This window comes from Spinacia oleracea, chromosome 3 (assembly GCF_020520425.1).
Source record: "Spinacia oleracea cultivar Varoflay chromosome 3, BTI_SOV_V1, whole genome shotgun sequence".
NCBI classification, from domain to species: Eukaryota; Viridiplantae; Streptophyta; class Magnoliopsida; order Caryophyllales; family Amaranthaceae; genus Spinacia; species Spinacia oleracea.
This window is the reverse complement of record NC_079489.1, coordinates 22,984,623-23,056,493: the sequence shown is the minus strand read 5'-3', so window position 1 is coordinate 23,056,493 and position 71,871 is coordinate 22,984,623. Positions and strand designations below refer to the sequence as shown.

The 71,871-nt window shown below is 36.0% G+C and overlaps 4 protein-coding genes and 2 long non-coding RNA genes across 7 annotated transcripts; 5 read left to right on the top strand and 1 right to left on the bottom strand.

The window, feature by feature from the left end:
• Positions 1-9,587: 9,587 nt before the first annotated feature.
• On the top strand, positions 9,588-12,207 carry LOC130470245 (uncharacterized). The gene is made up of 4 exons (XR_008930188.1): positions 9,588-10,022; positions 10,112-10,350; positions 10,864-10,927; positions 11,946-12,207. It is a non-coding gene; the product is annotated as an uncharacterized lncRNA (long non-coding RNA).
• Positions 12,208-17,279: 5,072 nt separating this feature from the next.
• LOC130470244 (uncharacterized) lies at positions 17,280-20,026 on the top strand. The gene is made up of 4 exons (XR_008930187.1): positions 17,280-17,841; positions 17,931-18,169; positions 18,683-18,746; positions 19,765-20,026. It is a non-coding gene; the product is annotated as an uncharacterized lncRNA (long non-coding RNA).
• Positions 20,027-25,030: 5,004 nt separating this feature from the next.
• Positions 25,031-40,727, top strand: LOC110776838 (protein BLISTER). Its single transcript, XM_021981398.2, has 13 exons — positions 25,031-25,618; positions 27,703-28,315; positions 28,402-28,952; positions 30,458-30,577; positions 31,226-31,291; positions 33,057-33,167; positions 33,364-33,440; positions 35,293-35,360; positions 36,161-36,271; positions 36,867-37,042; positions 37,122-37,190; positions 38,629-38,787; positions 40,337-40,727. Exons 1-13 carry the CDS (start codon positions 25,541-25,543, stop codon positions 40,412-40,414), a joined length of 2,277 nt encoding a protein of 758 aa, XP_021837090.1. The 5' UTR covers positions 25,031-25,540; the 3' UTR covers positions 40,415-40,727.
• Positions 40,728-46,357: 5,630 nt separating this feature from the next.
• Positions 46,358-57,003, top strand: LOC110776836 (uncharacterized). 2 transcript variants are annotated; one of them, XM_021981394.2, is made up of 9 exons: positions 46,358-46,725; positions 46,848-46,987; positions 49,811-49,927; positions 50,062-50,190; positions 51,103-51,279; positions 52,056-52,196; positions 54,203-54,388; positions 54,558-54,629; positions 56,433-57,003. In XM_021981394.2, the coding sequence occupies exons 1-9, from the start codon at positions 46,668-46,670 to the stop codon at positions 56,577-56,579; spliced, it is 1,167 nt and encodes a 388-aa protein (XP_021837086.2). In that variant the 5' UTR covers positions 46,358-46,667; the 3' UTR covers positions 56,580-57,003. The 2 variants fall into 2 exon arrangements, with proteins under 2 accessions (XP_021837086.2, XP_021837085.2); XM_021981393.2 differs by having other exon boundaries at positions 46,360-46,725; positions 46,853-46,987.
• Positions 57,004-59,585: 2,582 nt separating this feature from the next.
• Positions 59,586-66,846, top strand: LOC110776837 (uncharacterized). The gene is made up of 6 exons (XM_021981395.2): positions 59,586-60,626; positions 62,958-63,013; positions 65,109-65,218; positions 65,318-65,471; positions 66,131-66,223; positions 66,424-66,846. The coding sequence occupies exons 1-6, from the start codon at positions 59,732-59,734 to the stop codon at positions 66,559-66,561; spliced, it is 1,446 nt and encodes a 481-aa protein (XP_021837087.1). The 5' UTR covers positions 59,586-59,731; the 3' UTR covers positions 66,562-66,846.
• A 1,492-nt stretch (positions 66,847-68,338) lies between these two features.
• On the bottom strand, positions 68,339-68,988 carry LOC110776833 (uncharacterized). The gene is made up of 2 exons (XM_021981391.1): positions 68,486-68,988; positions 68,339-68,366 (listed from the first exon to the last, which is right to left on the bottom strand). Exons 1-2 carry the CDS (start codon positions 68,986-68,988, stop codon positions 68,339-68,341), a joined length of 531 nt encoding a protein of 176 aa, XP_021837083.1.
• Positions 68,989-71,871: the final 2,883 nt, after the last annotated feature.

Here is a 71,871-nt window from a genome sequence, read left to right as displayed (position 1 = left end):
GGACAGGATACGTTCTGTTCGATTTATGGATCGATTGCGACAGAACGCGTGAACAATTTCGCAGGGTGAGGCTTAGGCTTAGGGGTTTAGAGTCAATACTCAGAATATAATTGTGTGTTGTTTTCACGTCGAATTTGGGGCTGTATTTATAGGGAAGAGTTCGTGAAAAGATAGAATTGTAGAACTCTAATCCTCGAGGAATTAGGAAAAAACACGTCCCAGGTATTTTCAGCGCCCAGCTCTGGGCGTCAAAGATTTCGGCGCCCAGCTCTGGGCGTTGAAAATAGGACCCATGCAATTTCAGCGCCCAGGGCTGGGCGTTGAAATTGATGTTTGGGCTGTTTTCTTAGTCAGATTCGGATTCCTGAAATCCGTAGTGTTTAAGACTTAATCGAGTCTTTTAGTGCGTATCAATTTCATGACGGAATGCGTCTGGGCCCGTTACGAACTCTAGGCTCGTTAGGATTTTAATTAATACGTAACTCTTATTTCCGAATCATATTAGGAATAGGATTCTTGTAGTTTTCTATCTCATTTAGGATTTATGTTGGAGTGCAACACCTAATTCTGACAGGTTTCTATCTTTTATGACTTGCCACTTTTAGAAGCTACCTTTTACGGCAGTTACTATTTTTAGCAGGTTTCCATAAATAGCAGGTTTCTATAAATAGCAGGTTTCGGGTGAAATGAAAAGGGGAATTGAGATTCGTTATTTTATAGGAGATGCGTTGTCAAGTGGAGATTTACGTTTTCATCATCGAACCTTCCCTTTCGGGAATGGGGACAAATGTAGGTGTCTACACCTGGTCTATGGTGGAGATGATGGATTAATTGTTAAAGGCTATACGGACGCAAGTTTCCAAACTGACAAAGATGATTTCAGATCACAGTCTGGGTTTGTCTTCTGCCTCAACGGAGGTGCAGTAAGCTGGAAAAGTGCTAAGCAAAGCACCATTGCGGATTCTACAACTGAAGCGGAGTATATTGCTGCACATGAAGCAGCAAAGGAAGTTATATGGCTAAGGAAGTTCATAGGTGAACTTGGTGTAGTCCCCTCCATTAAAGGACCAATAGCCCTGTATTGTGATAATAACGGAGCTATTGCATAGGCAAAGGAGCCTAGACACCACCAAAGAGTCAAGCATGTATTTCGTAGATTTCACCTTCTACGAGAGTTCGTTGAAAGAAAAGAAGTCGAGATAAGGAAGATTGGAACTGATGACAACCTATCAGATCCATTGACTAAACCTCTGCCGCAGGCGAAGCACAACTCGCACACTGCAGCTATGGGAATCAAGCATATTAGATAATGGCTTTGATGTCCTTGTTTAATATTTTAAAGTTTTAGAGTTTAATACTTTGTAAAACATTATTGGTTAATCATTCACAATAAATTAATAGAATTCATTTTCCATTTAATTTGTGGTTTATTAAATGATGAGTCCCTTCAATTTGACGATATATTCAAGATAGACTGTCAGGACCAGTCCTGTGACTAAGAAATGTCTATCAAGTGAACTTGAATGTCAAAAGTTGAAAATTGTCCCTAGTCGGAGTTTTCTATAAAGATGGACGCATAGAAAACGTTAGACGGCTAGAATGTAAGATGACTAGTAGTTCGGTTTCTTGAACTATGTGGACATGGCAATGTCGTAATCATTTGCATAGATACTTTGTAATATCCCGTATTTTATCACTAACGATATTAGATATGGTTTTAAATTAATATTTTATTTGTCAATCGATATACCCTATAAGACATATTTTACAAAAAAAAAATAAAACTTTATTATTTGAACAATTAACTATATTGTATATTATTTTAGATAACTTAGTAACTATATTGTATATTTACATTTCGTATATTTCGAAGAGTTCCGCCAAACCTAACCGATCAAGTTCCAAATATACTCGTATCTTTGAATTTACGTAAATAGATCACAATAATCATGCTATCATGCCTTATCCCATAATCCTCTAATAAACTCACATAACTAACAAACTACTAGAATAATTAGTAGGACCTATCTTACTTGGCCAATCCTATCTTAATCTCCCTCTAGCTCTCAATCCCTTCCGCTAACTCGTCCGTATGTAATTCAAACTTCAAAGATCAAACTGATTCTTATCTCATCATGTTTTAATTATCCAAGGACTCATATTTTCAAACTATACTTATCATATAGCATCCCTTCCATAACAAACCCAAGAATCTAGCAACTAACACTTATCTTCCTAGGAGCATATCAACAATTATCTTAACCGTAATATCACATCTCTATAATTTGCTATAAATATGAGACTTAGTCATCACTTCTAGGGTTTTGCAAAAGCATAAGATACTCTCAAAGCCTCACCGGAAGAACCTCTCAAGAACGCCAAAAACAAACCTCGATCGCGGAAGTTGGTTTTTGCCTACTTTCGGCTGCACCGAAACACCATTAAACGTTACCGAAATTCACCATAAGGACAACCATTGTAAAGCCCTCGCATCCCTCTTTGTACCTGATCTTTAAGCGCTAAAAACCGAGCATAAACGAAGAGAACGTAGGGCGTGAGGATACCTACTAGTGTTCGCGTTCGTGTGTGTGCAATTTGTGAGACTAACTTACCAAGGTAAGTTACTATGTTCACCACTTTATTAAACCTTGTAAAAACGTGGTTTTGATGTGACTTACGTGTGTTCTGAATGTTTGACATGTTTGGTTTAAAAGAAGTGAACTTCCGTATGATAACAAAAGCCCAATGCTTATCTTATAGTGACACTTTTAATTAATGGGTTTCTGTTGGATAAGTAATGGGAGTAATTTAACCAAAATGATAGAGAATACATACGATCTACTCGTGTGTTGGCTGATTATATGAACCATGATGAGGAAATAATTAGGTGGAGTTCACGGTTGGTAAGAGCAAATTCATTTGGCTTTAATAATTTAAGTGTAGTCTAACTAATTGGATGCGCATAAACGTTGAAATAAACACGTGAACGACCTGTTAATATATATACATATATATGATATGTGTATGTGTGTCTGACCACGCTGTGGCACCTTAAACAGTAATTACGTATAGTGAAATATATTCGGATGGTAAGACATTTTAGGAAGGATCCCCTAAAATGATGAACACATTGGTGGTATGACACAACGTGTCTTAATATTTTAGTCGGAGCTAACTAGCACGACCTGGGCTTATTCTACTCCTTTGAGTTAAAAACACTCATTGGGGGGTGTGCACACTTAAGGACTAAGACCTATTTTGGTGGTTACACCCATTAGGGTGGTAGTCTCGAACTACAATTATGGTGGAATTATCTTGTTCTCTTACCTCTAAGTAATTAATCAACTGTTAATTATGGACTGAGTGCGTGTGCTTGTTACGTGCTAGTTGTGCATGAAATGTTTTTAAGATAAAATGTTTTCCAAAGTAAGAAAAAGGTTTTCGAAAATTGTTTTACAGGGTGAAGTAGTACTTACTCAATTTCCACTGATTTGTGGTTTCTTTTCTGTATATGTTTTTTTTCAATTTACAGGTATGCATGGCACATCATGAGCGACCGTTTCACCACATTAGTAGCAAGTTATTAGTAACGTAGATCAACTAAGGACAATTAGTTGGGTTTTATTTAATTCAGTTTGTAACGACATTTTTGGGTAGTTGGTTTAAGTTATCTAATTGTGACAATGTTGGTTTAATTATAAAGGTTGGATTATTGATAGATAACATAGCCTTACATTTGGGTTGTAGCCTAAATGTGGCGGTAATACCCTTAATTCATTATTTTATGCTTCCGCTATAAGTCTTAAACAGGTATGGAAATTGGGGGTGTTACAAATTGGTATGCAGAGCAATAGGTTTTAGGACAAAATTGGTTAATGTTAAATAAATATTAGGATCTTCAAATGAATTAATTAGGAATTAAAACTTAAAAAAAAAGCCGTTAGTGAGGTTGAGCGACGTTTATCATGCTTTTATGTGCTATCTATTTTTGTATTTTATTATGTGTTTACATGTTAGTATTTTTTTTGTTGTAGATGAGTTTTATACCCTACTTGCCTAATTACGAGAACATACTCGAAGAGTTTGATGCTTGGGTACAAGGGGAAGATGTGTGGGTAAAATATATAGAAGATTTACATGGTGTTACACTCGTTAAACATGAAGTATATGAAGGGATTAAAATAGAGCCTATGTCCCCTCCTACATCTACAAGAAACCAAGAAGAGGACTTAGAGATAAAGGATATGCCACTACCAGATCTGTCTAGCATAACTGGATGTTTTTGCGCTTTCTGTTCTGGGGAAAAGATTGATATTATGTTGAGCGACAATACAAAAGTCCTCAGTAAATGCCCTATTTTTGGAGATGAAGTTAAATGAATTTTGTTTAGGAATTATTTTGAGTTATGTTAAATAACCATGAGTCGAATTATAGTTTGGGGTGTTGAACATATACCTACTCGAAAATAAAATTTCAAATGATGGTTGTTACTGGTGATAAATTTGGATACATCTGTATGATTTTTTCTATTTTGATTTATAATTGATTATTATATGTTTAGAATTCTAATAATGGGATAAAGGGGGTAAGTGATTAGTTTTTATTTTATTGTGATAGATGGAGGACCACCCAATGTACCCCTACAACCTAAGGATGGGACAACATGAGGACATACCTCCCTATGTAGAAAGAGAATTATTATTAGTTTTATGTGTTAGATATTTCTTGAATTATATGAGGTGGAAATCTTTGTAAATTCTGTCTGGTGGAAATTGTCTGTGATTAAATTGTCTGAATGTACACGTAAACTAGAAGAGAGTAGTAGTTAATTGAGGAATACATCAATCCTTTGATGCAGATAACCATGTCAGGAAGAAACAATCGTCCTCCCACTAATGCTGAGTTGGCTGCACGACTTCAGCAACTCACAGAACTGACCCAAACCTTAGGAGCTGCTTTGTTGAACAACAACAACAACAACAACAATGGAAACAACGATCCTGACTATGCTAAGAAAGTTGCCAGTAGAAACCCACCTTACTTCCAAGGTGAAGAGGACCCTAGTATCCTAGAAAACTGGATCCGTGAATTTGATAAACTGTTTGAGGCTATAGGGTGCCCTGAGGAAGAGAGAATCCCTTCTGCAACCTATTATCTTAAGGCAGAAGCTGATATTTGGTGGTCCACCTCCCGAGATGACCTAGTTGCTGGACATGGATTTAACTGGGAGGCCTTTAAGGATGTTATGAGGGATAGGTTTTACCCTGAACATGTCAAAATGCAGAAATTCGATGAGTTTGCTAACCTTAGGCAGAGAAACATGTCTGTCCAGGAATATCATTCCAAGTTCCTAGAGCTAGCTAGATTTGCACCTACCATGGTCCCTGATGAGAGAGCTAAGGCAAACAAATTCATTCGAGGTTTGAACTTTGACACCCAGAAGGTTGTGATTGTTTTGAGATGCCAAACCTTGCAAGAAGCTTATGTTAGCGCAGCGAGTCACTACAGAGTTGAGAAGTTAGAGGAGGAAATCAAGTCTAGGGGTAAGAGAAAGGAGGGAGATTCGAGGAACAACAATCAGAATGGGGGAAATTCTGGAGGCTATGGGGATAAAAGGGCTAGGTACAACAATGGTGATCAGGGTTCGGGTAGAGGATACCATGGAAATAACAACAATTATCGAGGAAACAATGGAGGGAAACCCCAAAACCAAGGGCAGAACCAGAAGTATGGGAATGTGAACGGAAAAAGAAATGAGAGACACTACTATTGCAAGCAGTGTAGTAAGGACCACCCAGGAGTTGATTGTAAGGGAAATGCTGTGCAGTGCTTTGGTTGCAAGAAGATGGGACATCGTGAGTTTGAGTGTTATGCTAAGCAAAATGGTGGTCAACAACAACAAGGGAGGCAGAACAATTTCAGGAATAACAACAACCAAGGGAACCCTTCAGGGAGCCAATCTGCTCAAAATGGCCCTAACAAGACCTTGTCTACCCCGAATAGCAGCAATGGGAATGTGAATGGTGGTAACAAGGGGAGGATATTTGTGATGAACCAAACTCAGGCTAATGGAGAGGCTAATGTGGTGACTGGTACTTTTCTTATAAACTCTATTCCTGCATATGTACTTTTTGATTCTGGAGCTTCACATTCATTCATATCATCTTCCCTAGTTAAGAAGTTAGGTCTAGAACCTTCTTCTCATATTTCTGCTCAAATTTCTATTCCAACTGGGGAGGTAGTGTCATGTAGAAAACTTTACAAGGATGTTTCAATAAACATTAGCGGGACTATACTACCAGGAGACCTTATAGAGTTCAATCTTGATGATTTGGATGTCATATTGGGAATGGATTGGTTGGGAAAATATAGGGCCCGGATAGAGTGTCATGATCAAAAGGTTGTTCTGAAAGGTCCAAATGGGAATAGAATATCCTACCAGGGCATTGTAACCAAACCTGGGGTGAAGATCATATCAGCCTTAGCTATGCATAAGTACCTTAGAAAAGGACAAGAAGCCTACCTGTGTCAGATTCAAGATTTGGGGAGAGAAGATAGTGAATTAAGTGATATTCTTGTTGTTAAGGAGTTTCCTGATGTATTTCCTGAAGATATTCCAGATATGCCCCCGGATAGAGAGGTTGAGTTCACCATAGAGTTGATTCCAGGAACTGCACCAATTTCTAAAGCACCTTACCGTATGGCCCCTGCTGAGATGAAGGAATTGAAGGATCAGATAGAAGATTTATTGAATAAGGGATATATTAGGCCAAGCGTGTCACCATGGGGAGCCCCTGTGCTCTTCGTGAAGAAGAAGGATGGAAGCCTGAGGTTATGTATAGATTATAGGGAGCTAAATCAAGTCACGATAAAAAACAAGTATCCATTGCCTCGTATAGATGACCTTTTTGACCAGTTGAAGGGTGCTGGAACCTTCTCTAAGATTGACTTGAGATCTGGATACCATCAGTTAAAAATTGCGGAAAAAGACGTAGCAAAGACTGCTTTTAGAACAAGGTATGGCCATTACGAGTTCACAGTTATGCCATTTGGGTTAACCAATGCCCCAGCCGTTTTTATGGACCTCATGAATCGTGTATTTAGACCCTACCTTGATCAATTTGTGGTAGTATTCATTGATGATATTTTGATATACTCTAAGACCCCTGAGGATCATGAACAACACCTGCGTGTGATTTTGGAGACTTTGAGAGAGAAAAGATTGTACGGAAAACTATCTAAGTGTGAATTCTGGAAGAAGGAAGTAGCTTTCTTAGGTCATATCATATCAAAAGAAGGAGTTTCTGTAGACCCCTCAAAGGTTCAAGCTGTAATGAGTTGGCCTAAACCTACCAATGTGACTGAGATTCGTAGCTTTTTGGGTTTAGCTGGTTATTACCGTAGGTTTGTGAAAGACTTTTCGAGGATTGCGAGACCCCTTACCAACCTTATGAAGAAAACTGTTAAGTTTCAATGGGATGATAGGTGTGAGGAATCCTTTCAGGAGTTGAAAACAAGGTTAACCACAGCCCCGGTGCTGACATTGCCATCTGGAGATGAAGGATTTGATGTTTATAGTGACGCTTCAAAGAAAGGTTTAGGGTGTGTTCTTATGCAAAATGGTAAAGTTGTGGCTTATGCTTCTAGACAATTGAAACCGTTTGAGGAAAACTACCCTACTCATGACCTGGAGTTAGCTGCAGTTGTTTTTGCACTCAAGATATGGAGACACTATTTGTATGGGGTAACCTGCAGAATATTCACAGACCATAAAAGCCTTAAGTATATTTTCACACAGAAGGAGCTGAATATGAGGCAAAGGAGATGGCTAGAACTTATCAAAGATTATGACCTCGAGATACAATACCATGAGGGAAAAGCCAATGTAGTGGCGGATGCGTTGAGCAGGAAATCCAGTCATTCAGTCAATTCTGTGTGGGTACTCCCAAATAAGTTGTGTGAAGAATTCTCGAGGTTGAACTTGGAGGTTAAGGAGTATGGAGAGGTGGAATCTGAAATAAAACTTTATTCTATGACTATTACCCCTACCATATTTAATAAGATTAGAAGTGGTCAACCTGATGATGTCAAGCTAAAAAGGGTGATATCTAAAATGGAGAACGGTGAAATAGGACCTTTTAAGATGCATGATGATGGTAGCATTCGCTATGAGGGTCGGTGGTGTGTTCCAATGAAGTGTGACGAAATAAAGAACCAGTTGATGAAAGAAGGACACTTCACGCCCTATTCGGTACACCCCGGAGGCGACAAGCTTTATAAGGATCTCAAGCAACACTTCTGGTGGCCTGGAATGAAGAGGGAAGTCGCTGAATTTGTCTCTAGATGTATGACATGCCAGAAGGTAAAAGCTGAGAGAAGCAAACCTAAGGGATTACTTCAGCCATTAGATGTTCCAAAATGGAAGTGGGATTCGATATCCATGGATTTTGTTACTGCCTTACCTCTGACTAAAACCGGAAAGAACACTATTTGGGTCGTAGTAGATCGTTTGACCAAGACTGCTAGGTTCATTCCGATGAAAGATACATGGTCAATGGAGCAAATGGCAGCTGCGTATGTTAAGAATATTGTAAAACACCATGGTGTGCCTGAAAACATTGTTTCTGATAGAGATGCGAGGTTTCTTTCGAACTTTTGGGAGAAAGTGCATTTGGCGTTTGGAACACAATTGAAGTATAGTACTGCATTTCACCCAGCAACAGACGGTCAGACTGAGAGGACCATTCAGACCTTAGAAGACATGCTTAGAGCTTGTGCCATTGATTTCAAAGGTTCATGGGAAGAGCAATTGGACTTAGTAGAATTTTCCTATAATAATAGCTACCATGCAAGTATAGGAATGGCTCCTTATGAAGCCCTCTATGGAAGAAAATGTAGAAGCCCGTTATGCTGGAGTGATGTGACTGACCAAGTGGTGTTAGGCCCTGAGTATTTGCATGACACGGTTGAGAAAGTCCGAATTATCCAAGAGAGGATGAAAGCTGCACAAGATAGACAGAAATCATATGCTGATCAGGATCGTCGCCAAGCTGTCTTCGAAATAGGAGAAAAGGTGTTGTTGAAAGTTTCACCAACCAAAGGTGTTATGAGATTTGGTAAAAAGGGAAAACTTAGCCCGAGGTATATTGGCCCCTATGAAGTGTTAGAAAGAGTTGGGGAAGTTGCTTATAGACTCGCCATGCCAACCGATTTGTCTAAGGTACATGACGTTTTTCACATTTCGCAACTCAAAAAGTATATCCATGATCCGTCGCATGTGATCGAGCCAGAAATAGTAGAATTGGATGAGACTTTGACTTATGAGGAGAAACCCATAAGAATATTAGATGAGAAAGTGAGAAAAACAAGAAACAAGGAAGTCAAGATAGTAAAGGTCTTATGGTCGAACCATCAAACTGAGGAGGCTACTTGGGAAGCAGAGGATACCATGAGACAGAAATATCCCGAATTATTTGACCAGGTATTTACTTGAGTTACGGGGACGTAACTCCCTTTAAGTGTAATCCCCCGTAAATTTATAAATTTTATTAAATATATTTTAACGTATATTATTTATAATTAAATAGAATTTATGAAGTTTAGTAATAAATATATATTTAACGTAATTTATTTTTATACGTTCTAAATATTTCAACGATTTATGAAATCAAAAAAATAATTTTAGAATTTTATGTTGAAAAGAATTTGAATTGCGAAAACACGTTCGATTGAATTTGGAAAACAATATTAACTGGTTTTGGATTCAAACAAACTCAATTCTAATCCTAGCCCAAATTGACAAAGCCCAAAACAAGAAAACCCATATTATCAACCCATAATTCAACTTCACGTAAAATCAAGAAAGCCAAAAACCCTCTTCTCTCCTCTCCTCCAATTCACGTGAAAAGCAAGCAAACTCTCTCTCTGCTTCAGCCACCGCCGCCCTCCTTGCTGTTGTCCCTCACGCCGCCGGCCAACCACCTCAGACGCTCCTCCTCCGTCGCGTGCAACCTTCCTCGCCGGTAACTTCTTCTTCCTCCTTTTCTCCTTCGGTTTTCCTTCTCCCTTTCGTTCTCTCCTCCTTAATGCTTGTGTTCATTTGTTGCGACAGCCACCTGCACCCCGTCGCTGCCGCCAACCAACCAGCACCGGTCGTTGGCCCCTTCCCTTCTCCTTCGCGAAGCATCAACACTCCTCCTTTTCTTTCTCCTCTGCGTGCGTTTCCTCCTGCTTGCACCACCAGCCACCTTCGGTCACCCTGCTGCGCCACCACCCATCGCCGCGCTGCCACTGTGGCATCGCCGTGCTGCTGCACCAACCGCCGTCAGCTCTTCCTCCCTTCACTTTTTGGTTTACTCCTAACCCTAAGCTAATTTAATGTTTTAATTATGTTTAATTAATTTAATTTATGTTTTCTTGAATTAAATTTTATAGTTTTATAATTTAATTATGAATTTCAGATTATATGTTTTGCATAATCAAATTATTAATTTTCAGATTATGTAATTGAATTGGAATTTGAATTTTAATTATTTAAAGCATGAAATTTTAAGGTTTTAAAGGTTTAATAGTTTTGAAATCATGGTAGAATGATTATAAATTATTAAAGTTATTGTTTTTATGATTTCAAAGTTTTGGGAGTAGTTTGAAATTAGTTATATTGCTGAAAATTTAAAGTATGATGTTTGCGAAGAGTTTTCAACGAATTTCAATCAGTAATTTAATAATTATGATGTTAGGAAATCAAACATTCAAGTTTGGATATTGGGGAAGGTTCTAAATATGTTTAGGATGTATTTAGAATGCTTTATTATAGTTGTGAATGATTAGAAATTGATTGGGAATCCTTGTTGGTTGTTTTAGGCGGAGAATTCTCTTTAGGCGACTTTTGAAAGTGTTAAAGTGGCCTATTAGTTGTTTATGCAAGGTACGTACATACCTGTGTGCTTGGAATGTGTGCTAATTGATGAAACCATGTTGAATCTTGTTGTTGAACTTGGTTATGTTGATATTATTGTTGAACTTGGTGATGTTGATATTATGGACGAACTGGGTTATATTGAATGTGCATGTTTAATACTGTTGGACAAACTTATTGAACTTATTTTGCACTATAAGAACTGTAACATGTTAGTATGGATGTTTGATACAAACATGTTGGTTGGGAACACTAGATTATTCTATATGATTGGGTTGGATCAATTGGTTGTTGTTCCCTTTCTATCTTTTCACTACTTTATAAGGGCGGAGGACCTTGTTTAGTAAGTTGAAACTTTATGCCCATATACAGGGTTGCTCATGGTTAAAGGAAAGGTTGGTTAAGTTGGAATGAGTCTTGATTGATGCTTTTATGATCACTTACTTAATTCCAAGATAAAAACAGTTGTGAACAAATGTGAATTGTCTGTCTTATGTAATGGTTGAGTCATAACGGAATCTCAATTTGTAAATCATGTAAAGTGAAACTGAATAGCAATAGCTTTAGACTGTGCACGTCTGAAGTGACGGACAAACAGGAGTTGGGGTTCATGGTGGTAGCCCATGGCCTTTTCTGGGACCGGATTGATCACCGTGTCCTATTTTTATTTAAACGTTCCTCGATATCGCAGGTCACTGAGGTTACGGAGTCGCGCCCGTACCTCGTCTTCCTTAGTGAAGACTTCTGGATGGTCAACTCGGTCCATTGTCTATTTCAACTAAAATAATATTATGGTTATTAAGCCTAGCTTAGTCTAGTCAAGTATAATCGTCAAATTATTATGTTTTGTCTGTCCTTACTTATATTTATTAGTATCATGTTAGGGTTGTTGGTTTGATAGTATCATGCTAGGATTGTTGTTGTTTTAGTATGTAGTACTCAGCTTTGCTGATTACGTGCTTTGTTTGTGTGTGTTGATCATGGCTATGCCTTATTGATCCTGTGATGACCCATCTTTGGTGAGCAGTCTCTAAGGATCAATAAGCGTTGCCCATCTACAGGTTTGAAGATGATGCACCATTGGGATCGGGATTAGAGAGCTTGTTGTTCTATTTGTTTACTTGAGTGATTTAATTTGTTAACTTGGATTTGAAATTTGTCGTACTATTCGTATTTCCTTATTTCAGTTAATTGGTTTGGACCTAATATGTAATAGATTATTTATGAACCTAAAAGTTAGTTTTATGTTTTCCGCTGCAAAATTCTGAATAAGCCGTTACGTTTTTACACGGGCGATAATGCCTTGATAATTCTCTACGTTTTATATTAAAAGATTATTTTAGAAAAGAGAGAATTGTCGGGGTGTTACAAAGTGGTATCTAGAAGCTAAGGTTTTACTTTAATAAATTTTAGGCGCCTAACTATCTAGTTATTTAAAATAAATTTCTTAAAAATCGAGATTCTACGTATTATAGTGTTCAAAAATTGGTACTTTTTTTTGGGGGACCGATTTCCTTTTATCCTGTTTGAAAGTATATAATATTTCTTATTTAAGTTCGAAATCAAATTATTATTAAAGTTAAAGTGATACTTTCGACATTTTTATTTTTCTTATTATTTATTATTCAAAAAAAAAAAAAAATGAGTACATTTTTTTAAGTTGTTTCAAGAGTTAGAATTCGTTATTAGAAAATATAAATCTTTTTCGAATTAATAACTTTATTTTCTAATTTATTCGCTACGCATTTCCTTAATTTATTTTACTTTATTTATTTTATATTTTTTATTTATATTAATATTCTATGTTATAATTTTATTATATTAGCGTCCTTTTACCTTGTTATTTAAATTATTCCAATGCTTTAGTTTATGAGAGATGGGTAGTATAAGAAGGGCATATAAGGTAGAATTATATGTGCATTAGTAGCTAGTCAACGCTAACTTTAGAAATTGATTGTTATGTACGTGCGTGTGCTAATTGTTTAAGTGTTACATTTACATGTGCATAAAGAATTGTTTGCTTCCACCAAACTTATTGCGTTATTGAACTTTGTTTATGATTTGGTTGGAAAATCGTTAGTGAGACATGGAATTGTTTATTTCAGGAATAAAATATTTCTTTCCAAGTATACCAACATAGGATCCTTCGAGAAACTTGATATAGAAACCCCTGATATTTACGTGAAGAAAATCATGTTTGGATGTGAATATTATGCTAAAGTTCAAGGGCAACCTATCTTAATGAGAAAGGATATCATACCAGCCACTATCATTAATTGCTTACCTAACAAATTTCCATACCTAGAACTCAAGGAAAAGTTTAAAGACATGCATTCTGATAATGGAACTCCAAACTTGACTAAGTATGGGACTTGGGATGGTAGATGGAAATATGATTCAGAAATTCTGACCACCATTATTGAAGCAGCAGAAAGTGGGTTTAGAGACGATAAAATCGTAGGAAGTCATGTTGGGGATTCAGTTACAGAAGAACCTATGGGAATAAGTGTAAATAATGACCTAGAGGAAAATGATGTAGCTGTGGAGAATGAGAATGTAGGTGTTGAGGCAGAGAAACCCTAACCCAGGGGCCCATGAGCCTACCATTGAGATCTCTAGTGATTCAGATAGGGAGCTAGAGGAAGAGTTCGACGAATCTTGAAGATCTAGATTTCACTCCGCAAGTTTCCTAGGAAAGAACAGATAGGCAAGATGCCACAAGTATTTGAAGTTGTAAAGTTAGTTAGTTCTTTTATGTTTTAAAGAATAAGTAGCAAAGCTAAAACAGTTTAAAGTTAAAGCAATAGGAGTTTGAGTTATTCTTTATTCTTTTCAAGGATGTAATAGCCCCTTTATGGTATTTTGAGGACAAATGCGTTATTACGGTTTAGAAATTATTCTTCACACTCTTTTGAGGAATAAAAGTTAGATTATTGATTATTCAAAGGATCAAGAGTTCATTTTGGGACACGATGAAGAATGTTTTCTTCCTTTATTCTACCTTATTATTCGTGATGATTGAATTTCGTTCCTTGTTCCTCAATTGAATGTCTCCTATGTGAATATCGTTCAGGAATGTTCAAGGAGATTACCTTGAAATAATTGTTGCATATTCGTAAATGATTGTTTGATTTACGTGAATTATGTCTGTTGAGGCGATATTACGTGGTACAGGATACTATTAAGTGATGTTTATACCTAAAGTAGAGTATATTAATCTCAGGTCGCGCTCTAGGATGACCAACAATAATGACCTAGTTGTTGCTATTCGCCTATTGGCGGAAAAGCTAACCCAGGAGAGAATTGAGCGTCCCGATCCTGCTGGGGACATGTTTGAGAGACTAGCCAAAGTTAAGCCACCATGAATTAAGGGGCAAGTTGATCCTACTTTTTTAGAGAACTAGGTTAGAGAGTTTGAGAAACTGTTTGGGGATGTAAAATGTCTTGAGAACATGAGAGTGGGTCAAGTTGTCATGTACTTGAAAGATGAAGCTGATTTATGGTGGAGAGAAAATAGAGCTAGGCTTAGCGCTGCTGAGAGATTCAATTAGGATTCAATTGTTACTGTCTTAAGGGGAAAGTTTTACCCTACCTTTTATGAGAAAGCAAAAAGCTTAGGAATTCATAAACCTTAGCATAGGGAGCATGACCATAGCTGAATACTATGCAGACTTATAGCATGACCACCTTAGGATTAGGTGGGGAAACCTTTACGTCTTTATATATTGTGTATGGGGGGGGCTGCTCATATTTATGGCCTGTAGTCCAGAATGGACAAGAAAAATGTTGTTGGGGAGAAAAGAAAAGAGTTTAATGCTGGAAAAACCAAGGGAATTTCAAGAGGAATATGAATGAGAATAGGAATGGGAATGGAAATGAAAATTTTCAAGGAAGGAACAATCAGGGGAACAACAATAGGAACCAACCTGAAAGAGTGTATCACTGTAAGATGTGCAATAACAATCACCCTGGCAAGAACTGCAAAGGAGAATTAGTGACCTGCAACTATTGTCAGAAAAAGGGGCATAGGAAGTATGAGTGCTTTACTAAGCAGGAAAAAGGAACAAAATGGTAATGAGATTGGTAACCGGGTGAAGTCGGGATTTAACCAGTCAAGAAATTAGAGTTCGAAGCCTATAGGGTCGCAAGACAGCCAAGGAAACCTCCATAAGTCTGCTAATTAGAATAACAACCATAACAAGGCCCCGGGTAAACTGTCTGTGATAAGTCGAAATGAAGGTGAACGACCTGTTGACTTAGTTTCTATTACTTTTCTATTAACTCCGTGCTAGTTAGAAAGTTATTTGATTCAGGGAAAGCTTATTCTTTTGCTTCGTCATCTCTTATTAAGAGTTCGAAGTTAGTAGATTTTGAGGTGATTGATTTACCCGTTAGTATTCCTACTGCTGTAACCATAAGGTGTACCAAATTGTTTAAGAACTTGCCTTGTGAACTATCTTTTTCGGTTGTGTGAGCTAGATGTGAGTTAAGAAGTCGGAATGAAGATCGAGGATGTTCCAATTGTGAATGAATTCATGGATGTGTTTCCTAGTGAGATTGCAGGTATGCCACTTGCTAAGAGCCGTTGAGTCCCATATAGACTTAGTTCCTAGAATGACGCATATATCTAGAGCACCATATAGAATAACACCTCCTGAAATGAGCTAATTATGACACAGTTGCAAGAGTTGTTTCGTTAAGGGGTGTATTAGGCCTAGTGCTTCACCGTGGGGAGCTCCTGTGTGTTTGTTAAGGAAAAGATAAGAGTATGGAATTATGCATCGATTTTAGGGAGCTAAACACCATCAAGAACAAGTATCCTTTGCCTAGGATAGATGACATATTGGGTCAATCGAATTGGGCGAGTGTGTTCTTGAAGACTGATTGTGTTTGAAGTATCACCAATTGAGGATAGCTGATAAGGGCCTATAAGACCTCATTAGGACTCGTTATTGTCATTATGGGTTTAGAGTAATGTCTTTTGGGTTAACCAATGCACCTGCCATAATTATGGATTTGATGGATAAGATTTTCCACGAATTCCGAATTAAGTTCGTTATTATGTTATTGATGATATCCCGATTTGTTCAAGGAATGAAAAAGAGCATGACAAACACTTGAGAATTACTTGGAGACGCTTAGAAAGAATCTAGTTTTATTAAATAAAGTATACAAATCTTGAAGTCATATGTGTATAAGTTACACCGACGGAAAAGTGAAGGACTAAATTGATTGAGAACTATGTTACGTAAGGAAATAAATTTAAGAGAAGATTCCAGTGGTCCAGGATCGTTAGAAATCATTTGTTGTCTGGAAAAGATGAAAAGAAATACATGAATTGGTGCAAGAGCTAAGAGTTAAGCCCAAAAGTTATACACCCATGAAAAGCATAATGAGGTTCGGTAAAAAGGAAAAGTTGAACAAAAGGAGTTTCTGTAGATCCTGCTAAGATTCAAGCTGTGAGTGAGTGACCTACTCCAAAGAACGTGTCCGATACTTGAAGTTTTCTAAGCCTATATGACCATTGTAGGAGGCTGTGAAGGACTTTTGGAAGAAAGCAAACCAATGACCAACTTGTTGAAAAAGGAATCGAAATTCAAGTGAACTGAGAAATGTGAGGAAGCTTTCTAGATTTAACTGTTGTCGCGTCAATTGAAACCTTATGAAACTAATTACCCTACCCATGACCTAGAGCTAACTTTATTGTGTCCGCTTTGAAGATTTGGAGACATTACTTTTCTGGGGAAACATGTAAGATCCTTACCGACCATAAAAGTCCGAAAGTTTGGCAAAAAGGTCCAGTGAATCTTGGGAACGACATTGAAATGAGTATTTCTTTCCACCCTGCAACCGATAGACAGACTGAGATTACTAACGGAATATATGTTGAGATCCTGTGTTATTGACTTTAAGGGTAATTGGGAAGACCAACTAGAGTGATTGAATTTCTTGCAACAATAGTTACTATGCGAGCTTTAAGATGGAACCTGTTGAGGCATTGTGTGGAAAGAAGTGTAGAAATCCCACTTGCTATGATTTTAGTGGAAATATAGCTTTGGGGGCATGATTCGTTGAAGTAGAAATATCCAAAGTCATTCCCTGGGGTGAGTTACGAGGGCGTAACTCGTTTTCTTTAAGGGGGTAGAATGCGATAGAAATTCACGCTTTTTACCTATTTTATGGAATTTTTATGCATTTTATTGCTTATTTTAGCAAATTTTACAAGTTAATGCAAAGCAAATAGATTCTCCGCATAAGAAAAGGTGTTCATGAGTAACACAAATAGCTTTGAGTTGGCAAAAGAGTGCACATCGGTGGCACAAGTACTTCTCTAGTAAGAATAAGTTAAAAGCTTTTGGGAAAAATGCGGGAAATTTCGTGTCAAGTTTCGGGACGAAACTTCTTTTAAGAGGGGTAGATTGTAATCCCCCGTAAATTTATAAATTTTATTAAATATATTTTAACGTATATTATTTATAATTAAATAGAATTTATGAAGTTTAGTAATAAATATATATTTAACGTAATTTATTTTTATACGTTCTAAATATTTCAACGATTTATGAAATCAAAAAAATAATTTTAGAATTTTATGTTGAAAAGAATTTGAATTGCGAAAACACGTTCGATTGAATTTGGAAAACAATATTAACTGGTTTTGGATTCAAACAAACTCAATTCTAATCCTAGCCCAAATTGACAAAGCCCAAAACAAGAAAACCCATATTATCAACCCATAATTCAACTTCACGTAAAATCAAGAAAGCCAAAAACCCTCTTCTCTCCTCTCCTCCAATTCACGTGAAAAGCAAGCAAACTCTCTCTCTGCTTCAGCCACCGCCGCCCTCCTTGCTGTTGTCCCTCACGCCGCCGGCCAACCACCTCAGACGCTCCTCCTCCGTCGCGTGCAACCTTCCTCGCCGGTAACTTCTTCTTCCTCCTTTTCTCCTTCGGTTTTCCTTCTCCCTTTCGTTCTCTCCTCCTTAATGCTTGTGTTCATTTGTTGCGACAGCCACCTGCACCCCGTCGCTGCCGCCAACCAACCAGCACCGGTCGTTGGCCCCTTCCCTTCTCCTTCGCGAAGCATCAACACTCCTCCTTTTCTTTCTCCTCTGCGTGCGTTTCCTCCTGCTTGCACCACCAGCCACCTTCGGTCACCCTGCTGCGCCACCACCCATCGCCGCGCTGCCACTGTGGCATCGCCGTGCTGCTGCACCAACCGCCGTCAGCTCTTCCTCCCTTCACTTTTTGGTTTACTCCTAACCCTAAGCTAATTTAATGTTTTAATTATGTTTAATTAATTTAATTTATGTTTTCTTGAATTAAATTTTATAGTTTTATAATTTAATTATGAATTTCAGATTATATGTTTTGCATAATCAAATTATTAATTTTCAGATTATGTAATTGAATTGGAATTTGAATTTTAATTATTTAAAGCATGAAATTTTAAGGTTTTAAAGGTTTAATAGTTTTGAAATCATGGTAGAATGATTATAAATTATTAAAGTTATTGTTTTTATGATTTCAAAGTTTTGGGAGTAGTTTGAAATTAGTTATATTGCTGAAAATTTAAAGTATGATGTTTGCGAAGAGTTTTCAACGAATTTCAATCAGTAATTTAATAATTATGATGTTAGGAAATCAAACATTCAAGTTTGGATATTGGGGAAGGTTCTAAATATGTTTAGGATGTATTTAGAATGCTTTATTATAGTTGTGAATGATTAGAAATTGATTGGGAATCCTTGTTGGTTGTTTTAGGCGGAGAATTCTCTTTAGGCGACTTTTGAAAGTGTTAAAGTGGCCTATTAGTTGTTTATGCAAGGTACGTACATACCTGTGTGCTTGGAATGTGTGCTAATTGATGAAACCATGTTGAATCTTGTTGTTGAACTTGGTTATGTTGATATTATTGTTGAACTTGGTGATGTTGATATTATGGACGAACTGGGTTATATTGAATGTGCATGTTTAATACTGTTGGACAAACTTATTGAACTTATTTTGCACTATAAGAACTGTAACATGTTAGTATGGATGTTTGATACAAACATGTTGGTTGGGAACACTAGATTATTCTATATGATTGGGTTGGATCAATTGGTTGTTGTTCCCTTTCTATCTTTTCACTACTTTATAAGGGCGGAGGACCTTGTTTAGTAAGTTGAAACTTTATGCCCATATACAGGGTTGCTCATGGTTAAAGGAAAGGTTGGTTAAGTTGGAATGAGTCTTGATTGATGCTTTTATGATCACTTACTTAATTCCAAGATAAAAACAGTTGTGAACAAATGTGAATTGTCTGTCTTATGTAATGGTTGAGTCATAACGGAATCTCAATTTGTAAATCATGTAAAGTGAAACTGAATAGCAATAGCTTTAGACTGTGCACGTCTGAAGTGACGGACAAACAGGAGTTGGGGTTCATGGTGGTAGCCCATGGCCTTTTCTGGGACCGGATTGATCACCGTGTCCTATTTTTATTTAAACGTTCCTCGATATCGCAGGTCACTGAGGTTACGGAGTCGCGCCCGTACCTCGTCTTCCTTAGTGAAGACTTCTGGATGGTCAACTCGGTCCATTGTCTATTTCAACTAAAATAATATTATGGTTATTAAGCCTAGCTTAGTCTAGTCAAGTATAATCGTCAAATTATTATGTTTTGTCTGTCCTTACTTATATTTATTAGTATCATGTTAGGGTTGTTGGTTTGATAGTATCATGCTAGGATTGTTGTTGTTTTAGTATGTAGTACTCAGCTTTGCTGATTACGTGCTTTGTTTGTGTGTGTTGATCATGGCTATGCCTTATTGATCCTGTGATGACCCATCTTTGGTGAGCAGTCTCTAAGGATCAATAAGCGTTGCCCATCTACAGGTTTGAAGATGATGCACCATTGGGATCGGGATTAGAGAGCTTGTTGTTCTATTTGTTTACTTGAGTGATTTAATTTGTTAACTTGGATTTGAAATTTGTCGTACTATTCGTATTTCCTTATTTCAGTTAATTGGTTTGGACCTAATATGTAATAGATTATTTATGAACCTAAAAGTTAGTTTTATGTTTTCCGCTGCAAAATTCTGAATAAGCCGTTACGTTTTTACACGGGCGATAATGCCTTGATAATTCTCTACGTTTTATATTAAAAGATTATTTTAGAAAAGAGAGAATTGTCGGGGTGTTACATTAAGGGGGACGGATTTAAATGTCTTAGTTTCACACCCGTGATAAATAAGTAATTCGTTACTTTGGTTGTCATTAATTGGGGTAAGGTTATACAGTTAACATTCCCTATGCTTTAAGATTCGAGGACGAATCTTTCTTTAAGGAGGATAGAATGTAATATCCCGTATTTTATCACTAACGATATTAGATATGGTTTTAAATTAATATTTTATTTGTCAATCGATATACCCTATAAGACATATTTTACAAAAAAAAAATAAAACTTTATTATTTGAACAATTAACTATATTGTATATTATTTTAGATAACTTAGTAACTATATTGTATATTTACATTTCGTATATTTCGAAGAGTTCCGCCAAACCTAACCGATCAAGTTCCAAATATACTCGTATCTTTGAATTTACGTAAATAGATCACAATAATCATGCTATCATGCCTTATCCCATAATCCTCTAATAAACTCACATAACTAACAAACTACTAGAATAATTAGTAGGACCTATCTTACTTGGCCAATCCTATCTTAATCTCCCTCTAGCTCTCAATCCCTTCCGCTAACTCGTCCGTATGTAATTCAAACTTCAAAGATCAAACTGATTCTTATCTCATCATGTTTTAATTATCCAAGGACTCATATTTTCAAACTATACTTATCATATAGCATCCCTTCCATAACAAACCCAAGAATCTAGCAACTAACACTTATCTTCCTAGGAGCATATCAACAATTATCTTAACCGTAATATCACATCTCTATAATTTGCTATAAATATGAGACTTAGTCATCACTTCTAGGGTTTTGCAAAAGCATAAGATACTCTCAAAGCCTCACCGGAAGAACCTCTCAAGAACGCCAAAAACAAACCTCGATCGCGGAAGTTGGTTTTTGCCTACTTTCGGCTGCACCGAAACACCATTAAACGTTACCGAAATTCACCATAAGGACAACCATTGTAAAGCCCTCGCATCCCTCTTTGTACCTGATCTTTAAGCGCTAAAAACCGAGCATAAACGAAGAGAACGTAGGGCGTGAGGATACCTACTAGTGTTCGCGTTCGTGTGTGTGCAATTTGTGAGACTAACTTACCAAGGTAAGTTACTATGTTCACCACTTTATTAAACCTTGTAAAAACGTGGTTTTGATGTGACTTACGTGTGTTCTGAATGTTTGACATGTTTGGTTTAAAAGAAGTGAACTTCCGTATGATAACAAAAGCCCAATGCTTATCTTATAGTGACACTTTTAATTAATGGGTTTCTGTTGGATAAGTAATGGGAGTAATTTAACCAAAATGATAGAGAATACATACGATCTACTCGTGTGTTGGCTGATTATATGAACCATGATGAGGAAATAATTAGGTGGAGTTCACGGTTGGTAAGAGCAAATTCATTTGGCTTTAATAATTTAAGTGTAGTCTAACTAATTGGATGCGCATAAACGTTGAAATAAACACGTGAACGACCTGTTAATATATATACATATATATGATATGTGTATGTGTGTCTGACCACGCTGTGGCACCTTAAACAGTAATTACGTATAGTGAAATATATTCGGATGGTAAGACATTTTAGGAAGGATCCCCTAAAATGATGAACACATTGGTGGTATGACACAACGTGTCTTAATATTTTAGTCGGAGCTAACTAGCACGACCTGGGCTTATTCTACTCCTTTGAGTTAAAAACACTCATTGGGGGGTGTGCACACTTAAGGACTAAGACCTATTTTGGTGGTTACACCCATTAGGGTGGTAGTCTCGAACTACAATTATGGTGGAATTATCTTGTTCTCTTACCTCTAAGTAATTAATCAACTGTTAATTATGGACTGAGTGCGTGTGCTTGTTACGTGCTAGTTGTGCATGAAATGTTTTTAAGATAAAATGTTTTCCAAAGTAAGAAAAAGGTTTTCGAAAATTGTTTTACAGGGTGAAGTAGTACTTACTCAATTTCCACTGATTTGTGGTTTCTTTTCTGTATATGTTTTTTTTCAATTTACAGGTATGCATGGCACATCATGAGCGACCGTTTCACCACATTAGTAGCAAGTTATTAGTAACGTAGATCAACTAAGGACAATTAGTTGGGTTTTATTTAATTCAGTTTGTAACGACATTTTTGGGTAGTTGGTTTAAGTTATCTAATTGTGACAATGTTGGTTTAATTATAAAGGTTGGATTATTGATAGATAACATAGCCTTACATTTGGGTTGTAGCCTAAATGTGGCGGTAATACCCTTAATTCATTATTTTATGCTTCCGCTATAAGTCTTAAACAGGTATGGAAATTGGGGGTGTTACATACTTACTTTGGGAAGACTAGTATCGGACGGACCTATGAAACTTTACTGTAAGAGATGAAAATCTGTCACAAGTAAATTTCATTAAAGTTATTAGACACTAAATCCTCAATACCTGAGTGATTTGAGATTACTTGTTTGAGAACTGGTTACTTTGACGTTGACCAACCGTCGCACCGTAAAAGGAGGCTATAAAGGCAACGCTCAGGTAATCACCTATCAAACGAAGTCTAATCTCAAGATTGCAAGATTGGGATTGTCCTCCCATAAATCGGGATGAGATGCTTAAAAGTTGTACAAGGCTACTCGGAGAGCTAGAAACTGTAAAATGCATGGCCGTGCTCGGATGAATCATAGGCTATGATTATCTGTTTATTTGATCAGTTGAACTCTGAAACCGAGAAACACCTCTGGACATAATAAGGATGACAACTCTTACCTTATGTTCAAGAGCAAGCATCGAGCGACAAAGGAATTAGGAAATGCACACTTGTCCTTAAGGACAAGTGGGAGACTGAAGGAAATAATGCCCTTGGTCCAAGTATGCATTCTATGTTAAGTCTAATAAGTGCGGTTCAGTATTAATTAACAAGTTAATAATTCAGTGAGATCAAGTGAGCTGAATGCCTAGCTAGAGGCCGCTTCAGTTCAAGTGGAATTAATTATATTAATCCACAGCTTACTCTTGACTGAACCCGTAGGGTCACACAAATAGTACGTAAACGGATCAAGTATTTAATGGCATTAAATACTCCATCTATGGATATTCAGAATCGACGGATCTTGGTTCCAGTGGGAGCTGAGATCGTCAAAGGCAAGAAATGAATACTCCGGAAACGATGATATTGCCGAAAACGGAAATATGGATCGTATCGGAAATATAAATATTATCCAAGTCGTAGATGTTGCCGGAAACGGGAACATGGTACGTATCGGAAAATATTATCGGAAATGGAAATATTGCCGGAATCGGAAATATTGCCGGAAACGGAAATATTGTCAGAATCGAAAATATTATCGGAATCGGAAAATAATTCCGGAAACGGAAATATTAAATATTTTTTCGAAACGGAAATTAATTCCGGAATCGAAAATATTAAATATTGTTCGTATCGGAAATAAATTCCGGAATCGGGAATTTAATCGGAAGCGTATCGTACGAATTAGCATCGGACGAGGCCTGCCAGACGAAGGCCCAGCACGAAGCCGGGCCATCGCCCAGCAAGCCAGCGCGCCACACGAACAACCAAGGCCACGCCAGGCCCAGCGCAAGGCCAGGCCCAGCAGGCTGTGGCAGCGCGCGCAGCTGCGAGCAGTGGGCTGCGAGCATTGCTGCTGCTCGCGTGGGCTTGTAGCTCGCATGGGCCGAGCGGCCGTGTGGGCTGTGCGCGGGCATGGCCTGCACGCTTGCGGGTCATGCTTGTGTAGAGTTTGTGTTCACATACGAAACCTAAAGAGTATAGGATTTGTTTAATGATTAAATTCCTAATCCTAAAAGATAAATTAATTAAATAAGAGTTCTACTAGGATTCTAATTTAATTAATTCGTATCCTAGTAGGATTCGATTACGTATTCCATGGCCTATAAATATGAGTTAAGGGCTCATAATTTATACAGACTTTTCAAGTATTCAAAGTGATTTTTGAGAGCAAAAATTCAGTCACATCATTGCCTGCAATAGCCGAAAATTCTAAGTACCTTAAGGGCGATTCTAGTTGGTCAAGGTTAAGGCGGATCCGGACGTGCTGTGGACTATCTACGGAGGGACGACACTTGGAGTCCTAAAGACTTGTTCTTGTTCGGTTCGGGCGCAGCTAGGGAGGGCACGCTACAAAGTGTATGCATCTGAATTATGCTAAATGATTATGTGTTAATAATATGTTTCCTGGCTTTATGGTTTTTTTGCATGATTTATGTTTATTCATATGTATCATAACCTAACAGTACCCTTATATATGTAAAAGTTATATATTTTTTTATTTTTTCATTTTAATAAAAAAAAATCTTCATAATCACTAATAATACTTAAAATTAATCATTTAACCCTTTAAAATATTTATTTATCAACTTCTTTTTTAATAATATAAAAGTTAGAGAAAATTGGGTAAAAGTTAGAGAAAACTGGGTAAAAGTTATATCGGTGTAAAATAAATTTATTGTACACCTTGTGTGTACAAGATCTTTTGTTTACTTAATGGTTTGGTCAAAATAATATATGGTACGGAGTATATACATATATTTAACTATTAAAATAATATTTAAATATTCGTAATTATACGAGATCTAATATAATATGGACGTATGTTAATATGTCTATTTCAAAAATTTCTTTATATTGGTAGAATACTACAATTACAATGTCCTAATCTTATTGATGATGCCACGTTAAACAATGAATAAAATCACAACACGTCCCAATAATTACACGTTTAACATTTTTATTATCGTATTTTAGGTTAGGTTGGATCTCAATTTTATTTTTGTTATTTATTTATTTTTATTTCTGTAAAACATAAAGTAAAATTAAATCAAATAAAATCAATGGCGCTTCTGCTCCAGCAAACTCAACCTCTGTTGAAGATGCCGTAAATTTCACACATTATTATTACTCCTATTTTATTATCACATCACCTAATTGCAAATAAAATAAAATAAAATAAAATAAAATAAAAATTATTAATTAGTTTTCAGCTAAAGATTGTTATACGAAATTTAATTTCTTTTATATAAATTTCCAAAATTAGTTTGCTCATATTCTAGGGTTCTTTTACCCTTCCTCTCTCTCCCATATCTTCGTTTTCTTCGGAGATTTGGGAGTTTTTTTTTCGCAATTTGATCATTGTTTTGATCAAGAGAGATCTGCTGAATTCTGGATTTGAACCGATTCGAATTAAAAAAAGTTCTTCAATTTTGAAATCCGAATTGCGATTTTGCCGGTGCAGTTTGATCTGTTTAAGACGATTTCCTTGGGTGAAGCGGATCAGATTGAAGATCAAATTTGTGGACCCTCGGAATTTTTTATTGCGCTGTTTTTGGGTAGAAATTGAAGAGTTTTGAAGGAGGTTCGATTTTGAATGTGGGTTTGTATAATGCTGATTTAGGGGGGTGATTTTTGTTCTGGAAATGGCATCTGCTCAAGTTTTACCCAAGCCTGCGGTTTCATCCCGTAAAAAGAAGGATTTGGAAGCTGGTAAACGTTTGGTATGGCCTCGATTTCGGGTTTTAATTGTTTATTTTAAGCTCTTTTTCTTCTAGTTTATTCCTTTTGTTGATGTAAACGTATCATGTATGTATATGCAACTTGGGAAGAGTGATCCGACCTGGGAACTAATTTTAGTATGACCGCTTTGATCAATAGGCTAAGTTGGCGTTGGTAAGTGATGTGTACTTTGAATGATTTAGGTGGATCATGAATAATGCATAGGAAAGTTTTTGACTTGGTGAAGATACTTGATTGGTTTGAAATAGTTGGTGCTTTGATTTGTTTGAGCTCCAAGATGTTGCAGATAATGGTGGATTTTGTTTGTTTCAGAGTGTGCAGACTTTAGGATTTATTTACTCCGAGCTCCTAGTTAGAGTAGCTTCCCCTTCATTGTTCTTAGATGAAATGGTGTTAATTCTGATAATTGTGGTAGCAAACTTGCCGGTAATTGACGAATCATGCCAGGTGCTTAGTTGATTGCATATCTTGTGTCTGTTTGGATTTTGTTTTGTGCCCTTAATAGTTTTTGTTGTAGTGCATAATGAACCATGGATGGCAACTTGTCAAGGTTGGTTGCCTTCGGACTATGCCAGTCTACAACGAAGGAGGGAACCTGTACATTTTTGATGTTGATTTGTAATCTAAAAATCTGAAGCATGTGAGGCTTGAAATATAAAGCTTGCATAGATGATCGACGTCTAATGCCACAAATCTCTTTTTTTTTCTTCTTCTTTTTCTCTGGAGATTTGAGGTAGTTAGGTACTTAGGTGCCTGTTGTAGATTGTTTTCAATTATAACTACAACTCTGTTTTTCAGCTTCTATTAGGTTTCGTAATTAGATTCAAATTGACCTTTAATTCCCAAAATTCCTGAAAAATCAAAATGAGAATTAAATAATAGAATGGGTTTTTCTCTTCTTTTTTGGAATTTGAAGTCATATCTAAATGTGTTTTCTATCATAAAGTATAATTAAGTAAGTTGGTCCTATTGAAAGTCAATGGATTATAGGATGTTAGGGAGGATTAGATTTTTCTTCAGCTTTATTGCTGTTTTGCCTTTAGTTGTCGGTTGAGTCTATATTCTATTACATCTGCCCTACCCCTCATGTGTTGTATGGAGAGGCTGAGATGGATTCAGTATTATACTAGGAAGTGAAGACTTGCAGGTTGTTTTTATTACAACAACAAAACAACTGCTACAAGTATACACCACTGATTGTTAGTAATTTTTAGTTGTTTATGATAATATCAAAATACGCTCCTCATCAATTTATTGTGCGAAGAACCGACAATGGGGTATTCTAGACTTCTGGTCATGCTTTGCTCACAATTGTTTGTTTCTATCAATAGGTTGTAGTGCCCTGTTTCTCTTTTGCTTGGAATTGATCTAATCATAGTATATCTATTCATTGGCGTTGTAGTCAGGGATTGCTCACAGAGTGTATGGCTGGACAATAAGTCTTCGCTAATGGAAAACTGCCTAATCTGCACAGGAAATTAAGTTACAGCAGCTAATTCTTGGGCATTGGGTGGTGGTTGTATTACACTTGTCTAGTTGTCTTTAATTTGTTTCTTAATGGTGGATATGTCTTTCTCTTCTTTGAGTAAAAAGAGAGAATGGGGCAAGAAGAATGAGAGAGCTTTGTCATCCCAGAAATCCATTCCTTCAGTACAACATCTCCCAGTTTATAAGAACAATGGAGGACTTTTAGAGCACATACAATAGTGACCTTGGGTTGTTGGCCTAGTTGTTATGGATTTTATCTCTCCAACCTTCTTTCTCCTCCACATTACATCTTTTTACTTTGTTGAGGCACCATTGTGAAGTGGTGAGCTAGGGTTACAGGGGAGAGAGATTTTGTATCGGGTAAGGGGCACCATAGTCAATGCTAAATGATTGGGTACTGTTATAGTGTTGTGCTGAATTCAAACTATGTTCTTGTTGTTACTTCAAGTATTACATGCTAATCAGTCTCAACATGGCTTAAGGTTGTTCAACTTTATATATGTACTTGCTATTTGCAAAAATCAGAGGACCAATCTATTCCATTTTTTTTAATATACAAATGTGCTGTTTCTCTTAGCTGGAAGAGTTCAAAAAGAAGAGAGGAGCGGCCAAAAAGCAACCATCATCTAGCCAACCTCGTACTGATGATACTACACCATCTGAGAAACAAGCTGCAGGATATGGACAAGCATTGTCTGTCAATGCTCTTACTGATGATAGCTCTGACGCAGTGTCAGGAGCTTCTGTTTTTTCTAACCACACTGGCAAATCACATGTTTTCACTCATTATAATGGGTCTGAATCGGTTTCTCCTGCACACATCGATACCCAAATTGATAAGTTAAGCGGACCTGAGTTGCTTCAGAAATTACCTAATCAAGTGGGAAAGGGCCATGAGGATCCACTTTTAAACTACCAGTCAGGTTCTGACTTTCCACAATTAGCAGATGATATTAATGGTAAGTCTGGGAGTGATACAGGAAGAGGAAGATTTGCAGATGCAATATCGTCTAGTAGACCCAGTGCTTCTCAAGTTTATAGTAGTAGTGAGTCTCACTCAAATTCTTATGGATCTGATAAGTACTTTAGTTCTTCTGTAAGCTTTCCAAATGCAAATGGAGGCACCAATGATTTTGCTGCTAAAGTCTTTACCAAGGGACATGTCACCAATGTTTTAGATCAGGAGTCTGGTAAGTAGAGTTGTTTAAGCAGGTACTTAGTGTGACAGTTGAAAATCTATTATTGTGTCATGTAACATGTTCTGTCATGATTGCAGATTCAGTTCTCTCGCGTATGGATTTGCCAGCATCTTCGTCAGAGTTTGGTCATAGCCATCTGGAGTCGAAGAATCATTTAACATTTGGTTTGGAGGAAAGACAGCCTAGTAATGCAGTGGGGAATTTGACGGGTTTTGGAAGTCAATGGGCATCTGAATCACGTTCAACTGGTTTAAACTCTAACACGGGTGGTTTATTTAATGGTCCCTCACATTCAGTTGTTGCTGAACCATTTCCCAGAAGATCTCGTCCTTCTTTCCTTGATAACATTGTTAAAGATTCTTCTGTTTCTGGCCGCCCTTTTGTTGAGAAAGACAAGTTCACGAATGCAACACTTCCCGGCAGCAATGCTGCTGCATCGTCTGCAATTCATGATTCTTCTACAGCATATTCTCCCATCGAACCCCTTCCGACACCGGCTTATTTTAATCCAAGTGATGATTTCTTTAGCAATGCGTCAAGGGGACACACGTCATTTGAGCACAGCGTGGAGAACAAGTTGGAATTCACTTCACAGAAACAAAACGAAGATTTTGCCGCTTTGGAGCAGGTATCTCTTTTTCTCTAATGCGTACAATTGCCTTGGCACTGTTGCTCGGTCATGGTCCATGTTGCATGCATTTTTACCTTTTGTAACATCTCATGTTTTTTTCTTCTCCTCTCGATGCGAATCGTACTTCTTTTAGTTGGAAAAGATCTTTCCTCAGCTGCTCTATAGCATCCAAGAGCATTCCCTCCCTCAAGATATGTATTACACCTCTACAAAGTTGCATGAAACCATGTGATTATACCAGTTTGTAGAATATTCACCATTTATGTATTTTTCATAAAATCACATTATATCAAAGTATGTACTGTAGCACTTTTTTATTCTATAAACAAACTTATTTGAAATTTCACTTCATTTTTTTGTATCAAACTAGGCAAGTTTAGGGCTTGTTCGGTACCATTTTAAGTTTTGAGTTGTGAGTTTTATCAAAACCACCGATTTAAGTTTTGTTTTACCAAAATAAAAAAACAGATTTAAAAATATTAAAACAGCCTCCATTGGAACCCCACACTAAAGTCTAAAAGAGATGCTTCTCTTAAATTTAGGGAGTACAGTACTTCGTATTAGCCTATTTTACTGCACTCCATCCATTTCTCTCTCCTCTGGCTACTAACCCACCATTGACAAAGAGCTAAATACCAGATTCCATTGTTAATTTTCTATAATCTCATAAATTCTTTATTTAGTAGATCTTTAAGTTCTTTGGAAGGCATAAACCCCCAAATTCACTACTGTAGCAATCTTCTATAGATCATCACCACCAGTCCACCACCATCATCGCTGCCTATAATTGGTTATTTCTCTCTTCTTTTTACATACCTTTGCAAATCAAGTCCTCTAGTGAAATTTTGATTCAGAATTTCTGAGGCCTAATCATCAAGGTAAATTTTTTTTTTTTTGGAATTTCTAACGATTGAGTACCAAGATGAGAGAGAAATTTCATGGAGGAAGGAAGAAAGCGGTTGAGAATTTGAGTAGTATCATATGGGAACAGTGAAAAAGAGAGGAGAGAGCATGACTGAATGAGCCCATAACACTGTTCCTAAAAAACGAAAATCCAGAAACCACTAAAAGTGGTTTTGGATTTTTCTTTAATTTCTGTATAAACTGAATGAAAGTTGATTTAAAAAACGATTTTGGCGAACAGTTTCGTTTTACATTTTAAGAAAAAAAAAAAACGCAAAACCGCATCAGTGCCGAACGTACCCTTAAATAATGATACGCAATTCAAATGTGAAGGTTTCCTGTTAGCAAAGTGTATGTTATATAGTGTCCCCTGATTTCTATCAAAAGGAACGTCCAACTGCTAGAGTTGCAAGTTGGAGACTTTTGTTGGGAGAATCTTATTCTCATGCACTAGTGCATAATGCACCTTTACATAAATATTTGCATCCTTTAGTGTATGTGAATTCGGCTAGCAGAAGAGTTACAATTCTGAAATGCTTTTTGTCCTTGAATAAAGATCTATATTTCCGTTTCCTTATTTCCTTTGCCTTTGCCCACAGCACATTGAAGATTTGACGCAAGACAAGTTCTCTTTGCAACGCACATTGGAGGCCTCTAAAACTTTGACTGAGTCATTAGCTTCTGAGAATTCTTCCTTGACGGAGAGCTATAATCAGCAAGTTAGTGTCTCTTCTGTTGACTACAAAATTTGATACGGTCTATTATTTACTCAATTGGATACACTGTTGGGTAACTTATCTTGATTTTTCCCCACTCCATGTCTCAAGACTCGCCTATTGGTTAATTTGCGTTTATTATGTGATCTCTTTCTGATTCAGAGAAATGGAGTCTATTATTACCAATTGTTGGTAAATGAGAATGTTGTGATCTGTAGGTAACCGCTTATAGCCTTCTAGTGTTGGCAGAGCCACATCTCTTGGTTAAGTGTGGCACTTCTTAATTCTTATGACTTGGAGAGTTTTTTTTTTCTATTTTTTCTATTTATTTTTTTTGCCCAACAGTTTCCTCACCCCACTCTCCAACCGCAAAAATGGGAAAAGATAATCTAGAGTCCAGACAAATTTGAAACCTGTCAAATTTAACCTCTTCAAACTCCTTTCTCATTAGTCTACAGATAAATTGTATTAATTTGCGTTTATAGACACAAATTCCTTAATGTCCTGCCGCTTCTTGTTCAGTGCTCTTTTGATATTTTGAGGTTATTTTTGTTGACATTTTATTTTAAATAGCTTTCTTTTCTTTCATCTCAATTGCCGCCCAACATGATCTTTGGTTATAGTTGACGTTATTATTTTGCCTAATTTCAGGCAAGCATTGTGAGCCAGTTAAAGGCTGATATGGAAAGATTGCAGGATGAAATCAAGGCCCTTCTGGTTAGTGTCATTATCCTTGTTTGTCAGTATTGATACCTTTTTGAGTGTGGTTGGACAATAATAGGGAGTTTGTAGTGATATTAACAATTTTATGAAGTATTGTGTATATTTTCGTCAAGTGACCTTTTGATAAGAAAATATAGTGTAATTTGTATCAGCAATAGGAAAAAAGGAGAATAAACCATTTCTTTGTGCAATCAAAAATTCTAGTGAGAACAATCAAAATATCAAAACGAGAACACACAATAAGCCGTCCTCTGAAGAGTTCCCCAATTTCTTTGTACCTCCTCAACTGAGTAATTCTTGAATGATCCACCAGCCTTAGCCCATAAAGATGCTAAATATGTGACCTTGCCCACAGTAAATTGAAAGGTAATGAAACTCGTGAAAAGACCCTTCTTTGCAAATATACACACCACATAATTGCCATGAAAGCATTGCACAATAACAATCTCTTCTCCTTACCCTTACCAAACCCCTTAAAGAAAATTTGCAGCAAATCCAAGGTTCCTCATGAATCACAAACAATCTCCTCCAAAGGCAACTTGCTGCTTCACGGTATAAGGAAACATGTGAGCATGACTCACTATTAGCGCTGCAAATCAAGCAAATGCCTTATCTTTTGGAGCATGTCATAAGTGTTAATCCTCCCTAACGCGAATGTCCACACAGAAGCCCTTGCCTTAAGAGGTACCTTCACTTTCCAAATGAAATTTGTCACCGCAATAATTGGAAAATTAGGGGGTGGATTCAAGTGAACCAAAAAAAGATTTACAAGAAAAATACCCTGATGAATCCCAGTCCACTGCACACTCTAGCATCCTCCACCCTACTCCCTATCACGCAGTGGCCTTCGAAAATGCTAATCCAATTTATTACCACCATAGAAACCAGACACAGGGGTGTTGTGTGGTGAAGACAGCTGAAATAACCGATGGAAGTCATGGAACTGGAAACAAGAAGGTTGCTCTTCTCTCCAAACATCTTACGGAAATTGAACACGACAACCATTCCCTACTTTGAACTTCACTAAAGGAAAGTAAAGATTGAAAACCTTGGAAATGAACTTCCAAGGACAATCATGTGTTACCTTAAGAACACTTTTAGCAACTCTCCCATTTGTTTGCAAACCATATTTTCCTTTTTTGACTCGATGCCACAACGACTCAGAATCGTCACGAGCAAAACGTCACAACCACTTTCTGACCAAAGCAAATTTTTTTACAACCACTTTCCCTAAGCCTAGACCCCCATCTATTTTGGTGATGTGATGACGTTTTAAATAAGTTTTGGTTAGTGTACCACAATCTTTATATACTACGTAAAAGAAAACTTTATTTACTTAGTTACAATCTGCCCATCACTAAAAACTTACAATCTTTCACTTTTAAGGAAAATATATAGTTTTATAATTTAAACCTCAAGAAAGCAGGAAAGTGATAGGGAGTTCATAATTTGGATACCAACTTTCTCACTCCATAGGCCCTTATAGAATAGAGAGTCTCTAGATATTACAATTCTTATAGGATGGAAAGGAGTGTTATTCTTTATAAATTTCATCCTTATTGAAAACCATATTTATAAATTTTGCATGGAGTTCTTACGAGTTATGATAGAGAGCAGTATAAGTAAACTAAATTACAAAGGAAAAAGAATAAAGTAAAACCATATCTGTAATAAGAAAATATTTCTTTGGTTTATTCTGATGGTCACATTTTCAATCCAGTTTTTGGCTTTTTTTAATTCTGTCATCTTGGTGCAGTAGGCTGAGCTTGAGGCTATCAAGGCTGAATATGTGAATGCACAGCTTGAGTGCAATGCAGCTGATGAGCGTGCAAAGCTCCTGGCTTCTGAAGTTATTAGCTTGGAAGAGAAGGTGGTTTTCTTCTTACATAAGCATTTATCCATGTCTTTTGTATCATAACTTTGAAGTGTAAATTTGGTGTCTCTTCTCTGCTATACTTCTATTATTAGGTCCTGCATTGACTATTGATATTCGATCTGTTTAAATGTATCAAATTTGTGCTTCTAATATGTATGGTTATTGGGTGTATCATATTTATATCTTGTAGGCCCTTAGATTAAGATCTAATGAGCTGAAGTTGGAGAGGGAATTGGAAAACTCAAGTGCTGAAATTGCTTCCTACAAGTATGGATCCCTTTTCCTAAGGAGTTCTAAAAGCCACTGTCTATTGTTGCTATGCTGGTTCTTCTTTTATATGATTCTATGTGATTGGCTTGTTTTTTGTGGTATGCACGCCATGCAGCCTTTATCTGTAATTATGTATGAATGTTTATGGGGCGTGCAACCTATAACATTCTTGGTAATGGTGGTAAGAACATGTGTAACTTCAATTTCCTTAAATACTGTTTCTGATTTTGTTTCCAGTTTTTTTTGTTAATCCATATACTTATGGCCTTACTGTAAAGCAATGTGCCAACTGATTATTGGTTTAGGTACTGTTCTATTCACCTGGATTTCACTTATCTTATATTATCTTATCTTTATCACCCCTTATTGGAAGTTATAAAATGTGTCCTTTGAACTTATTGACTCTTATCTTATCTGAACTTATCTTATATTATCTTATCTGAATTTATTGGCCCTTATTTTGTCTTATCTTATCTTATCTTATTAGACCTGAAGTAAGTGAAAATAAGGTGACGAGAACAAAGCCTTAATTTAGTAATCGATCGCAAAACGTACTCTTGTTATTGGTGTTGGTTTAGCAAGATATATTTTCTGAATTCTTTAATTAGACCAAACCTTCGCTGTTCTGGATATGGATCATTCTCACACCTGTTGTTGCAGACTTTTTATTGATCAATTCTTGATGTTGGGTAAATCTTTTTTCATTTCCTCACTTAAAATTCAAAGACATTGAAAGATACTATGTACAGAAAATGGCATTTTGAGTTCTTCCACTGATTCTGTAATGTAACAAATACCGGTCATTTATATACAATTAGAAACACCCCTACATCATTACATTAATGTAAAAAAAGGAAGTTCTACAGTAAATGGGCGATAGAACGCTTCTTGATGTTTATGCATTTTTTGTTGGAATATCATTAACTCTTCCATCCCAAAATTATAGTCCTGTTTGACTAAAAACACAGGTTTTAAGAAAAGTGGAATATAGTGTATGGGAAAGTGGGAAAGTGGAATATAGTTTATGGGAAAGTGTAAAGAGTGGAATATAGTGTATGGGAAAGTTGGAAAGTGTATGGAAAAGTGGGAAAGTACAATATAGTGTATGGGGAAAGTGGGAAAAGTAATGTCCAAATATGGAAACAAGACTATAAATTTGGAACGCCCGAAATAGAAATAGGACTATATTTTGGGACGGAGGGATTATCAGTTTATGAATCGTTGATGAGCTTGTGTAGTTGAAGGTCAGATAAGATGTATTTCCATTGACTACCTTTTTGTATTGTTCATGCAAGAAATTATTGATAATGTATGCAATAATAGATTATGTTATTTGTCTAATGTTTAATTTATACCTTATGGGGATCTTGTACAGTTGGATTCAAGTGTTTCAACACGAGTACTGGTTTTCCTTAATTTTGTACATAAGTCATGCTTGATTCTATAGATTGAGGACTTGTGTAATTTGTCTATTGAATGAAGATTATAAAGGGTTGTTTTTTTCTGATCTCCCCTCCTTGGCAGTTCCTTTTATGGCTTTTATTATTCTTTATGACCTATATGATGAATTTAGCCCTCCCTTGGCTAAAATTAATTATGCCGTAAAAGAGTTTCTAGTTTTACCTGTGCAAATATCATGTGAGTTGTGATGTGCTTGCTTCTTCCTAGAGAAATTCGTTCCGAAAGTCATGCGCTTGTAATCTTTTTCGTATTGTTATCTTCCTTGTAAATGACTTTTCTTGTTTCGAACACGATGTAAAATCTCTTTGATTATCCTTCCCTAGACTGTAGCATTCAAATTTAAAAGTGTTGTTTTCCATTCTAAAGTTTAATATGGTGGGTCATGCAGAAAGAAAATGTCTAGCCTTGACAAAGAGCGCCGAGATTTGCTGCAGACAATTGATGCTTTACAGGAAGGTATGTAGTTATAAAGTTCTACAGATTTTCTTCAATACGATTTTATGAAGCTATAAATTTTGTTGGTTGCTTACTTTCTTCCTCCATAAATACTGCATTTGTTGCTAATTTTTTTAATTTACCGCTACTTGAACTTGAAGAGTATAGGTCAATTCTTAATCATTTATGTACGCGACATGATTATTAATCTTTTAAAATGTTGGTAAGTTTAATGTTTTCTTCGAAAACGATGAGGTATCGCTTTGATAAAAACGAGAATTTCGAAAACAAATTTGAAATTCAAGTGTCAGTAGCGGGACGTTCTGTCAATCGGGAAGGAGGAATTTCATCTGCCTGGAGCGAGCCAGGTCTGAGGCATAGCCCTACTATGACCGAAGAAGACGATTTACTAATGTTCCCAATGCTGGGCTACCCCCGGAGTTGAAAATGCCCGACTGTTACCAATTAACGAAAAAGATTGATCCAAGGATCGGTCGGGACCGATTTATCAGATTCTGATATTCTTGATCGACGTAATTAGACACTGACACTGCATTTTTTTTCTTTTTTTCTTGTTATGTTGTAAATAATACTGATGACTGATAAGGTTCCGGCGTTTCTGTTAGTTATCGTAATTTTTGACTGCTGTAGCTTGAACTTTACCACTCTTTGCAACTTGAAATTTGATCTATTTGCTTATTAATCGTCATTCGTGACTGCTGTAGCTTGAATTTTACCACTGTTTGTACTTTGAAATTTGATATATTTGCTTGTTAAGTGTTTAGTCTGTGCTCGATCTGACTGTAAACGTTCTTATGCAGAGAAAAAGTTGCTCCAGTCTAAATTAAGGACAGCTTCAGCTGGTGGAATTCCAATTGTTCCTAGCAAGGGACATGTGAAAAAAGATGCTTCAACTTCTACTAACGATTTAGGTATTTGTGATCCCAAGATGCCCAACTCTCTCTGTCACCAATTTTTAAACGCGGGTGTTATTCTAGTATTGAAATGACAACAGTTATAAGTGGAGCTAGATAGATTTCTGTTTATGAATTGTTGTGAAGCCTGATTGTAGAGAGGTCAATGTTCTATGTTTTTTTTGAGGGACGCCCAATGTTCTATGATACTAAGCAGGAGTTGAAGCTTACAGGATACTCAGTAAAAAGCATATGTTTTTTTTTCTCACTTGTCTGAATGGAGGTTCTGTTGTATCCTTCACATCATACAGGCTATGATTTCTTTCACCTTCTCTTTTAAGTATAGTGCATTTGTTTTTAGCGTATTTGAAGCTTACAGGCTACTCAACAAAAAGCATATGTATTCAGTAACATTTTTAATATTTTTTTTCAAGGGTTTGTTAGAAATCTTAACATGCTATTCACACTACATTTCCCACTTTATTTGATGTGCTTCATCCCCTCAGCCCACTTTTTGTCACTGTATTCCCCTAGTATTGCATGTCCAACTACATTTGTTGATAATTTTAGAACTAAATGTGTGCCATTGATGGCTTTTCTACCTCTATTGTAGGTCCAGATGAAACAAGAGATAGCTCTGAACAAGCTGCATCCAACATTCAAATGCTTGAAAATGTCGACAACTTGCTGCTTTTACAGAGTAATTCTGCTGGTCACGAAGATTTTGCTTTGAGTATTCCCCCGGACCAAGTGCAAACGATACAAAATATCAACTCACTAATTACCGAGGTAGTTGATCACTTCTGTTCATGGGTTTTTTTGTGGCAAAAATATTGTCAGTAGCTAAATGTAGAAGTTATGGTCGCAGATAATATCGGAAAAAGAGGAGTTGATGCAAGCTCTGATTACTGAAGTCTCAACAAGTACTAAGCTGAAGGTAATTGATTAGATTGTGAAGTAGATTGTGAAGGGAGTTAGATAACTGTATTGTTTCTGTCTGGCATGTTTATTACTTCTCCGTTTCTTTTTAGTTGTAACTTGTCTTATTTTCACGCGTTGCATGCTTAAATTACTTAGTGTTTTACGGAGTATTTGCATTTTTAGTACTCGTAAAATCGTAATATATAGCATCAATAACAACTGTAAAAAAATGCTAAAAGACCATAATCGCGCAACATGAACAACCCCTTATTTAGTACAATGATAAATCTTAGCTAAATCTTCTAGACAAAAATACATTGTATTACCACAACTCCCACAATTAACTCTTAATTTCTAAACCCACCTCCAAAATTAATAAATAAATAACCAACTACATATGAATGCCAAATTTCCACTTCAGCACATTTACATAAGGTGAAAAATTTGAATCTTCCTACTATATCAATGCAGTAACAAAAGAGTGACTTATTTGACAATTATAATTCAACTTCTTGATCCTGCAACCTAATAGATCACTGTTTATATTTTCGCTAAATTTTATGTTTATAGTTTCAGCTTAATTCGTTTGAGTTTATAATTATTGACGAGTCCCATTTTGTATGTAGTATATAGCTAAATGAAAATTTGCCCTAAACCATTTTATGGGATATTCATCTATATTCTGTATATATTATTTATTTTCGTACTAATAATGGCAATTGACTATGTTATACACTTATACCCCTTAATATTTTGATTGAATTTTTATTTGATGTAAAATGTAATGAATAGGGGTAGTATATGTAATTCATAGTCATTAAGGGTGATATGGATATTTCATAGGGGGCCCACCAAAAAGTCTAAGACCTCTATAGTTACCTTATAGAATGAAGATGCTCTTTGATCATTAACCTTAGTCTATAATTTCTTTTGAAAAAATGAGTAAATACTATTCTTTAACTTTAGCCGATCTTGGAATTTTTCTTATAAGAAAAGGCCCCTTCTATTTTTATTTTTGAATTATATTTGCATATTCAAAATTTTAAATCTTCATATTTAATTCAAAATTTGAACAAATACAGTGTAAAAAAAGAACTCTGAAGATTATCAAAGATTTTCAGTTAAAATTTATTTTCTTCTCAAGCAGCACATATATCTGGAGGGAAAACCTTCACAGTATTCCGCCAAGTGTCCCTTGTGTTTATTACTATAGTAGCGATATCATGATATGCTCAAAGTTTGTGAAGTTAGACTTTTGAAAAAGAAAATTTTGTAACTAAAGCAAATGAAGTAATTAACCAAAAAACCAAAACAAGTTGTAACCTCATAGCATATTTTTTGAAATCAGTTAATGTGAAGGAATTGAACATGCATCCGTTACATGTATTATTGACTTGAACGCGATTACCGTGAGCTAACACTGTTTGTGTTCATAATATGTTTTTGATCTGAAGGAATTGAACAAGGAGCTATCTCAGAAACTTGAAGTTCAGACCCAAAGACTGGAGTTGTTGACAGCCCAAAGCATGGCAAGTGAGGGTATTGTTTCCAAGCAGCCTACTGCTTCTCATATTGTACGGGAAACCGTTGCATATGCAGATGAAGGCGATGAGGTACCTTTTGTTTTTTCTTTGTATGTTTGATAAAGTAAAACGGAAGCTTAATGGGTTTAGGAATCTCGAGTCTCATAGTAATGGTAATTGTCATGGTGAATTCTTTTCTATTGCCACTTTCTTGGTCATCTTTCAAACACAAATAGTGAAATGTAGATGATTGTCTGGTTTGTGAGTAAATGAAATCTTAATTTATGATGGTTGATTACTGACGGCCTTTTTTTGGTGAAACCTGTTTGAAATGTTTACTTAGACTGGATAACTCTCAACTGGTTCATGCGTAAGAAATTGTGATTCCGTGTTAGTCTGTCAAATCCTTGTGCTACTTTGTTGTCTTATGAAGTGTCACCTACTCACCTGTTAGCCTTCTGGATTTCACAGGGCTATCAGTTTTAAGCTCTATGCTTTTAAGAGGCATATATGAAATAATAAATAAAGTTGGGGTTGCTATATCTGGGGTTTACCAAGAAATGAGTATGCTCTGACAAATATGATGCATTAAATTGAGTAAAAAGAATAAAAAGTTAGGGAAGTATCAGAAAATACTTCCAGCGTCTAGGTTTGCCAGATGATTCTCTTCTGCAAAACGGCATGGACTTCGTTTGGTTAGCACTTGTGGTGGGAAGGAAGGGGAGGGTAAAAAAGAGGGAACAAAAGGGGAGGGTGGGTTGAGGGTAAGAGTGAGCTTCCATTTTCCTATCCAAACGTAGTGCAATTTGCAAAAGTCAGATGGTGAAATTTTGTTTTGGGAGGAAAGTAAAATATTGACTATGGAGTTATACAAACTTTTATACTTCATAAGGCAGTCTTACACAAAATACCACCTTGTGTCATATAAGTTAATCAATAAAATCAACAAAAGGTCTTGCGCGCACTAGGTGTACAATAAATTTATTGTACACCAAGATAACTTTTACCCATTTTTTTGTAACTTTAACCTAGTTTTGATTAACTTTTATATTAGTAAAAAACGTTGATAGATAAACATTTTAAAGAGTTAAATGATTAATTTTATACATTATTAATGATTTTGAAGAAATAAGTTTTATTAAAATGAAAAAATTTATCACTAAAGAATGGATAACTTTTACATATATAGCTTAACTTTTAAGCATTTTGAGTTAACTTTTAATGTGGTGTACAATATTTATTGTACAACCCTTGTAAATAAGAATTTGTGTAAAACCAATTAGTTAAGCACTAGAGCTAATTATTTAAGCATTTAAACCAATTAGTTAAACAATGAATCTAATTAGTAAAGCACTAGAACTAATTAGTTAAACAATGGAACCAATAAGTTAAAGCAATCAAAGTGGTCTTTCCGGTAAGGCGGTTTTACAGAAAAGTTACCGATTGAATTATTGATTAACATCACAATTGGTTTGTTCTTCCCTATATGTTGCCGTGGTTTATCACAAATCTAAGTATTATTTATCTTCTAATCTTGATTAATCTATAAGGAGACGTTTAATCTCGTAAAGAGAGTGCAAATAGGCTTGCTGAACATTGATAAAGAGTAATTATCCTGATGTGTAACTTGTTCCATCAGGTGGTTGAGCGAGTGCTGGGATGGATAATGAAGTTATTTCCTGGAGGGCCGTCAAAGCGGAGGACCAGCAGACTCTAAGTTGAGTATAAAGCTTGGATCATTCGTTGTCCGTACTCCTTAGTCGCATTTTCAGGGCTAGAGTAGAGGATAAATACTGTATATCATGTGTTTGACATTTTGTTTATTCTTTTCACTTAAGGAAGAATTTCAAAATGTTCAAAAATGAGCAATTTTCTTAGATACATTAGATTGTTTGGAAATTTTAATTACACATTTATTTGACACAGGAAAATAATTTCATTTCTTTGTACTTAATGTTTCTTAAAATGTGTTTTCTTTTTCTTTGGTGTACAACCGAAGGATTTTTGATATAAGATGTACAAATCGTGTATCTTGTCGTTCTTTTTTATCTTGTCGTGTAATACGGAATATTGTTCTAGTGTATCGCTATTCGACGCGACGTCCTCGTTTGCTAAGAACGCCTGCGTATTTTACTTGGAATGACGGTTGTGCCCTTATAAAACTCTACCATACCTCTTCATTTCTCACCTCAAGCTTTCACTCTCCCCCTTATTTCGGCAGCCTATTTCATTTTCCGGCGATAAAATCCGGCAGCCCATGACTCACCTCACCATCTTCTACCACCACCTTTCATCTTCAAACGCCATCCCATCCCTTCACCATCATCACCGTCCCTTTACCTGCACAACACCACCATCATCATCGTCGTCGGCTCTTTTTTTTTATGGATGGTTGATGCCGCCTAGAATTGGTGGCCTAGGGCCATGGTGTGCCGCCCAGGAAAGGCGGTCGCCACCATGGCTCAGCCGCAGATCTAGGGCGGCCGAGCCATAGTCGCGGCCGCCTTTCCTGAATGGCGCACCATGGCCCCAAGCGTCAATTCTGGGCAGTACGAAGTTAAAAATTAAAAAAAAATCATTAATGATTTATCTTCAACCACATGACCGTTCCTCCAAACACCATAACCGATTCACAAAATTTTGGGCGTCGATCACTAACTGATAAAATATGAAAATATTCTGTAGTAATTAGTCAATATCTCCTAAAATACACTCTAACGTAATCATAGAGAGATTGTAGCATAATTAGAATAATTGTATTATCAATTAGAATTATGTTGGTCAACTAAACTCCACAAATGTAGGGGTATGACACGCTAAATTTCATAACAAAACTCCATAAATGTAGGAGTATATATTGACGCAAATAAGGCTATATAAGCAATCAATTTTAAAAAATTGAAACGATTTTTTTTAAAGGAACAGGCGTGCCGTCCAGAGATGGCGGCCCCTGCCATGTGTGTGCCGCCCAGAAACAGCGGCTGCAAGTCTGCAACCGGCACCCCTGTTCCTTGAAAAAAAAATCTCCACCGCCGCTAAACTGCTCCCCCGCCGCCGCTTTTCTCCTCCTCAACTGCTCTCCACGCTGCGGTTCCGTGGACGGACTCAAGTGTGTTGACAGTTGCCGGAGAAAACAGGGAAGGGAAGGGGAGGGGTGAAGTGAGGGAGGCAATTTTTCGGTTATATGTGGTAGCGGTTTCCGGTTGAAACTGGCCGGAGATAACAGGGAAGGGAATGGGAAGGGTGAAGGGGGAGGGATGATGTAAGGGAGGCAATTTTCCGGTTGAAACTGGCCGGAGATAACATGGAAGGAAAGGGGAGGGGTGAAGGGGAAGGGGTGAAGTGAGGGAGACAATTTTCTGGTTGAAACTGGTCGGAGATAACATGGAAGGGAAGGGGAGGGGTGAAGTGAGGGAGGAGTGAATTTTTTGAAAGGGTAAAATCGTACTTTCACTATAAATACACGGGAGTTTTTAGCGAATGTGGACGTCGGATAAAAAACCCTTTGTTCTATTGGATGCAAACACCGAAAGGTGGGTATTTGAACTTTTTTTAGGCCCTGTTTGGTTCAATAATAAAGGAAGGGAAGGGATTAAGGGAAGGGAAAGGAAATAAACTACGCTGTATATTTTTTCATGTTTGGTTTGTTGAAAGAAAATGATAGAAATCTCATGTTAGATACAATATTTTAAAGGAAGGGAAGAGAATATAAGAGAAATTCTTTTCTTTTTTTTTAAAAAAAACAAGGAATTTTTTTTTCGCAAATTGTTAGGTACTCCCGGGAGTACCTTCCTCCTGGTGTGATGTCCTTTGTATTTTTGATAAAAAAAAAAAATTAACATTAGCTTTATAAAAAAATAACATGATATAGAATAACATATGAAGTATATATTTATAGAAATACGTCTATAGGAAAATAACATAGGTTTAAAGGTGTTTGTCTCTAAATTTTAAATAGCTCATGTAGCAAATTTGTAGCAAATATGGTTCTGGAATAAAATGTAGTTTTGAGAATAATTCCAATTATTGTCATGTACTATTTTTTATATGTTTTATGTTTTTCTGTTTAGTACTTTTTTTAATAAGTAACATAGGAGTTAAATAAAATAATATTGCATAAGTAAAAAAAAATAACACGTGTATTAATAAAAAAAAACGAGTATAATGAATACTATCATGATTTCAATGGAAAATAATTAACATACTAAGTATTAAACAATTTCAGTATAGAAAAAAAATGTATTTTTTTAATTAATCTAAGATGTAACCATTAACACGTTTCTTAAAAACGATTAAGCAACATCATATTACATTTAAAAAAAAAATACTATCTTCATTTCATAAAGATCTTTACGGTTAGTATTTGCACAAGTATTCATTTCAATTTTTCTAATTTCCGTAATATTTTTTTTCCTTTTTTTTTATTTTTGTTTTCTGTAACAATTACAAAAAATTGGATTAAATTAAATTTGATTTTTTTATTTCGTTAAAATACAGAATGTAGGATTAAATTTAATTTTTTTTTTTCAAAAAATCGTTCTATATTACAAAATATCGATCAAATTAAATTTGCAATTTTTTTTATTTCTGTAAAATTTACATAATATAGGATTAAATTAAATTATTATTTTTTAAAATTTTGGTAAAAGTTACAGAATTAGTTTTAGGTAAAAGAATTAAATAATTATAATATCTTTGAATTAATTTAGTCTTAATATATAAAGATATCAGATAAACGTTATCTTGTCAATGATTTAGTGTCAATAACGTAATCTAAGGTATCAATTTAGGAAAATTAGGAGACTAAATAGGAGAATAAATCTTATAGAGAATATATATAAACTTAAATATTATACTATAATATCATATTTTTTAAAAAATTCGGTAAAACTTATAGAATACCGAAATAAAAAAAATCAAATTTAATAACGTAATTGATTTAGTATAAATCAGATAAACGATATCTTGCAAATGATTTAGTATCAATAACGTAATCTAAGGCATCAATTTAGGAAAATTAGGAGACTAAATAGGAGATTAAATCAATTAGAGAATATATATAAAAATAAATATTATTGTATAAAATCAGATTTTTTTTATAAATTCGGTAAAAAATTATAGAATACCGAAAATAATAATAATTTAATAACGTAATTGATTTAGTATAAATCAAATAAACGATATCTTGTAAATGATTTAATATCAATAACGTAATCTAAGGCATCAATTTAGAAAAATTAGGAGACTAAATAGGAGACTAAATCAATTAGAGAATATATATTTTAATTTCAGTAATCAAATAAAATCTGATTTTTTTTTTTAAAAAAATTCGGTAACAATTATTAACTAATATAATTCAGATATACGGTATCTTGTAAATCAGATACACGATATCTTGTAAATTTCGGTAACAATTATTAACTAATATAATTCAGATATACGGTATCTTGTAATCCAGATTTAGTATCAATAACGAAATCTAAGGCATCAATTTAGGAGAATTAAGATACTAAATCAATTAAAGAATATCTAAAAAATAAATATTATTCTATAATATCAAAATCTATTTTATCCCTAAAACAAAAAAAATATCAAAATCCATTTTTATTTTGGTAATCAAATAAAATCTGATTTTTATTATTTCGGTAATTTTTTAAAAACTTTCGGTAACAATTATTAACTAATATAATTCAGATAAACGGTATATTGTAATTAAGACATACAATATCTTGTAAATTTCGGTAACAATTATTAACTAATATAATTCAGATATACGGTATATTGTATTTCGGATTTAGTATCAATAACGAAATCTAAGGCATTAATTAAGGAAATTTAAGATACTAAATCAATTAATGAATATCTAAAAAATAAATATTATTCTATAATATCAGAATCTATTTTAATTTCGGTAATAATTATATAATATCGTATTAAATGAAATCTGTTTTTTTTTAAAACTTTCGGTAATAATTATCCAATACCGTATCAAATAAAATCTGATTTTTTTAAAAATAAAAAAATCGGTAAAATTTATTAAATTAAATTTGATAATTTTTTTTTTTAATATAAGTCAAAATTAGCTAATATCGGATAAATAACAATAATATTTTAAAAATCTGAACGATTATTTACTTAAAATTAAAAAAGATTCTTATTTAACTAATTATAAAATTAAGAAAGATTATTATTTAATTAATTATAAAATTTGATGGCTGGCGATGTGGATGGTGGCCGGCGGTTATGGTGGTGGCCGACGGTGATGGTGGCCGGCGGTGATGGTAGTGGCCGGATGATGTTGGTGGTTGCCAGCGGTGATGATGGTGACCGGTTGATGGTGGTGTGCGAATGATGATGATGGTGGTCGGTTGCCGGATGATGGTGGTCGGATGATGGTGGCCGACGGTTTTGTTGGTGGCCTGCGGTGATGGCGGCCGACGGTTATGGTGGTGGCCGGCAGGTATGGTGGCTGGATGATGTCATTAAGAATAATTTCGGTGATTTAAAAATAATTAAATACCCCCTAACTTTGTAACCAAACAAGACTTAACAAAAAAAATGATGGAAGGCTAGGATCTAATCAACATAATCTAACGGTACATATTTATCTAAGGTTTTTTAGTCGTCGGAGGTCGACGACTTTTACATAATTTTTACGCTTAGAATGCACAAGTTTGTAAAATGGTACAAGCTTAAAATGCATAAGTTTCTGAATTTTTTTCCAAACAAAAAAAAGAAATTGCCTTTTGTGATCAGACATGTAACAATTGCGACGCATTTTCTAGCCGGCGACGTTAACCTCGACGCGGTGGCCCGATTGACATCTGTAGGTGGCCGAAATCTCGTGATGGTCGGAGGTGGTGGTGGTCATAAATATTGTGGGAAGGTTGGAGGTGGAAGAAGGTAAATGGGGAAGGTAAATGTAGAAAGGGGAAGGTAGGAGGATATTGAGAAAATAAATGGGTTGGTTTTAAGTAATATGGAGGGATAAATAGTAACCCACATAAGCTTTCTTCAAACAATTTTACTCACTGAATGAGTTTATGTTAGATAAAATAAGTTTACATAAGTTAAGGTAACTAATGTAACTTAAGATAACTTTATAATATAAGTCCAAACAAAATAAACTAAATACTCCATCCGTTTCACAATAATATAACAAACCACATAACGGTTGTATTGAAGTGAGAGCGAATTAGCACGTCTTCGGGGTCTACCATAAGGCTCTGTAAACCAAGATGAACTAATGTATCCTTACATCCCTGTAAGTAGGGTGAACACAAATAGGTACCCTGTTAAAATTTTAGGAACCCGAACCGTAACTGGAACTTGTTGCAACAAGTTCTTTAAAATCAAAACCGGAATATGTTGCAACAAGTTCCGGATCAGGGAACCCTAATTTAAATCTAATTTGTAGTTTGGGCTTTGATTGTTTTATAATTTGGGCATAAATTGTAAATCTATATTTATATTTTCCAAAATAGGTTGTCTAGAGGGTAGGGTTTTTTTTTTTTTTTCCGCCGCATTCTTCTTTGTTTTTTGTATGTGTTCAAAGTAATGAAATCTTGCTTGCTTAACAACAACAACAACAACAAAAAATAAAAACTGAGTTTAAATTGTTTTATGTTTTAGGCTTATATAGTATTTTTATTTGGTTCCAATTTTAGGTACTTCACATTGAATTTGGTGTTGATTGAGTACCATTCCAAAAAATTAACAGCCAAAAATGTTGCAACAATGCAACATATCTCGATTTTGTTAACTGAAACCGAAATCAAAAGAGCTGGTTAAACCGAAATCAGGTTCTGGGTCCTATTCAGGTTAGACATTTTGCTCACCCTACCTGTAAGGAGTACACTTACCTTTGAACATCTAGAAAAAAAAATGGCGCTTCTTCTTCAACCCAGTACCACCTTCCCTTCTTCACCCACCACCCAATTTCCAGCCTTGTACAAAATCCATAAATCAACATGTTTGAAGCCTCCACATGCATTCTCTTGCTCCAATTCTTATCTCCCAACCAACAAGGTTATCTTCTTCGTCAACCCTGAATTATGTGAATAACTTCTATTTATTATTTTAACTGGGTTGCATTTGATTTCTTTGTATATTGTAATTAAGTTTTTAGTACTGTATTTATTTTGTTTTAGTGCAGTTTAAGAGGCCATATACAAGTGTCATGATAGTGCCGACGGGGGTTGGAGCTGCCATTGGCGGTTACGCTGGTGATGCTTTGCCGGTGGCGCGTGCACTTGCGTCTGTGGTTGATTGCCTCATCTCTCACCCTAATGTAATATACTATCCACATGGTTATTTTTGCTATTTCATTCACCTAGATATAGATAAAATGATGTTGTAATGGTGTGTGGAATTGAACATCCAATTTAAATCCTAGATGATTGAAACAACTATGATGATAATACAGTAGAACTTACAATAATTCTTGTCAAACGACACGATAAACTTGAAAACCAATGGGACAATTAGGTTGATTTCGTGTTCGTTGATACCACAATAACAATTTTGAACTGTCAAAGCGTTAAATCCCAATAGGATGGAGTCATCTGCATGAACAAGGTTTAACTCTTATGATCTTTTACAAATATCCTTTTCCTCACTTCACTTCTATCAAGTGGTAATATGATAGAAAGAATCAAATATGGAAGAGGTGTTTTCTATTGGGAAAAGAAGAGATGAAAGCCGCTGTTAGCTCAAATTATATTTAGAATAGGTGTGGATGTTGACTAGGTAAGGTGTGGATCAAATTCCATCTACATTACGACTATTGTGGCTCTCAAGATACTACAAACAGAAACACAGCTATAAAGAAAGGAGAGGAGAGGGACTAAAATGGAGAGACAGCGTAGCAATTGTGGTGAATTGTAGTTGTACGGGAAGAGGTGTAAAGAGACAAGTCACCGGGTAAATGTTAAGAGACATCGACTTAAGTGGAAAAGATGGAATATTTTGATTATACCCAATAAAGTTATGGGTATTTATAAGATGGTAGAAGAGATTCTTTTGGTTGCCCTTTGATTCAAGGTGATTTGTGGCCTTGTTTCCTTATTAACTTAGTGGGGTTCAGATTATGTCATATTAAGAGCTTTCGAATTGAAATGATTGTATTGTGAATTTGTGATGTCTCACTCGACTCGACAGTTTTTATTTCTTTGTGAAGATGTTAAGTAGTTTAACACATGTTTTGACCTTACTCCATATATTTGAGTTGTTTCCTAGACTTAAGAGTAGTCTCATTAAGCCGAGTGCAGTGAGGGTTGTTTAGGATTGATCTATTGTTGAAAAGCCCTTTTATTCGGCAGGTTGCAAAATCAAGAATCTTCAGATCATCATTTAGATATCTCCCCTGAGCACAACCAGCTTCAGGTTTCTTTTTCGGATCCATTAACGGCAAGGGGTCTAAACGTGTGAATGGGTTGGATAAGCTTATTTCGGGTAGGTGCATAACATCAGTTGGGTCATGTTTGTCTAGCATTCTCCTATTCTTCTTTCCCTGTTAAGATACTGTTGTTTTAGTTGAGTGGCGTAAAAAAGTCATAGGGAATTTGCTTTAGTAGCCTGTGAAGCTAAAGAAGAGAGAATTCAGGTTTCAGAAATGCTGTGCCCAAGGACATCTATTACTGTGTATAGATTCGGTGCTGATCCCTCCGGAAATAAGAATTCAAAATGTATGGGCTTCTTAGGAATCATTGGGATGCTCTTGAAAAACTTTGTTTTTCTCCTTATAGTTGCCTATTAAAGCTTATATCATGCGGAGCATAATCCACTGATTTTTATCCCTTGGTCAAGCATTAAGGTTGTTAAGGTTAAGAAGGGGGTTCACATTTGTTTTAGGGAGGATATTTGGGAGGGAGCGTCCCTTTCCTATTCTTTTCCTTCATTTCTATCATCCCTCCATGGTTCATCACATTCCTTCAAGTACTAGCTAAAAAGTCTAATCCTCACCCTTACCTCATATTGTCCTGCTTTTGGAAGTTCAAACCCCTATGATTTTGTAAAGGCTGTTCTTTTGACAGTGGCTTCAGACAAAATATGAATGATAAATTGCAAATATGTAGACTAGTAAAGTGCTATAAGCGCTACCCAGCACCTCCCCCACCCCACCCCACTCCCCCACAAACACAAAAAAAGAAAAGATATAGTAGGAGGAAGTGGGTTTTCCCAGCCACTGTTTTGGAACACTTGCAGGTTTCCTATAAAAGTTTTGGGAGACAATAGGCGTTGGAAGATTTGAGATTTGATTTTGAATGCTTCTGTGTCCTTTGGTTGGCAAGGGAGAATACTTTTTTTTTCTTCTTCTGGATCTTGTGTTTCTTGTCGAATTTAGTTGCATAGAATTGTGTACCCTAGGCATCACTTTAGGTTGTTGCTTTCCAGTGCTTTCCTTGGTATGTCTATTTTAGATGTACATAATGCTTAAATCTTGTTTATGTATTCTTTTTGTTATTGAAGGACTTCCTGTCTTCTTGATGTGTGCTCTTTTGGGTTTTTTGTTTACTAAAATTTCCATTTATCTCAAAAACGGAGGAAAGAGAGAAAAGGATTAGAGAGGATCAACATCAAGGTAAAGTGATACTATGATTGATTATAAATAGTTAGGTGATCGGTTGAAGTGTTTTTTTTTAGTTAATTTTTTTAATGTAAGTAGAAGTTCGGGCTTTTATAGGGGTGTGATATAAGTGTATTGATGCCAAAAGGGTGCTTATATTTTCAGAAATCACCCTTGGCTATCCAGGCATTGTTTATTACTTCGACTGTCCCATTTAGATGGTCAGTATAGAAATGGTGAAAACTAAGTTGCCCTCGAACAAAAAATAGAAGGAAACAGAAGTAAAGCCTTTGATGCGTTGGAGAATTTCCTATCAAAGACAACCTCAACATGCTCTCATAAGTAAAAGCTAAAAGTAAAATGAAGTCTGTTGATAATTGAAATTTGACAATGCAACTGGGACAAGCAAAGAAGTACGGAGGTCCGGTTGGTTAATGGATGATGTGATAGACTATATTCCAAGAAAATTGACAGGCTCTAGTCCTAATAACTATAGCAGTGAAGAGGTCCGGTTGTTTATCTTTTTGTCCAAACATATGTCTACAGGTCCTTAATGCAGCCATGCTTTACTGGCCCATACCAAATGCACTATATGTGGAAGGTTATGCTCTGGATCAGTTTGCTGAAGGCTTATGGGCACTTGAGCCAGTTCACCAAAATAAGGTATGCATCTAATACCTATTTCCAAATTTATTTCCGAGCAATGACGTTCTAAACAATGAAGTAGTTTCTACGCTCAATCCACGTGGGGCTTCTATTGCAGCATGTAAATCACTCTAATTTTGGTATGCAATCAGGTTGGATTGGTTCTGGATGCTGGCATAGAAACGGAACTCCGCATGCGACATTTGCAGGTTGCAGATGCTGCAAGAGCTTCTCTTGGGCTGCCTGTCCTAGAATATACTGTCACTGACAGGACTCTTGAGGTAATTAAAACAAAGAATATTACACTGAGTATATCGTTAGTAAGATCTGTGCCTAAAAAAGGAATAAAGTGAATAAACGGAAATGTGGTTAAGGTGGGAAAAGGTCAAAACACAATTGGGTTAAGAACTTTGACTATTTACTGTGTTTTCTTACTTAATTTGCTGATATTATTTAGTAACTCAATAATTTTTGTAGTTGCATCTTGTTTTGGTCCTTTGTAGGGTGTTTTAAGATATTTGGGTTGGTATTATATATTGGGATATTTAAAATAGTTTGTAAAACATCATATATTATTCACATAAGTGAGTAACTTAAGTATTTGTCCTGAAATATTTTTACCCTGTCTCCTCATATTTTTATGGTCCTTTTATTGGTACGACATTCCTCATTATTTTGTTCATTCTTCATTTCATTTCCTCATCTCCCAAATCCCCAAAAAAACTTGAAGTTCCCTGTGAGATGTTATTCCCTCTATTTCAAAAAGTACTAAGGTTTTAGGGAAAAAATTAAGTGCTTAAAAATCAGGAAAAGAGAGGGTCAAATAATTATTAGCCTTTAAATAAAATACTATATTAAATGACTATTAGGAAGAGGAAAGAAGTATAAAGTTAGAATTAATATGATAAGAACTATTGAATTTTTATGGTGACTTACATCTTGAAACGAAAATGGAAGACTTACATGCCTACATTTTGAAACAGCGGGAGAAGTTATATACTTATTTTTGTTCTGCTATTTCCCGTGAAAATTTATGTCATTTCATCTCTCTACTCTCTTTATCATGATCAGCTATGAGGCACATTTTTTATTTTGACTCTTTCTACTATCTACTATGAATGACACGTTACATATTTTCCTACTAGGTACTGTGATCCATTTGTCTGCTAGAGTTTAAACTGTATATTGTATAGGTGGAGAAATGGATTGATCCAAAGACTGGGCAATCAACTGGGAGGATTAAGCATCCTGACTCACTGCTAAGAGCTGTACAGAGCTTGGTAGATCGATCACAAGTGAATGCTGTTGCTGTTATTGGCCGGTTTCCCGATGATGATGAAGACAGCATGCATGATTATCGTCTAGGAATTGTATGGTCCCACATCTAAGTTTCAGTTTACCAATTAGTTTGTAATTGCAGTTTTTTGGCTTCTTTTGAGCTCTTATATTTCTGCATAACCACCTGAATGCTTAATCTGCTTTGTATTGTAATGTTTTCTTATGACTGTCTAATTTTTAAGTTCCTTATACTTCATAAAAAGAACAGTAAAAACAAGAAAGCGAACTACTTGATGTGTTTCTATCTCGAAAATTGAACCAAATCTTGCCGAAGTATCCTTATAATTGTATATTGATTTTCCTTGAGATATTGAAATATAAGTGTCGAACTTCCTAAATTAAGAAGAATTGGTAACGCTTAATAATGCAAGAAAGTTCTTTAATTCTCTATTTTTTAGTATTTTAGTTCTTCTCTGGTTCTCCATTTCTGATTTCTCACCAATGAGATGGGCAAAAAAAAAAAGAAGGAAAGTGATTTCTCACCACCTCACACATTCCTGCTGATGACTTATTGTACATTTGGGGAAACAAATGTGTTTGAATCCTTTTCCTGTATGTGCCTGTTCTCTTGCAGTTGTAAAGAGGGTAGGTCATTGATTGAAAAATGAACAACGTCCAAAGACATAAGTGAGACAAATTTTTCCGTCATTACCTTAAGCAAAAAAGTTGAATAATGGTGACCCTTTTAGCTCTGTTCTATGGTTAAATGATATGTTGCATCCTCAGGGACTAAATGTATATGATGGTCTATATTTTTATGTGTGTGTGCTTTTCTTGCTAGGCTAACTAGCCTCTCTGAATCGTACAGGGCGTTGATGCCTTGGCAGGAGTAGAGGCTATTATAAGTCACCTAGTTGTGAAAGAATTCCGAATTCCTTGTGCACATGCTCCGGCTCTGTTACCCGTCCCATTAAACCAATCACTCTCTCCCAAATCAGCTGCTGAAGAGGTGATTACTTTTCCCCATCCTTGCAATCCTTTTAGTAGTTTGGTGATTTCATTCATCATTAATGATGGTTCTTGCTCTACTTGATTTCTTATAGCATACGGAGTGTATGGGTATGCCTTTATTTATTAACAAAAATTTCTTTTTAGTTTAGAAGATGCTCCTCTCCCCTATATAACTTCCTAACTTTTTTTTAGTGGCTGTCTTAAGATGAAGTATATACATCTTGTTCTGGTCATCTTATATGTGTAAACACTACTTTTTGGTTAAATTGCCAAAATACCGATACTTTACACAACCCCAATTAGTTAACACATGGGCATAAAAGGAAAATTTGGCAAACAAGTTGGCTTTTTAATAAGTATGCAAATCAAAGTTAAAATTAGAGGATGGAGGGAGCAGACTATAATTGTAGGTCAAGCAGAAGAAGAAATTTTACTATAGGATTAATAGTTAAGAGTAGTGCTATGTTCCAAAAGTGAAGAACTGAAATTTTCTTTCATGCTGGATAATTGTATGTTTTTCCGAGGTACCTCAAACCCTGAAGGACTTGCAGGATTAACCCCTCCCCCCCTATTGGGGAAATAGGGTCTATCTAGGGGTGGGCGGGATATTTGAAACCAAGGTTCCTCTGGCTTGGGACAAGCCCAAAACCGTCATCCGACTAATGTCCAAAGTTTCTTACTTTATCTCATTGCAGACCAGCATCGTAAGCTTAAGAAACAATTTTAAAATCTCAATTAACAACCTAATATAACCTCTAATTTTTTTTTGACGAGTACAACCTAATATAACCTAAACAAACGATTATAAAAGATCAAATCAGATTTATCAGTTCAGAAATATTCCTAGGAAGCAACACCTGAACGCTCTACTCTACTATCTTATCGGTGCCATTGACAGTAACGTAGTTTGTGCAATCGGAACTCTATGACTCCAGCAAGCTTGCACTTCTAAAGCTCATAGACACAGGCACCAGTACATCACACAACTTCTTTTTCCTTCTGAAACTTGGAGATTTCGGATTATCTATCCACCCATCTTTGAGTCACAGAAACCTCATGGTTCTCTAACATGAAGCCACTGTTTCACATAAAAAAATGCTAGTAACACAAAACACAGTTTAACATAAAATTAGTGGTTCTTAGGAGCACTTCCACGTATCAAATTGGGAATTTAACAGAGCACGAGTGTTTTCAATTTACTGCTAACTGGATAACGAACCACTGTTTTGGAATAGTTAACGGTTAACCTATAATAAGCTCATCTTTCCCAAGAATTTTACTACAATTAACCTCTTTTAGAATAACAATACCCTTATGAGTCGCTAAACTAATGGTTCCCTTCATCTGATTCGTTACAAGCCATCTTTCTTCCCTCTCGGTTAATATGAACTTAGCAGACTTTTGAACATTAGCAAAAAGACAGAAAGGAAAGAAGATACCTTGATATAATAAGGGTAGCAAAAAATCTTTCAGCAACAGAAACAAAACCATCTCCCGGCAGAACATGATCAAATCCATCAGCAAAACAAAGGTGAATCTTTGAACTGCCGCATCTTTGATGAAAGAATAACCTGGTTTATCGCTGACATACACGAACAGCCTGGAATATTGCTCCATACAGGTTATGGAAATGAATGTGAGAGTGGATCACTTTGTCCAAGTCCCTTCTTACCATGATCATGCATCACGGTCATAGTCATATGCTTTCCTCAGGTTTACATTCTTCATACATCTTGGCTTGCCAGACTTTTTTACCAGACAATTTATCTCCCAGTCACAAATTCCCCTTAGAGCAATATATCAGGACGCACAAACTTTACCTGTTTTGGATTTGTTACAAATGCTACTTGCGGGGTTTTGGAGCAAGTTGGCTTTATGTTTTAAATGCACTTTCTCTTGTGCAATTTTCTATGGTTTCAGCACTGCAAGTTATCATTTTCTTATTATACTCTATCGCCCTTTGTAATTTTTTGATGAATTTCTCTCTGGATTTCTGTTTAACAGATTGGGTACACATTCTTGCCATGTGTGCTCGCTGGGCTTAGTAATGCACCACAGTATCTGGTTACTGGTTCAAATGTAATGGAGAAAGGCTGCATTTTTGCAAATGATGTTGATAGTGTCATCCTTCCAATTGATGCTTGTGCAGGAAATGGTGTCCTTTCGTTTGCAAAAATGAAAAGAAACAAGGTATGGACTGAATGAGATTATATTTTTTCATTCTCATCCAAAGACTAGGATCTTTCATCATTTGTGGAGTTATACTAAGTTTTCTATTGAAGTTGACTGCTTGTTGGAGTATCATAAACAATTGATATGATTGTTTGTTTTCGAATTTGCTGACCATGAATTTATACAGCCTCTTATAATTGCTGTTGAAGAGAATACAACTGTTCTCAGTGACACACCTGACAAGCTTCATATTGAAACGGTATGCCATAAAGATTTGCAAATCAATTTGTTTAATTCATCTTTCTGCTTCAAGGGGCTTTTAGTAGAAGCGTATACAAGTACAAATTGATTTAGATTTTGATATGAGAACATTATGAGCTTTTAAGTAGTTGAAAACTGAAAGGAACTTGTCAGTTTTTATGTTCTTTTTTTTATTTTACTTCTCAGTTAATGAGACTATTTCAGTGCTTTGAATTCGCCAATTTGGAACATGGAATTATTTCTCTATAAGAGCATGATCAACCTTACGTCTTAAGACTTGAATTTGCTGACAGGCATATGACTCACCTAATCTTAAGATTAGATAAGGAATTTGTAGCATTGAAGTGGATAAATTTTGACAAAGTCTTAAATTGAGTCTTGAAAAACTAAGACTCAACTTAAGACTACATGTATGAGTTGAATAAAATAATATATGGTGCATAAATATACAAGTTTTAAATAAGTTTGAATGGTGAAGTGCTAAATTTGATTGAAGCTTAAGGAGTCTTAACAATAATTTAATTATTTAATAATAGTGAAATGATGACATGGCATATGAATAAAGTCTTAAGACAACACCCCCTTGATCTTGCTCTTAGTTGAAACCAAACAGCTAGGATTTCTTTTCTCGGTGCGTATCTGCATTTGACCTAAAACTTGGCTAGATATTGTTTTGAGGAGAGTGGCTGGTCTTGTTTGGCATGTGGCAGTGGTTACTAGCTATGCTTTTTGTTATATATATAGAGACCCAAATTCTTATCTTCTTTTTTTCCTCGCATTTTTACGTTTCCTCTTTATCTCATAAAAATCACATCTTTTCATTTTACCTATAGTAATTGTGTTCTTTATTTTCTTCTAACCCAAAGTTCCTCTGTGTGCTCCATTCTCAAATATTAAAAGTTCTATTAGGAGTTTGTGTAATGTTAATGGTACTTGGTAATTATATTCACATATAATAATTATAAAAAGGATTAGAATTTGGCAAGACAAAATATTTGGTGAGGCATTAGTAAAAATTAGGAGAGCAAATGGTTACCTTGCGTCACCATTGTGGGAACGGGGAAGGAGTGAAGTTTTGAATTAATGGTCGTTGAGTTCATTATTTCCCTATTTTCCTTTCTGTTTGTTCTATAAGAAACTTATTAATCAAGCTGTTGAGGATCCCTTTCAGCTTTAGGGGACTGAGTATGTCGGTTCTTTTATATGCGTCCAGCTACACGTACTTCCTAATCTCTTCTCACATTCCCATCAATAGTACTCTCCCTTTCCCTGGCTACCTAAGTTACAGATTGTATGGAGTATCATTTTCTTTTGTTCGCCTATGAAATTTGATTGATATAGAAGAGGAACCTTTTTTGGGGAGTGTTTGGTTTGGTGTAAAACGATTTCCCCTTTTTCAACCATTTTACGTTGTTTTGTTTGACAAGAGATGAAAAACAATTTTCCATAATTCCCTCAAAGGTGGAAAAGGAAAAACTTTTTCCATTTGATAGGAAGGGAAACCACTTCTCGTCCTTACATCCCTCTACCTTCTTCCCTTCGATCTTCATCCATCTTCTCCCATTTTCCTTTTTCTATGGATTTTCTTTAAAGAAACAAAACATAGGAAAACTAATTTGGAATTGTGTTTTTCCTTGAAAAATGTGTTCCATGAAAAATCATTTTTCACTGGAAATGTTGTATGCCAAACCAAACGGAGCCTTAGTGAGAATTTGTTGGGTCATTGTTTGCTTTTTTTTGTTTTTCTTGTTCTTCTCTACCAATTATACCTCTGTTTTAGTGAGTTGTGGGTTCTCTGCAGGTGAATGTTTCAAATTACTGGGAAGCTATAGGAGTTATTGCAGCTCACAAGGCCGGAATCGATCCAAATTCTCTTCGGAAAAACAGGATTAACAACATCCCTTGCAGATCCTCCTTGTCACTGAATGGTTCTGTTGTCCATGCTTGATTATTCTCTCATCTATCTGCTGTTTTCTGTCCCACACCTGCTCTCCTTTCCCTCAAAAGGGGTTTTGATCCTCATATATGGCTGAATCCCTTACCAGATACTCCAGCAAAAATGACAGTTACTCATAGCAAACATCTGTAAGTGGCGTCAATCTTTCAAAGGACAGTTATTCATGGTTATGCTGGGGAAAGTATGTCCTTTTTGGATGCGGCAATGTTGAAAAGAGCAAACCTTGAACGTCGTCCTACTGTAGTTTGTATTTAGCATCAGTGGATGTGTTTTTGTCAGCCAATCTCTTCCCTGGTAAAGGCTATGGTTGTTACTTGTATAGAGGTATAGTATTAGGTTGATTGTACTCAGGTATTAAAACAACAAATCTGTGTAATAGCAGAGATTTAATTTCATTGCACATGGATTGTGAATATCTTTGGTGTTGTGCAGATACTCTTCCAGTATAGGTGGTGAATATCATGTAGACTGATCAATAACGTGAAAACATAGCTCCCTTCAAGGAATTCTGAGCTTCAAGTGTCAACTCGAGTAGAATGCTTACCAAAATATTGTTATGGTACAAGTAAGCAAGAAAACTCACACATATGCGTACTGGCCTAGCTACCGTCATGCTTGACCATGGAATATTTAGTTGGTGGACATGTCATAACTCGTGGAGTACAAGTATGCTGCTATCTAAGCTAGGTACAGAGTACTCCGTCTTATGTTGTGCATTTGACAATTGATCATTTTTCGATTCCCTCACACCAATCAACTTTTCCAATCCTCTTTTTACCAAACACCACTATTGGAGGTTTTGACTAGTCAAACCTCTAATAGTGGTCCAAACATCCAATTTACCTTCAAAACTCTCTCTACCAAACGGGGTCTTCATCTTAGCTTCAATTTTTTTAAATTTTTTTTTTAGGAAAATAAAGACATTTTTGGCTTGGTTTAAATAACTTGTCAATTGTTGTTTCCTGGAACTATTAACTAGTTTGGAGAATACGTATTATAGAAGAGTTATTAAAATTAATTAATCAATTGCCAAGAGATGGAGTAAAATTCGTAAAGTATATCCCACAGATGAGCACAAACTCCTAATTTGTCTTTACAAAACAAACTGTCATCTGAAAAGAATAAACAAAGAATGATAGGGATATAAGGTGTAACTTTAACCCCAATGCCAGTATGTTTATCCAGGATTATTGGAGTAATTTCCGTGACAAAGAGAACCAGTGACAATGGATCCCCTTGGCGTAATCCTCGTGTGGGAGTTCTAAAGACCGTAGAGTTGTTATTTATGGATGGGGCATATGAAACGGTAGTAACACATGACTTTATCAATGTAATTGCAAGTACCACTAAACCCAAAGGCTTCTAAAATTTGCCTTAGAGAAAATCTCATTCTTCTCGGTCATAAGTTTTTTCCATGCCAGCCTCAAAGCTAGCCAACTTGTTTTGTTCTTAGACTTATTATACATATTCAGAATTTCCCGCACTAACAAGATGTTATCTTGAATCTCTTTCTTAGGAGCAAAGACATTTCGATATGGTCCTATAATTTTCTTTAAGAGAGGCTTAATTTGTTAACTAACAGTTTAGCAATTGTCTTGCAAAGACTAATGGGGCGATATGATGAGCCTTATTAGATTATCGACTTTTGGGATTAACTTGATGATTGTATGATTAACTTGTCACAATAATATTGTCATATGAAAAAGATGCTTATCGCTTACCAAATTTCATTTCCAATAACAGGCCAATGATGCTGAAAAAATTTAGGATCAAAATTATCCCAACCTGGTGATATATGGCAAATAAGCCCCATTACTTAGGTCTTTTGTGCACTTTAACCCCCCTACTTTTAATGGTAGCAAATCAGCCCCACATCTTTATAAATTGTGCAATTTAATTACTAGGTAATATTCCCCGGTCATTTTTAATCTGAATACGTAAAATTCAACCGGAAAACCAGCCTTAGAAACCAGCCTTAGTATATGTACTATAATTTTAATACGTGATTAAATTTAATTTATATAACTGACACATGTAAACTTTAACTTTTGGTATTCTTCCAACATCTTCCGACTTCCACCTACCCTCTTCCTCTCTTTCACGCTACTCTTGGTCTCTCAACAATTACCGATTGCTTAGTCAGCAAATAAGGACGTTACCCCCCCTAATCCCCCCTCGGGGGTTCATTTGGTCGGGTTAAGCTCTGCAAAGATTCATGGATACATAGTTATATACGCCTAGAGCAGTCCTTTGTTAGAAGAGTATTTATGCAGGTGGAGAAAACTCTCATTATTGTTTCCCATGATCGTGACTTCCTCAACATTGTCTGTAATGAGATTATACATCTTCATGATATGAAGCTTCATTTATACGGGTGAAGTTTTGATGATTTCGAGAGTGGATATTAACAGTGCCGAAAAGAGATAAATAAACAATATGAAGTCTATGAAAAGCACATGAAAGCTGCTAAACGATTAGGAAATTACCAAGCCCAGCAACATAAGGTGAAGGAGAAAGCATGGTATTTAGGATGTATAAAAATTATATAATGTTAATTTTTGGGTTTCCAGCGAAATTATAAACATTACCGGTTTTCAGGTGTAATTTGGCCGGAGAATGTCATGTAGGGGTTGATTGCACTAATGATAAAAGATATGAGACTTATTTGCTACCATTGGAAGTAAAGGGATTAAATTGCACACAAGACCTAAGTTATGGAGCTTATTTGCCACAAAGGCCTCCATGTATATACTTTGTTGAGCCCCGCCCATTCAATCTCGCTGATTGGCGAGCAAAGCATATTAAGGGGTATTTTCGTAAATAATTTGTCAAAATATACCATCTGAATATTAACTATACATTGTCTTTAATATTAAAATTATTTTCTTTTATTTTTATTTTAAATATTAAATAGGCTGTACATGCAATATTTAAATTGTACCGAATATAATATATCATTATATTTACGAGAATGTCATTTAGTCGGCGAAATATGCCAATCAAAAAGATCGTTAGAGAAAGTTCAAATTTCTCTACTTTGTTATACGCCCTTAATGTGCTCGAATGTCAATCTAAGGAGATTGACTGGATGGACTGATGGAGTTTAGAATCCTCGAAAGTATCTCTCGTATCCAACCACTGAAATGGGTAAGGCTATGCCCTCTTCAATTCAATCATGTTACTTCCCCCCGCTAACCCCTTTCCCGCTCCATTGTAACAACCACCTTCCCATTCTCTCTCCTCCGCCTCTCATGGCGGCGGCAAACTTCGCAACCTCACTTCACCACTACCACAACCATCACCGCTCAGTCCCATACTTGCAGTTCCGGTCCCAAATGTTGCATCACCGGCAACCTAGAATCTCCACAATTCCACTGTCGCGCTCCTTCTCTCCCCATCGCCGTCGCCGACGCCGCTCTACTCGCCGGAACCCTAACAAGCGGAACGATTCCTCTCAATCTTCATCTTCTGATTCTGGAAAGCTCCAATTCGTACTTGATGTTGATCAACTGAAAACCAAAACACCACTATCTCTCCAAAGAGCTCTTAGTTTGTGTGAGTCTAAGTTTCATGAGTTTGTATCTTCTGGAACTGATGCTTACAATGACCTACGAAGTCTCGTAATCGTCGAACCGGGGAGTAATCGAATCGTTGTGTCGTGCTCGGATTCGACGGTTCGTTTTATGGGGAGTCTTATGCTTTGGAGTTGTCTTGGTGTTGTTTTTATTAGGATTTTGATTAATTTAGGGTTAGGGTTGCGGCGGAGGAGTGGGGAGATTACGGTGGCGGTTGTTAAGAGGCGAGATAGGAGTTTGGGTGGGAGAGAAGTGGTGGTTGAGAAGAGAGTTGTGGAGGGGGCAGAGAGAAAGAGTGATCTTGGGATGAATGAAAGGGATTCGGGGGTAATATCCAGGAATTCGATACGAAAGGAGCAGCAGCAGCGGAAGTTGCCGAATTGGTGGCCGGTTATTGGTCCAAGACCTGTTGTGGAAGTGTTGAGGGAGGACTATCGGACTGCTGCCAACAAACTCGTTCAAGGTTTGTCTTTTGAGGCCTCAGACAATGTTTTTTAAATGATGGTTGATTATGTTTTGATCATGAAATGTAGTGCAAATTAATAGCTTAGCGTTTCGTACTGTGTTTAACTTCGACTTCTATAGTATTATTTCTTAACTAAACAAGTTATCTCTATTGATAAAGCGTGGACTATTACTACAATGAAAATGGATAATTATTTGAAATGTAAAGGCGAGTGAAGTTTTTGGTCCTAGGAACTCTTGTTATGTATGTTGATGCAGCATGTTAGAAGTAAGGAGTATCTGAACATGCTCATGGCCTTTAATGACACTAATGAGCAGGACTGTTGTTCACTTAACAAATTTGTCATAATGCAGTAGGATTTAAATAATGATGGTTAATTATCTGAATTTATATACGGAGAACTTCGTATAAAGTTAAGAATGTGCGCCCTACTCGGAAGGATCCTGTTAGTGAATCGTTTGACACAGGCATAATTATGTTTGTTCTAGTTTATATGTTGGTGGTGTAGGAGTTAGTGAACACCTGGCCCATCATCAATATGCGTCGCGTCATTTGAGTAGTTGAGGTGTTGAAATTAAGTGACTTGCTTCGAAGAATATAAGAAGGATGTGGTTAACTGTCAGAGAAGTTAGCTCTTATAATTTTTTCCCTCTACAGACATTATCGAGCTAGAGTGGGAACATTTTAGTTTAAGAGGTCAGCGACAGCTTTTCAAGCATTGGATAGAATTTTGGTCAATAAAGTAACATACAGATTCGCACTTAAATACTGTATTTTGTAACAACATTTATGGAAAGTTATGTCATGTAACATTCCATAGTTAGTCCAGTTGTGCGGCTACAATTGGCCCTAAATTATTAACCAAAAGTTTATTTTGTACCACATACTTATTTAAACAGTTATCTGGAAAGCTATTGCTAACAGCTAGTAGAACATCCTTCCAAAATAAATAATAAACAGCTAGTAGAACAGCCATGCCTTGGCAGTCTGGTATAAGCAGCTACCCAGTACCCACTACTATATTCACATAAATTTGTGTCTACAGTCTGCTTCAGTGGATAACTGTAATAAGCTGGCCTCTTTTGAAGATTATTTTAGTCATCATTTGTATGGTTGGTTGGCATTTGACAATCTACCGTACTTTGATATATTCTGTCCTGAATATTAGTCTCGGATATTTTCTACTTTGTAGTTCTCAAGTGTACAGACATATCTAACATTCTTTTCAAGAATATCCTGCGTTGCTCAAAGTGCAAAATATGGGTACACTATTGAAGGGTTTATTTCTGGAGGTAATAGTCTGAACAGAGTACCTAAGTGGTGTCACTGAAGCTGTTGCAGGAGGGAAACCAAATCTGCATCTATCTATTATTTGAAATTCATTTTTTCAAAGATTTCTAGACATGCAGGAGATTCCTTGTTTTGATGTTGATGTTCTTGGAAGTGTATAGCTTTTTCACATGAGAATTATCCAATTACTTGTGTTTTTTTCCTTTGATTCTAAGCCTCTTTTTCATGTGGTACTTGGGTAACTTAACTGAAGTGTCATCATCTCTTTGCCCCAAAACCCTGTCTGTATGAGTTTGCTATTATATTTGCACTTCTATAGAGTATCTACTTGATGTTTGGTCATAGTCACAGGATCATTAGGAAAGGAGTTGTCTGTTGGTTTTCAGTGGGTGGTTGGCCAAATTTATAGTTGTTAAAATGTTCTTCACTTGGAATTTGACCCTGCATCTTACCTGTCGAACGGTGGCTCTTAAGCACACAAGTTGGCTATTGCTCTGTTAGGTCTTTCTGTTACATTATAGATTTTGCCGAGCTAACTTTGGACCTTGTGGTTCGAATTTTATAGGAGGCAGCAAGTGACCTTGTTGTCTTTTGTTGGTTGGTTTCCTTGTGAAACTTTGCTCCTTCCCCACTTTACTCCTTCTCATCTTACTCTCTCTGTCATTAGGAAATGGGGCCTGGGGAAGAGTTAGGGAAATGAAGCAAAGTGAAAATTCCCGTTGGAGTCCTTTCTAATCTGTTTCTCCTTGAGTCCTTTCTATCTTCATGTGAGTGGTTGAGATTTACCTTTATGTTGTATTGGAAAACAGCTACCGTGTCACTGTATTGTGTGTCTATATACGGAGTAATTCTGAATAATGCTTAATGTTCAGTCTTTCCTCATTTCTGTTGCCTAATTTTTGGACTTTCTATGTTATTATTTTGTGGGACTGCTGTTAAATTGTCTTTCAAACAGGTAAATGCATGCCTTTCAAGCCTGTCTAAATGTTAGAATCATACTTTTCTTCATCAAATCATGATTCGTTGGCCTGTTTCCAGCAATCATGGATGATAAACTGAGAGGAAAGGACGTCTCAGAGGAAGATATACTTGAAGTCAGTGATTTCCTATGCTAATTATCTTTATCTCTAATTTCTTTACCAACACGTTTGTTTTGTCATTGTGCCAATAATTTTGAATTTCTGTGGGGTTATTAGCTGCTTTACCTTTTGAATCTAAATTCTAGGGTTTTCTTGAGTAAACGAGTTTATGTATGTGAATGTGTGATTTTGTTTTTGAATAAACAAATTTATGCATTTTGTGGGGTTTATTTCTGAATATCACATCAATACTCACTCCTTCATTACCACAATACCACGTAACAGTTTATTTGTTAAATGTTTAGTGGAGAAGGTCCTAGCATTGAACAAAATATTTCTCCAGTAACATGGATCAACGTTTACCAGGCAAATGCTGCAGATAAGTAACCTATGTGGCTATGTGCTCTGATATTGTTCAATAGGTGGAGTGAGGGGTTAGGTCAGTTTGTTACAGGGATTTAGGTACCTTTTGGCCAATTTTTGAAACTGTTTCTGAGCTTTAGAAACAGAAACAAGGCCTAACGGGGGATAAAGTGGATATAGTTTCTACATCTCCAGAAACCCAAAAGCGCTTAAAACAGCTTCTGGAGAGGGCAGAAGTAGAAGCTCCAAACTGGAGCTTCTCAAAGCAACTTCTCGCGTAGCACTTTGGCTCATTTAATGGAACTTTTGCTTGGTCGATTTTATCCTCATCCAATTCGTGAAATACCCAATTGTCCAAATAACAACCCATGTCCATCATCTTCTTCCTCACCTCAACTACTTTAAACACTCCGAAATTGTTCAATCTGCATTTGATAAGAAAATTCAACTGAACCCAATAAATTAAATGCCAAAACCTCACGTAAAAGAAGGAGCCACCTTTATATGTCGCCTCTACCAAGAGCGACAGCAGTAGAATGTAGGTCTTCAATAGGAACACCGGCCAACATCACCAGGAAATATGTTTAATTCAAGCAGATTGACAGTATTTATCGTTCACCCATAAAAACCACTCTTTTATTTATTAATCAATTTTCACTTTTATTTAACTGAGTTCTACTTGGAAGTTTATTTGTATGTATCCATTGTTGTGATATAGCGAGATATCCACGGCGAGGCGGGGGCAACACTTGGGGATTGTGGTGGGTTGAGAGAGAAGTGAGTAGGAGGAAGATCGAAAAGAGTTATGCCATTCTAGGTTCCATTGGCGGTGGTGGAAATTGATAAGCGAAACAGAGGACGAGAATTTGATGGTGGTGTGAAGCCTAGCTAGTCGTTGAGAGAGGGTGGAAGGGTTGTGTTTTTTATTTGGACTTTTGGTGGTATTAGTATGCTTCATATACATTAAGGCAAAAATAAACATCATAATTGTAAAATGGGAAATTTAAATAAAAGTGGTCCATCATAATCATTATACGAAGAATAAAGTTATTTCACTTGTAAGCTTTTTTTGTTAACATTTTTTTTATATTGATAATAATGATATATTACAGTCTTACTCGTTATGACCTTATGATTATATATAAATATTCAACACATTACTATAAATTTTTGTAAATAAACATAAGTCAAATCTCAAAAATTATAAAATGTGCCAAACAACATAAACTTGTTTCTGTTGCTTAGAATACTTCTTATTTTGTGGCCAAACATTTCTTTTTTTTCTCAAAAGTTTTTCTCTATAAACAGTTTTTGCAGAACTATTTCTTGGAAACAGAAGTTGTTTTCCAGAACCTTGGCCAAGCTCTTGAAAGACCTAAGACTTGTATTTAGGAAAGTGGATAACAGTGGAGTTTTGTCATTATTTGGATATGTATAGAGATTAGTTCTCCAATTATGATAGGTAATGAATCATGTGAGTTGACTTGGGCTAAATTGTGATAAAAAGCTGGTGTAAAGTAGAAGAGTTGAATTTTAGGCTTAATGATGCAATACCTTTAGATAGGATCTATATGTTTTTATTTCCCTTGATCACCCTCTTATTGCAGTAGAACTTCCTCATGCTATTTAGAAAGAGTGTTGTTCTACTTGGCATTCTTTGTGTTGCTGTTTTTATATTTAATGTATTATTAGGCTTATGTTTGTTGGTTTTCTATTTTTTATTTAACTTTGTTGGCGGGATGAGCAGTTGCATAGGATTTGTAGGGTATCTGGAGTACAACTCTCCTTTGGAACGGAGAATGCCCGAGACTCATTTTATCGTTTAGCTGTACACAATGTCATAAACACTTGTTGTAGGTACTGGCCGTATTCCTTAATAACAGCATCTTATTGTTTTCTGAATCTGGGGCACTCCCAGATTTCTCCTATACTTGTGATATATTCAGTTATTTGCAGGGCTGGGAATCCTTCAGTTCAAATTGATGGTGAGGATGCTCGTCTGTTTGTAGCTGGGTTGGCTTATGATGTAGGTCTCTCTAATTCTCGAGCTGCAACGATCGTTTCTGCTGCTGTTGCTGCTCAAACACGCCTATGGTTTTTACAGGCTTGGGTAATGCTGTTAATTACCAATACTGTTTATCAATTGTTTGGTTTATTACTTTATTTTATACAGAGTACTGCTTTTTAGTTTTCAAGTTTGTTAATCTGACCGACCTTCCTCTACTTGCAAAAGATTTTTAAGTGAAGTAGTCAGCAATTGTAAATGCGTTTTCCACTTTTCAACATCCATTAGGTTTGATGATGTAATGTTGGTGTTAAGAGTGTTTTTGAATTCATATACGATCATACTTTGTCATTTTTATTTGAATTGTTTCCTTTTGGTTTTCAGGGGTATACAGTTATTATTTACTCTTCGTACTTTATTTACTTGATGTATATTTATTAAATTTGCGGCTTAAAGTTTCTCTTCATCATACACAGTACATGTACGTAGCTTGGACTCTTCATTCTGGTATCAATGTACTTGAATTTCCAAGTGGATTACAGATACTTGGACACTTGCTTATGATTAACCAAAAAAAAGGAAAATCAATACTTTCCTGCTTATGATACATTGCTTTTTACCTGGCAGCCCGTGACCCTTATTTTGCACTTCTGTTTTTGTTTAAAAGTTTACGTGTTTGAGATCCGAATTCCATTTATTTCCAAAGTTTGAATGAACTGATTCTGATGTAGTCTGGCGTTACTTTATATTCTCTCTTTTTTCAGGCTTTGGAGATGCAAGCGAAAAACTCAGAAGCAATGGAGGAGTTAAAGAAGATATGTTTAATTCACCAGATATTTCCACCTGAACCTTCCTCTGTATGTGTACTTCCTGACCCATTTGCTTGTTTGATGGTCTGTGATTTATCATTCTTTTCGTCAAAACCTCCAAGTAGGTCTGTTATTTTTCTCCAGATAGACGCAGAAGTAACTGAATGATTTGATTATCTGGTAAAATTGAAGTTCCTCTTGCTGTTATTATGCACACTCTTATATTGAACATGTGTATGTTTTTGCAGGCAGAAATGGAGATGGTTGCTCGGGGTCTACAGCAACACTTGAAACCAGAGCACCGAGAACTTCTACTGACTAAACTCGTCAGTGTTTGTGGTGAAGAGAGTCCAAGAAGTGCTGCAGAGGCCCTTGGTCTGGTGTGATACACTTATTTGCCTCTTTCAAGTGAATATTCGTTGAAATCGTTTGCATGAAAGCTGAGAGGTAGAAGATTTTTGGTTTTCTTGTGCTAGTATTAGTTTTTTCAGTTGTAGAATTTTCAAAGACTATAAAATCACCAATATCAAGTTTTTTTTTTGTTTTGGCAAGTAATATCAAATAAATTATTAATTTATATTGTTATGAAATGTATTCAATTCATTCATTATTACTTAAACAAAGTATTCATGGTTTTTACTAATTAAGTTATCTCATTGGTTTTCTTTGTATATTTTAATGTCTTTTTATTATGTGTTTCTCTTAAAAAGATTTAATATGGCTATCTTCTGGGTTTTGGATTTGAATAAATATTAATGTTGAACAACACAATAAAGAGCACAAAAGAAAATAGAACGATTGACCAAAGTAAGGTTGTTACAAAACTCATTTCCCATTTTGCTTTGGAATGAAACTTATTTACCAAATTACTGTCCACGTAGACTCGGGTGAAGTTATGCTATTTTTTTTTTTCCATAACAAAATCGCTATCTGGGATAGCGGTTTTGAGATAGCGGTTTTGCTGAGATAGCGTTTTTGGTCAAGAGAACACTATTTTTTGCAATTGTTTTACAGTTATAATCGTTATTCGAGATAGCGGGTTTGGTCTACAAATACTCAAACATCATCTGCTACTACAAATTAGATTTTTGCATACGCTTTGCTACTATAAATTATATTTTTGCATATGCTCTCCTACTACAAGTTATATTTTTGCATATGCTCGACCTGTACAATATATTTTAGAAATATTCTATCTAAAGGAGTTCCAACTCCAATAAGACATACACAAATTTTACCGACCAACTAATAATCAAATCGCATAACCAAAATAGTTATAATTTACAATTGTGATCTATAAAGTTCACCAACATAAATCTCATTACAATTGTTCCAAAGTACCAAAACAGGTTCACAATTTCTCCAAAATCACAAAAGAAAAAAAAATCTACATGGATGCCACCTCATCTGCATTAAGTTCTCAAAACACACATGTTGGTCTGATCAACAATGTAGGGTAGGGATGCTTAAACCTCCTCAGTATACGGTTGCCACATCATCTACATTAAGATAGTTAAGTTCTTTTAAAAAAATTACAAAGTATATTAATTTTAAAGGGCTCATCCAGAATTTTGTAAATCTTCAACATCAAACTTTGTTAATCAAAAATATTATCAATTTTCAGTAAGACTGAAACTTGATCTTTTTAACAGAAAAAATAAAGAAAATGCACAATTCCACGTAAAATAAGGGTATACTTAGGCAAAATTTGGCAGAATTTTCAGATTAATGAAAGCCTCATACATCATACAACATATTACCGTTAACTGGAATTTCAATACATAAGATGACTACATAACTGGGCTACAAAAGCTCGGCGTAGAATTTAGGATCAAAACCTATCACAAGGAAACAAGCATGTGAAATTTTATTTATTTATTCTATCTGAATAACTAAACATTTGTTCCTTAAAACTCATGTCGCAAGGAAAAAAATCAATATCGTAGCGTTAAGAAACTAATGCAAGCACCCCCTCACCCCATCCAAATATTCAGCACTAACTAAGATAATAGGTGAAACAAAACTACCTACTTGCAAATATCTTGATTATACAACTTAGGTGTTCTTCACATTATATTGTATGTCAATAGTATCTAATGTACATGTCGTAACTAAAATTTTACCCATAACAAAAATTTACCTAGAACAAAAGTGTCAACTGCCTCAGGTCTGATCAACAGCTCCATGAGACCTGTAGTATACATATAAAAAGTATAACATTAGACTACAAGATAGAAAAAGCAAAAGCTCAAAATAAATTATTAAACACGGTAAACTTTGAAAAAAATATGCAACATTAAAGTTTAATACCCCGATGATCTGACACTACTCTTAGAAGGACAAGTACGTGCATTATGACCTATTTGCCGACATATACTATAAGCAGTTTTGTTCTTGGTACGTGCACCTTCATCCATTTCATTATTTATCCTAGTAGATACAGGCCGTCCGACTTTATCTCGTTTTTTGCTCTTGTCAGCAATAATTCTTGGACCCACAACAGGAGACCAATATGCATCATCAGCAAGAGGTTTGAAGCTTTTAATATATGTCCGCCTATACTCACGTGTACTGAAATATGAATCGATAAAAGAGGCATATGACAAGTTTCTATCTCGACAAACCGCTAGAACATGAGAACATGGCAGCTTGTATATGACAAGTTTCTCACATGTGCATGTTTTTTGAACCAAATCCACATTATGTTTCTTACCCCCCTTTCCGGGAGGGCGATTCCCACGACCAGTGGTAACTTGGAAAAGACCCTTATCATGATCAAATGATCGTACTTCATGAGTTGCTGATTTTTGCATATTTTTCTCAATTTTAGTGTATGCCTTTTCACCGTAATCATGACCTTCTTCAACTCTCCTCTTACCCACCCCCGCCGAGTTACAAAGTATGAATTCACTCGAAAAAATGTCATCTTAATGAGAGCTTTGATAGGTAGACAACGAGCTCCCTTCAACACTCCATTGAAACACTCCGATATGTTAGTTGTTCGAATGCCATATCTAAAACCACCATCATGATATATTGGCCATAAATTCAAAGGGATGCAATCTAAGTATTTATGAGCCTCACTGTCTAACTCGCCAATTCTATTGAACCAAAATTCGAACTTTTTCTTTTGACGTTCATCGGCAGCTTGACCAAAGAGGTTCTTCATGTGAGTTTTATAATGTTTACCCACATTTGATGCAAGATGCCGAATGCAATATCTATGATGTGCAAATGGCTCCTCCCATCCACTCCCCTCCTTATTCATTGCATCCAATATCCCTACATGTCTATCAGATATAACACATAAACCTGCTATTTGGGTACCTGTAGACACCTAATTTGTGTCTCCCCTCTGGGATGATGACGATACCATGATGAAAGAAATAATGCCCTTGGTCCAAGTATGCATTCTATGTTAAGTCTAATAAATGCGGTTCAGTATTAATTAACAAGTTAATAATTCAGTGAGATCAAGTGAGCTGAATGCCTAGCTAGAGGCCGCTTCAGTTCAAGTGGAATTAATGATATTAATCCACAGCTTACTCTTGACTGAACCCGTAGGGTCACACAAATAGTACGTAAACGGATCAAGTATTTAATGGCATTAAATACTCCATCTATGAATATTCGGAACCGACGGATCTTGGTTTCAGTGGGAGCTAAGATCGTCACAGGCAAGAAATGAATACTCCGGAAACGATGATATTGCCGGAAACGGAAATATGGATCGTATCGGAAATATGAATATTATCCAAGTCGTAGATGTTGCCGGAAACGGAAACATGGTACGTATCGGAAAATATTATTGGAAATGGAAATATTACCAGAATCGGAAATATTGCCGGAAACGGAAATATTGTCAGAATCGGAAATATTGCCGGAATCGGAAAATAATTCCGGAAACGGAAATATTAAATATTTGTTCGAAACGGAAATTAATTCCGGAATCGGAAATATTAAATATTGTTCGTATCGGAAATAGATTCCGGAAATGGAAATTTAATCGGAAGCGTATCGTACGAATTAGCATCGGACGAGGCTTGCCGGACGAAGGCCCAGCACGAAGCCGGGGCCAATCGCCCAGCAAGCATGCGCGCCACAAGCCCAGCCAAGGCAGCGCCCAGGCCTACCGCAAGGCAGGCCCAGCGCGCGCCAAGGGCCACGGCTGCGTGGGCCGTGCTGCGCGGGCTGCTGCTCGCACGCGCATGGGCAGCCCTTGTGGCTGCCGTGTGTGTGTGAGTTTGTGCTCATGCGTGATTCCTAAATCTACAAGAGTCAGTGTATGATTAAGTTTCTATTCCTAATTGGATAAATTAATTAAATAGAATTCATGTAGGATTCTAATTTCAATTAATTCGTATCCTACTAGGATTACAATTCCTTTTCCATAACTCTATAAATAAAGGCCTAGGGGTCATAATTTATAACACAAGTTTCAAAGTATTCAAAAGTGAGTTTTTTGAGAGAAAATTAAAACACATCTTGCTCAAAAAGTGCCGAAATTTTCTAGTACCTTAAGGGCGATTCTAGTTGGTCAATCTTAAGGCGGATCCGGACGTGCTGTGGACTATCTACGGAGGGACGACACTTGGAGTCCTAAAGACTTGTTCTTGTTCGGTTCGGGCGCAGCTAGGGAGGGCACGCAACAAAGAGTATGCATCTAAATTATGCTATATGATTATGTGTAAATAATATGTTGTCCTGGGTTAATGGTTGTTTCCGCATGATCTATGTAGTGTCATATGTATCATAACCTAACAGTGGTATCACGAGCCCCTTATTATTTTCATAATCTAAATTGCATGAACATGGTTAAATATTACAAATTTGCAAGAATTTTAAGGGGTGATTAATTTTCGTAATTGTTAATTAATTGCAAATTGCGTTTATTTAATTATACGTACGCAGTTTTTCGGCAGTTTCTTCGTTACTCATCCAAATCGAGTGATTTTTGTGTCAATTCCGCATGTAAAAGGCATTCTAAAATTTTGACAAAAATAGTATTTTTCTGCCGAACCCAGAATTCTCAAATTCGAAGCCTAACTATGACTTTTCGAAGGTTTTAGTTTTTCGAATGCAAAATTTCGTAAATTTAAGATGTTAAATTAAATATTTGCGATTCTTGTTGATAAATCTTGAATTTTTGCTTGACCTACTGCATATGTTTAACAAGTTTGAATGCCTAGTCTTGTTAATTATGCAATCTAATTTGTAATTATGATTAATTTGTTGAAAATTAGAATAATTTAGAATTAATTTGATTTTCATAATTAATTGTAATTTAATTAGAAACCTATGATTAAAAACCACCATAAAAATTGTAAATTTACGATAAATTTTAAATTTTTATGACCTAGACTTGAATCCATAACAAATCGGAAATCAATTGGATAATAAATTTTCGATTTTTCGCCCTAAAATTATGAAATTAATAATATTTATTAATTTGTCATTAATTTTAAATATAAATTTTAAATTTTAATGCGATTCGTTCATATAACTTGCACGCACGAAGCAATGGACGCCTCGTGTTACCCTTAAGGGGTGTTGTATAATGCGGGCATGCGACGACGAGCAAGGGAGCTCGTCGCCCGTGCGGCACGAATGCAATGAGCAAGGGCGTAGTGCACGAGCACAAGGCAGCAGCCCTGCCTGAGCACAAGGCAGCAGCCCTGCCTTGTGTCGTGTGCCAC

Bases quoted from the DNA above. Each gene is read 5' to 3' on its own strand.
- LOC110776833 (XM_021981391.1), bottom strand. From the start codon at position 68,988: ATGCAAAAATCAGCAACTCATGAAGTACGATCATTTGATCATGATAAG. The intron at 68,367-68,485 runs GTATTAAACTTT...TGTATACTACAG, and splicing joins AGTAGTGTCAGATCATCGGG to GTCTCATGGAGCTGTTGATC.
- LOC110776837 (XM_021981395.2), top strand. From the start codon at position 59,732: ATGGGTAAGGCTATGCCCTCTTCAATTCAATCATGTTACTTCCCCCCG. The intron at 60,627-62,957 runs GTTTGTCTTTTG...GCCTGTTTCCAG, and splicing joins TGCCAACAAACTCGTTCAAG to CAATCATGGATGATAAACTG. The intron at 65,472-66,130 runs GTAATGCTGTTA...CTCTTTTTTCAG, and splicing joins TATGGTTTTTACAGGCTTGG to GCTTTGGAGATGCAAGCGAA.
- LOC110776836 (XM_021981393.2), top strand. From the start codon at position 46,582: ATGGCGCTTCTTCTTCAACCCAGTACCACCTTCCCTTCTTCACCCACC. The intron at 51,280-52,055 runs GTATGGTCCCAC...TGAATCGTACAG, and splicing joins ATGATTATCGTCTAGGAATT to GGCGTTGATGCCTTGGCAGG. The intron at 54,389-54,557 runs GTATGGACTGAA...GAATTTATACAG, and splicing joins CAAAAATGAAAAGAAACAAG to CCTCTTATAATTGCTGTTGA.
- LOC110776838 (XM_021981398.2), top strand. From the start codon at position 25,541: ATGGCATCTGCTCAAGTTTTACCCAAGCCTGCGGTTTCATCCCGTAAA. The intron at 36,272-36,866 runs GTATTTGTGATC...CCTCTATTGTAG, and splicing joins AACTTCTACTAACGATTTAG to GTCCAGATGAAACAAGAGAT. The intron at 37,043-37,121 runs GTAGTTGATCAC...TTATGGTCGCAG, and splicing joins TCAACTCACTAATTACCGAG to ATAATATCGGAAAAAGAGGA.